The sequence below is a fragment of the Arachis ipaensis genome, chromosome B10, assembly GCF_059453495.1.
Source record: "Arachis ipaensis isolate K30076 ecotype BB chromosome B10, ASM5945349v1, whole genome shotgun sequence".
Classification (NCBI taxonomy): Eukaryota; Viridiplantae; Streptophyta; class Magnoliopsida; order Fabales; family Fabaceae; genus Arachis; species Arachis ipaensis.
In genome coordinates, this window is record NC_142435.1 from 142,784,314 (window position 1) to 142,856,402 (window position 72,089).

Genomic DNA, 72,089 nt, shown 5'->3' on the forward strand with positions numbered 1-72,089 from the left:
CAACTTTCTTGGACTCTTGTTGCTCTGCTTTCACCAGGCAATGCAACAAATAAGCACTAGTGACCGCAAAAGTTGAAACCTTGGTTTCCAAGTTACTGCTTTTTGCATGTTTCTTGAGCTTTTGAATTTGTGAAGTCTTCAATTCAAACACCCCTTTAACTACATCGGTTCTTGCTTCCGTGGCTGCTTCCAAGATCTTAAGACTCCTATTGTTTTCTCCACCGAAGTTCAACCATGTCTTCGCGAACAACTCGGCGATTCGCTTTGGGTCCTTTACGGCCGATCTGTCAAAGAACGGTGTTAGATTCTCGGGAAGTGACATCGATGGCGTATGTGAGATCTGGGAGCACGTATAGGCCCATGCTTTCATGAACATGGTTGAGCAGTTTCCATCGAAAGCGGCATGGTGAGTAGTTATTCCGATGCAAAAGCCGGAGTTCGGGAACAAGGTTACTTGCAATGCAAGCAAAGAAGCTCTGTGATCTGAGATACTCAAGCGAGGTACTAATTGTTGGAACTTGGAAACTTGGCAAAGATTGGAACAAAGGTGGTTGAAATCTTCGTTGGATTCGGATACGATGAGAGGAACGGAATCTTGACCGGGGACGTAGGTGATGGCAGGAATCAGAGAATGTTGCGGCCAAGTGATGTTACCGGCGAGGGGGAAGAAGTGTTGAAGAGTGAGTTGAAGGGAGTGTTTGAGATTGGGAAGAAGAGAGTCAAAGAATGAAGATGTTGGGTTTGGGAATTCGTAGAAGTAAAGACGCTCTGTGGAGGGAAGCCTTAGCCATAGCAGGTCGAAGAAGGTTAAGGGAAGGGTGGTGGTTGTGGTGGTGGTGGTTCCTTGTGGCGGCGCAACTTTGTAAACTTCATGGACTTTGAAGAATGCTGGAGTAGATTCCGCCATCACGTGCGCGAGAGCGTGTTAGAAGAAAGAATGGGGAATTAATTGTTAATTGGTTTTTGAAGGTTGGCTTGGTATCCTCCTTCCTTGCTATTTATAAACAAAAATCTATAAGTAGGGCCGGGCAACTTTTGTGTTTTCTGGCAACGTTTAACCATCAAATCAAAAGTGAGTGATCTCTCATCATTCGACATAATCTCACACCATTAAAAATATTATTGATGGCTAATTAATAGTTACAAAATACTAAAATTGATGACCCCTAACATTCTTTAACAAAAATATTAAAAAAAATAATTTTAAAAAATTATCTCTCTAATACTGGTGCCTATTTAAAAAAAAAAGAATTTATATTGGAGTACATTTTTTCTCTATAAATAAGAGAAGCAAAGAATAAAGAAAAAATTTTAATTCAATATTATAAATCTCACTAAAATTTTGCAAAATTCCAGTCATATTAACGTTATAAACAATTATAAAATACAAATGCATGTGAATATTAGATGTCAAATTTTTTATTTATCTTTTTTTATTTATCTTTTTATTTATCTTTTTTGAAGCAGATGAAGTCATTATCATCATGAAGCATCAAGGGCCAGAAATCCATCTTGGAGAGCAAGCCAAGGATGGAGAGCTCGAATTGATGAAGGGTGATGATCAAGAAAGGACCTGAGGTAATTGCATGTTGGGTTTTACATTGTTATCTCTCTCCTCTCTATGTGGCCGAACCGGTTCTGTCTGTTGAAGGAGGAAGAAGTTGGTTCGGTTTTGGCTTCAATAAGTGGAGGCTCCCCTCTTCTATAATAAGAGTGGACAGCCACTGTTTGAAGCAAGGAGAAAGTTTAAAAGTGCAAGGCATAGAATTTTCAGAGCTACCTGAGCTAACAGTTTTCTCTTCTCCTTCAATGTATTCTGTTTTATATTTTTCTGTTTAATTTTGTCATGTCTTGAGTCTCATGGAAAAAGGCAAACAAGTGAGGTTTGTATGAAAAAGCCATAGAGCAGAAAAAGGCAGAGAGTGCAAAATTAAAAGAAAAAGCCATAGATGTCTTAGAGTTCCTTTGTTCATCTATGTTGTGTTTCATGATTCTGTGGGAATCCCCTTGTAAGTTGGGTTAGCACTTTACAGTTTGTAATCAGGTTGATTATAGTGAAATTTCATCATTGTTGTGATGGAGACTGGATGTAGGCTGCACTGCACTTAGCAGCTGAACCAGGATATATCGGGGTGTGATCTTTCTTCTCTCCTACTCCATTTCTGTTTTCTACTGCACAGGAGCAAAAACTAAAATGTCTCGTGCCAAGTGACGAGACAATACAAAAAGTCTCGTGGCAAGTGACGAGACAAAACAAAAAGTCTCGTGTCCAGAGACGAGCCAAATCAGAAAGGTCTCCTCTGAGTTCAGCAAGTATTAAGCAACAAAAAGGGGACTAAGATTCAACCCCCCTTCTCTTAGCCACTGAAACCATCAATTGGTATCAGAGCTTGGTCTCAAAGAGATCAAGCTTTGCAGCTTGGAGCAAAGATCCTTATGGCGGAAAACAGTGGCGCAAATGTGGTGTCCTATAATCTGACTGAAGGTCAATCAAGCAATAGACCCCCTCTTTTCAATGGGAAAATTATACCTATTGGAAGGAGAGGATGAAGATATTTGTGCAAGCAGTGGATTACAGATTGTGGAAAATCATCCTGGAAGGACCTCAATATCCAACTGTTACAAGTGCCGAAGGAGTTTTTTCTCTCAAACCAGAAGCAAGATGGACCGAGAAAGATAGGAAGAAGGTGGAGTTAAATGCCAAGGCAGTAAACCTGCTTAATTGTGCTATCAGCTTCGAGGAATACCGACGGGTATCAAGATGCACAACGGCAAAGGAAATCTGGGACAAATTGCAAATCACCCATGAAGGAACCACCATTGTAAAGAAGACTCGAACAGACATGTTGAATAGAGAGTATGAAATGTTTGCAATGAAGGAAGGAGAGTCCATTGATGAACTATTTGAACGGTTCAATGCTATCATTGTTGGCTTAGATGCTCTGGGAATTACACATTCTGATTCTGTGCTAGTGAGAAGAGTGTTGAGATGTCTCACAAAAGAGTGGGAAACTAAAGCTTTAATTATTTCTGAGAGCAGTAGCTTAGACTCCATAACACTTGATGATTTGAGAGGAAATCTTCTTGCTTTTGAAAATACCTATTTGAAAAAAGATACAAAAAAGAAAGGAATTGCATTTTTTTCTGTGACTAACCCTCTGGATGATGAATCCAGTGATAACTCTTCTGAAAATGAGTTTGTGTTATTTGCAAAAAAATTCAGGAAAATGGCTAAGCTCAAAGGCAAAGGCAGCAGCACAAGGAGAATGAAGAAAGATCTTAGCAAAGTAACTTGCTACAATTGTAAAGAATTGGGGCATTTCAAATCTGATTGTCTCAAACTGAAGAAGGAGGAAAAGCCGAAAAGAGGAAAGAAGAAAGGACTGATGGCCACATGGAAAGACTTGGAGAATGACTCTGATGGTGATGATGAAGAAACCGAGACCAAGTCACAAACATGTCTCATGGCAGACCACATAGATCAGGTAGTCTTTCATAACCCTAACACTGAAGATCTTCATCTTATGATAGACCACCTTTCTGAAAAAATAAGATATTTTCTGCTGGAAAATCAAGAACTTGAACAGCAAATTACCATTCTTAAGGCCGAAAACAGTTTTCTAAAAGAAAAAGTGAGAGAGGCCGAAACTGCTTGTGATCTTGTTGAAGAAAATAAGCAGTTAAGAGCCCAAGTTAGGAGCTGTGAAAGTAACCATTGTGTTCTTGCATATGTGGATTGTTTTAAGCAAAATGAAGAGTTGCTTAAAGAGGTTAAAAGACTTAAGGAAGACTTAGCCAAGTTCACCCAAAGTTCCGAAAGTCTGAATCACATCTTGGCTAGTCAAAAACCTCTTTATGACAAGGCTGGGTTGGGGTTCTATAAATCTGAAAAATCACATTTTGAAAATATTGCTTCATCTTCAAATGATACAAGATTTCAAGATCCCACCTAATTTAACAAAATAGCAACTCCAAGGTTTTGTAGACTATGCAATCGGAATGGACATTTTCCCATTCAATGCTTTTTCGGTGAAAGAATGGTTGGTGACAAGGTTTATAAAATTGTTTTTGATTACAATGGCTTAGGACATAGAAGATGGTTTAACGTTAAAGGATCCAAAAAGATTTGGATACCTAAGGTTACTTGAGCTTGTTTTGTAGGTGTGCCTAGCATCCAAAAGGAAGGAAAATATGTGGTATATGGACAGCGGATGCTCTAGACATATGACCGGAAAGGCAACCTTCTTCATAAAGCTTGATGACTATGATGGAGGACTTGTCACTTTCGGTGATGATGCAAAAGGAAAAATTGTGGCTGTTGGGAAAGTTGGTAAAAACTTTTCTTCTTGTATAAATGATGTTCTCCTTGTACATGGCTTGAAACATAATTTGCTTAGTGTTAGTCAACTTTGTGATTTGGGTTTTGAAGTTATCTTTAAGAAATTTGTTTGTTTAGTTGTGTGTGAGAAAACTGGGGATGTTCTTCTTGAAGCTAAAAGATGTAATAATGTGTATGGATTAACTCTTGAGGATTTAAAGGAAAAAAATGTAACATGCTTTACATCTTTTGAATCTGAAAAATGGCTTTGGCATAGAAAGTTGGGACATGCTAGCATGTATCAAATTTCTAAGCTAGTCAAAAGAAATTTGGTTAGAGGAATCCCAAACATCAAGTTTGATAAGGATCTTACTTGTGACGCTTGTCAATTAGGCAAACAAGTAAAATCCTCTTTTAAATCAAAAGATGGAATCTCAACCAAAAGGCCATTGGAAATGTTACATATTGATCTTTTTGGTCCTACTAGAACTTAAAATTTAGGAGGTAAAAATTATGGTCTTGTGGTGGTAGATGATTACTCTAGATTTGGTTGGGTACTTTTTCTTGCTTATAAGAACGATGCCTTTCATGCTTTTTCCACCCTTTGTAAGAAAATTCAAAATGAAAAGGATTTGAAAATTGCCCATTTGAGAATTGATCATGGAAGAGAATTTGAAAATCAAGATTTTGAAAAATTCTGTGATGACTTAGGGATTTCTCATAATTTTTCATGTCCTAGAATACCCCAACAAAATGAGGTGGTTGAAAGAAGGAATAGAAGCCTTCAAGAAATGACTAGGGCTATGTTATGTGAGAGTGAAATTCCTAAATTCTTATGGGCTGAGGCTGTGAACACAGCATGCTATATTTTGAATAGAACAATCATTAGAAAAGGGTTAAAGAAAACACCATATGAGCTATGGAAAGGAACCCCTCCAAATCTCAAGTACTTTCATATTTTTGGATGCAAATGTTTTGTGCTTAATAATAAAGAAAATCTTGGAAAGTTTGATCCAAAATCTTATGAAGGAATGTTTGTTGGATATTCCACCACAAGCAAGGCCTATAGAGTTTATCTCAAGGAGCATAGGACAATAGAGGAATCCATACATGTTACTTTTTGTGATTCTAACTTAATTCCCAGTACTGTGATAGATAATGATTCAGATGATGAAGGAGCTGGAACAAGCAAAGAAAATCCCAAATCTGTCCAGAATGAAGAATCTGTCAGTCCAGTTTTGTCTCGTCAGATTGGAGGAGACACTTCCATTTTATCTCCTGAGCAGACACGAGCAACTGAAACAGTGAGACCACCAGAAGTTCATCAAAGCTCTACACCTGTCCGAAAGCCTAGAGAGTGGAAGTCAATGAGGGGTTATCCTCATGACTTCATCATTGGTGATCCCTCTCATGGTGTAACAACAAGATCCTCCACCAAAAGGCAAACCGAACCTAGCAACTTTGCTTTCTTGTCACAAATGGAGCCCAACAATGTCAAACAAGCTCTTGAAGATCCATCATGGGTCAAGGCCATGCAAGAGGAGCTAGCTCAATTTGACAAGAATGAGGTTTGGACATTAGTACCTTATTTGGATGGTATGAAGGTAACGGGTACTAAGTGGGTATTTAAAAATAAACTTGGTGAGGATGGACAAGTTGTTCGTAACAAGGCTAGATTAGTGGCCCAAGGTTACGATCAAGAAGAGGGTATAGATTTTGATGAGTCTTTTGCTTTGGTAGCTAGAATGGAAGCAATTCGGTAGCTTCTTGCCTATGCCGCCCATAAAGGTTTCAAAATGTTTCAAATGGATGTTAAATGTGCTTTCCTTAATGGATTTATTGATAGAGAAGTGTATGTGGCACAACCCCCCGGTTTTGAACATAAAGAGTTTCCAAATCATGTCTTCAAATTAACTAAGGCTCTTTACGGTCTTAGACAAGCTCCAAGAGCTTGGTATGAAAGGCTTAGTGCCTTCTTGTTGGAAAATAAATTTCAAAGGGGTACCACCGACACTACTCTATTCATTAAAGCATCTAATGATGACATACTTCTTGTTCAAGTTTATGTTGATGACATTATATTTGGTTCGGCCAACATTTCCTTGTGTGAAGAGTTTGGAAAACTCATGACTAGTGAGTTTGAAATGAGTTTAATGGGAGAGCTTACTTTCTTTCTTGGCCTCCAAATTAAACAAACTCCTAGTGGTACTTTTATCTACCAAGAAAAATATGCAAAAGAACTTATTAAAAGGTTTGGCCTAGAAAATTCCAAAGCAATGGGTACACCAATGCATCCCAACACAAAACTTGAAAAGGATGATGATGGTCAAGATGTAGATGAAACAAGGTATAGGAGAATGATAGGTTCACTCATGTACCTTACCTCCTCTAGACCAGATATTGTTCAAAGCGTGGGTGTATGCTCAAGATTTCAATCTCACCCAAAAGAATCCCATCTTACGGCTGTTAAACGCATCATTAGATACATTAAGAGAACTTATGATTATGGCTTATGGTATCCTAAATCTGATGAATTTTGTGCAGTAGGGTTTTGTGATGCAGATTATGCGGGAGATGGAGTGGATAGAAGAAGCACGTCCGGAATGTGTTGCTTCCTTGGAAGCTCACTCAATATGTGGTCAAGCAAGAAACAAGCCACAGTGGCTTTATCCACCGCTGAAGCAGAATACATTTCCGCATCTGCATGTTGCACTCAATTAATTTGGTTAAAAACACAATTAGAAGATTACAAATTAAAAATCAATAGTATACCCTCATTTTGTGATAATATGAGTGCTATAAACATTTCAAAAAAATTCTGTTTTGCACTCAAGAACAAAGCACATTGAAATTAAATATCATTTCATTAGAGAACATGTGCAAAAGGGAACTATTGATATTCAATTTGTAAAATCTGAAGACCAAATTGCTGATATTTTTACAAAACCCCTCTGTGAAGACAGATTCTGTACCTTGAAAAAAAGTTTGGGAATGTTTGATTTAAGCTTCATTGAAAATTTGTGAATATTTGACTTTGCTCAGTTTTTGCTCGTAGGTTTGGACGAGAAACAATAAATGGCATAATGGAAGAGCTGTGGTCAAGGGAGAGGCAATGCAAAATTCAAATTTTATGGGCCCCACAAAAATTCCTTGACCCCACCATGACAGTCTTGTTAGTTTCATTTCTTTTGAAAAATTAAATCAACAAAATCCCTTGGTTGTCTCATCAAATCTTGTTGGAAGAAGCATGTTGTCAAATCAAATCTTTTCCTCCAACTAATCCCTTGATTTAGGAAAATTTCTTTTCAGTTTTTTGAAACCCCCTTGGATAATAACCGCTCTCTTAATGGGTAATAACTTCTCTCATTCTCTTTCCAATTAAGCATTTAATGCTTCTCTAACCTCCCATCACTCACCTCACTATTCGCCCACCTTTTCCTCTCCAACTTCCATCTCCATTGATCTTCTTCATTATGAAAAAGAAAACAGCCCCAAAGAAGAGTGAGAGAATTCGCCAATCTCAAAAACCTTCTACACCCCAATCACATACCCACATTCACATCCGTTCCACCTCCTCCTCTTCTCTTTCACCCCCTCCAAGCGAACCGAGACTATGAGGCGCAAAGTTATCGCTCAAAAATCTTCTGGAAGAAGGAAGAGCGAGAAGGCGAAGGAGCCCAGCATTGAAGAAGAAGTAGAGGAGTCTCATACCTCACCTTCTCCATCATCGCCGAAAAGAACCACCCCACATGCATCTGGAAAGAGTTCCAAGAAGACGAAGGGTTTCGAGTTCCATGAGACCAGAGAACCTACGAACCTTGGGTCAATGGAGTTCAAGAACAAGTTCCACAAACCACATTCACATTTCGATCCTTCCAGGTTCTCTACGTGTGCTGCTTTTGAATTCCACAATGAAGTCCTGGAGAAACGGCATTTGTGTCTCTCTTACCTAGTGAATTTAAAATCTCTGGCCTCCAAAGGAATTGATTTACAACCCATGTTTGAAGGTTTAAAATGGTCACCTCTGCTTCATATTCATAAAATGGTGTACCCAGGACTGGTCAGACAGTTCTATGCAAATCTAAGGTTTATTGATGGTAACCTTCATTCTTATGTGAAACGGGTTCAGATCATCCTGGATTCTGAAACCATCTCTTCTGTCCTTGGATACATTGATGAAGGGCCAAAGGTTTATATGAGTGATAAATGGGACTCACATGTAGGAGTTACATACAAGCAGGTGATTCATCAAATCTGTGAAAATTTGTCTGGCCTAGATGGAACTGTTCCGACTCATAAGGCTTTGGGTCCAACTAACTCTCTGCTGCACCGCATCATAACTCATATTCTCACTCCTCAAAGTGGTTCTCACAACAGGATAACCGTATCTGATTGTCTCATAATATTTGCTTTAGTTACTTCAACTTCTATTTCATTTAGCTATATTATGATTCGTCACATGTGGGAGTCTGTGAAAAGTACAAAAAAGGCCAATCTACCTTATGGAATGTTTCTTACATGCATTTTTTAGTACTTTAAGGTAGATTTAACCAATGAGGATGTAGAGAACCGGGTTTCCATGATCAGAGCAGGCAGAGCTGCAAAAAGGGGAAAGAAATCAATAGCATCTGATGATGACCTTGAAGGCCGCCCAGAATCCTCAAAGACGACTGGTTCCCTCAGAGAAATTCTCACAGAATTCACCAATATGTCCGATCTCATGGTTCAATTTCACAAGTCTGCTCGCAAACTTGCTTATGAGAATGAATTGGCATGGAAGAAATGCCAAAAGAGGGTCAGTCTAATGTTGGAAAGTCTTGAAAAAGAAGCTGGCAGTGATGGCGTCGAGGAGGAACCTGACTTTAATCTTTTTGATGATTAACTCTCTGGTTACTATTTGATATTGGCACAATTTGGCTCAATTAGTTCCTTTGTTTTTTGTTAGGGTTGCAATTGACAATAGCTACCTAGGTGATACTTTGATGACACCGTTTGGTTATGTTTTGGACTGTTATATGGCATATTCTGTTTTCTATAACAATGTTTTGTGCAGGTGCCCCCATGATGACAAAAGGGGGAGGAAATTTAGGTTCCAAAATTGAAATTGGAACGAAACAGGGGCTGGAAAAACAGGGGAACAGGGGATGAAATTTTCAAACCAAAATTTAGGTTTCATAACTGTTTTGAAAATTTCATCCCCTGTTCCCCTGTTTTTCCAGCCCCTGTTTCGTTCCAATTTCAATTTTTGAACCTAAATTTCCTCCCCCTTTTGTCATCATGGGGGCACCTGCACAAAATATTGTTATAGAAAATAGAATATGCCATATAACAGTCCAAAACATAATCAAACGGTGTCATCAAAGTATCACCTAGGTAGCTATTGTCAATTGCAACCCTAACAAAAAACAAAGGAACTAATTGAGCCAAATTGTGCCAATATCAAATAGTAACCAGAGAGTTAATCATCAAAAAGATTAAAGTCAGGTTCCTCCTCGACGCCATCACTGCCAACTTCTTTTTCAAGACTTTCCAACATTAGACTGACCCTCTCTTGGCATTTCTTCCATGCCAATTCATTCTCATAAGCAAGTTTGCGAGCAGACTTGTGAAATTGAACCATGAGATCGGACATATTGGTGTATTCTGTGAGAATTTCTCTGAGGGAACCAGTCGTCTTTGAGGATTCTGGGCGGCCTTCAAGGTCATCATCAGATGCTATTGATTTCTTTCCCCTTTTTGCAGCTCTGCCTGCTCTGATCATGGAAACCCGGTTCTCTACATCCTCATTGGTTAAATCTACCTTAAAGTACTCAAAAATGCATGTAAGAAATATTCCATAAGGTAGATTGGCCTTTTTTGTACTTTTCACAGACTCCCACATGTGACGAATCATAATATAGCTAAATGAAATAGAAGTTGAAGTAACTAAAGCAAATATTATGAGACAATCAGATACGGTTACCCTGTTGTGAGAACCACTTTGAGGAGTGAGAATATGAGTTATGATGCGGTGCAGCAGAGAGTTAGTTGGACCCAAAGCCTTATGAGTCGGAACAGTTCCATCTAGGCCAGACAAATTTTCACAGATTTGATGAATCACCTGCTTGTATGTAACTCCTACATGTGAGTCCCATTTATCACTCATATAAACCTTTGGCCCTTCATCAATGTATCCAAGGGCAGAAGAGATGGTTTCAGAATCCAGGATGATCTGAACCCGTTTCACATAAGAATGAAGGCTACCATCAATAAACCTTAGATTTGCATAGAACTGTCTGACCAGCCCTGGGTACACCATTTTATGAATATGAAGCAGAAGTGACCATTTTAGACCTTCAAACATGGGTTGTAAATCAATTCCTTTGGAGGCCAGAGATTTTAAATTCACTAGGTAAGAGAGATACAAATGTCGTTTCTCCAGGACTTCATTGTGGAATTTAAAAGCAGCACACGTAGAGAACCTGGAAGGATCGAAATGTGAATGTGGTTTGTGGAACTTGTTCTTGAACTCCATTGACCCAAGGTTCATGGATTCTCTGGTCTCATGGAACTCGAAACCCTTCGTCTGCTTGGAACTCTTTTCGGATGCATGTGGGGTGGTTCTTTTCGGTGATGATGGAGAAGGTGAGGTATGAGACTCCTCTACTTCTTCTTCAATGCTGGGATCCTTCGCCTTCTCACTCTTCCTTCTTCCAGAAGATTTTTGAGTGATAACTTTGCGCCTCAAAGTCTCGGTTCGCTTGGAGGGGGGTGAAAGAGAAGAGGAGTAGGTGGAACGGATGTGAATGTGGGTATGTGATTGGGGTGTAGAAGGTTTTTGAGATTGGCGAATTCTCTCACTCTTCTTTGGGGCTGTTTTCTTTTTCATAATGAAGAAGATCAATGGAGATGGAAGTTGGAGAGGAAAAGGTGGCCGAATAGTGAGGTGAGTGATGGGAGGTTAGAGAAGCATTAAATGCTTAATTGGAAAGAGAATGAGAGAAGTTATTACCCATTAAGAGAGCGGTTATTATCCAAGGGGGTTTCAAAAAACTGAAAAGAAGTTTTCCTAAATCAAGGGATTAGTTGGAGGAAAAGATTTGATTTGACAACATGCTTCTTCCAACAAGATTTGATGAGACAACCAAGGGATTTTGTTGATTTAATTTTTCAAAAGAAATGAAACTAACAAGACTGTCATGGTGGGGTCAAGGAATTTTTGTGGGGCCCATAAAATTTGAATTTTGCGTTGCCTCCCCCTTGACCACAGCTCTTCCATTATGCCATTTATTGTTTCTCGTCCAAACCTACGAGCAAAAACTGAGCAGAGTCAAATATTCACAAATTTTCAATGAAGCTTAAATCAAACATTCCCAAACTTTTTTTCAAGGTACAGAATCTGTCTTCACAGAGGGGTTTTGTAAAAATATCAGCAATTTGGTCTTCAGATTTTACAAATTGAATATCAATAGTTCCCTTTTGCACATGTTCTCTAATGAAATGATATTTAATTTCAATGTGCTTTGTTCTTGAGTGCAAAACAGAATTTTTTTGAAATGTTTATAGCACTCATATTATCACAAAATAAGGGTATACTATTGATTTTTAATTTGTAATCTTCTAATTGTGTTTTTAACCAAATTAATTGAGTGCAACATGCAGATGCGAAAATGTATTCTGCTTCAGCGGTGGATAAAGCCACTGTGGCTTGTTTCTTGCTTGACCACATATTGAGTGAGCTTCCAAGGAAGCAACACATTCCGGACGTGCTTCTTCTATCCACTCCATCTCCCGCATAATCTGCATCACAAAACCCTACTGCACAAAATTCATCAGATTTAGGATACCATAAGCCATAATCATAAGTTCCCTTAATGTATCTAATGATGCGTTTAACAGCCGTAAGATGGGATTCTTTTGGGTGAGATTGAAATCTTGAGCATGCACCCACGCTTTGAACAATATCCGGTCTAGAGGAGGTAAGGTACATGAGTGAACCTATCATTCCCCTATACCTTGTTTCATCCACATCTTGACCATCATCATCCTTTTCAAGTTTTGTGTTGGGATGCATTGGTGTACCCATTGCTTTGAAATTTTCTAGGCCAAACCTTTTAATAAGTTCTTTTGCATATTTTCCTTGGTAGATAAAAGTACCACTAGTAGTTTGTTTAATTTGGAGGCCAAGAAAGAAAGTAAGCTCTCCCATTAAACTCATTTCAAACTCACTAGTCATGAGTTTTCCAAACTCTTCACACAAGGAAATGTTGGCCGAACCAAATATAATGTCATCAACATAAACTTGAACAAAAAGTATGTCATCATTAGATGCTTTAATAAATAGAGTAGTGTCGGTGGTACCCCTTTGAAATTTATTTTCCAACAAGAAGGCACTAAGCCTTTCATACCAAGCTCTTGGAGCTTGTCTAAGACCGTAAAGAGCCTTAGTTAATTTGAAGACATGATTTAGAAACTCTTTATGTTCAAAACCGGGGGGTTGTGCCACATACACTTCTCTATCAATAAATCCATTAAGGAAAGCACATTTAACATCCATTTGAAACATTTTGAAACATTTATGGGCGACATAGGCAAGAAGCAAACGAATTGCTTCCATTCTAGCTACCGGAACAAAAGACTCATCAAAATCTATACCCTCTTCTTGATCGTAACCTTGGGCCACTAATCTAGCCTTGTTACGAACAACTTGTCCATCATCACCAAGTTTATTTTTAAATACCCACTTAGTACCCGTTACCTTCATACTATCCAAATAAGGTACTAATGTCCAAACCTCATTCTTGTCAAATTGAGCTAGCTCCTCTTGCATGGCCTTGACCCATGATGGATCTTCAAGAGCTTGTTTGACATTGTTGGGCTCCATTTGTGACAAGAAAGCAAAGTTGCTAGATTCGGTTTGCCTTTTGGTGGAGGATCTTGTTGTTACACCATGAGAGGGATCACCAATGATGAAGTCATGAGGATAACTCCCCATTGACTTCCACTCTCTAGGCTTTCGGACAGGTGTAGAGCTTTGATGAACTTCTGGTGGTCTCACTGTTTCAGTTGCTCGTGTCTGCTCAGGAGATAAAATGGAAGTGTCTCCTCCAATCTGACGAGACAAAACTGGACTGGCAGATTCTTCATTCTGGACAGATTTGGGATTTTCTTTGCTTGTTCCAGCTCCTTCATCATCTGAATCATTATCTATCACAGTACTGGGAATTAAGTTAGAATCACAAAAAGTAACATGTATGGATTCTTCTATTGTCCTATGCTCCTTGAGATAAACTCTATAGGCCTTGCTTGTGGTGGAATATCCAACAAACATTCCTTCATAAGATTTTGGATCAAACTTTCCAAGATTTTCTTTATTATTAAGCACAAAACATTTGCATCCAAAAATATGAAAGTACTTAAGATTTGGAGGGGTTCCTTTCCATAGCTCATATGATGTTTTCTTTAACCATTTTCTAATGATTGTTCTATTCAAAATATAGCATGCTGTGTTCACAGCCTCAGCCCATAAGAATTTAGGAATTTCACTCTCACATAACATAGCCCTAGTCATTTCTTGAAGGCTTCTATTCCTTCTTTCAACCACCCCATTTTGTTGGGGGGGTTCTAGGACATGAAAAATTATGAGAAATTCCTAAGTCATCACAGAATTTTTCAAAATCTTGATTTTCAAATTCTCTTCCATGATCACTTCTCAAATGGGCAATTGTCAAATCCTTTTCATTTTGAATTTTCTTACAAAGGGTGGAAAAAGCATGAAAGGCATCGTTCTTATGAGCAAGGAAAAGTACCCAACCAAATCTAGAATAATCATCTACCACCACAAGACCATAATTTTTACCTCCTAAACTTTGAGTTCTAGTAGGACCAAAAAGATCAATATGAAACATTTCTAATGGCCTTTTGGTTGAGATTCCATCTTTTGATTTAAAAGAGGATTTTACTTGTTTGCCTAATTGACAAGCGTCACAAGTAAGATCCTTATCAAACTTGATGTTTGGGATTCCTCTAACCAAATTTCTTTTGACTAGCTTAGAAATTTGATACATGCTAGCATGTCCTAACTTTCTATGCCAAAGCCATTTTTCAGATTCAAAAGATGTAAAGCATGTTACATTTTGTTCCTTTAAATCCTCAAGAGTTAATCCATACACATTATTACATCTTTTAGCTTCAAGAAGAACATCCCCAGTTTTCTCACACACAACTAAACAAACAAATTTCTTAAAGATAACTTCAAAACCCAAATCACAAAGTTGACTAACACTAAGCAAATTATATTTCAAACCATGTACAAGGAGAACATCATTTATACAAAAAGAAAAGTTTTTACCAACTTTCCCAACAGCCACAATTTTTCCTTTTGCATCATCACCGAAAGTGACAAGTCCGCCATCATAGTCATCAAGCTTTATGAAGAAGGTTGCCTTTTCGGTCATATGCCTAGAGCATCCGCTGTCCATATACCACATATTTTCCTTCCTTTTGGATGCTAGGCACACCTACAAAACAAGCTCAAGTAACCTTAGGTATCCAAATCTTTTTGGATCCTTTAACGTTAAACCATCTTCTATGTCCTAAGCCATTGTAATCAAAAACAATTTTATAAACCTTGTCACCAACCATTCTTTCACCGAAAAAGCATTGAATGGGAAAATGTCCATTCCGATTGCATAGTCTACAAAACTTTGAAGTTGTTGTTTTGTTAAAGTAGGTGGGATCTTGAAATCTTGTATCATTTGAAGATGAAGCAATATTTTCAAAATGTGATTTTTCAGATTTATAGAACCCCAACCCAGCCTTATCATAAAGAGGTTTTTGACTAGCCAAGATGTGATTCAGACTTTCGGAACTTTGGGTGAACTTGGCTAAGTCTTCCTTAAGTCTTTTAACCTCTTTAAGCAACTCTTCATTTTGCTTAAAACAATCCACATATGCAAGAACACAATGGTTACTTTCACAGCTCCTAACTTGGGCTCTTAACTGCTTATTTTCTTCAACAAGATCACAAGCAGTTTCGGCCTCTCTCACTTTTTCTTTTAGAAAACTGTTTTCGGCCTTAAGAATGGTAATTTGCTGTTCAAGTTCTTGATTTTCCAGCAGAAAACATCTTATTTTTTCAGAAAGGTGGTCTATCATAAGATGAAGATCTTCAGTGTTAGGGTTATGAAAGACTACCTGATCTATGTGGTCTGCCATAAGACATGTTTGTGACTTGGTCTCGGTTTCTTCATCATCACCATCAGAGTCATTCTCCAAGTCTTCCCATGTGGCCATCAGTCCTTTCTTCTTTCCTCTTTTCGGCTTTTCCTCCTTCTTCAACTTGGGACAATCAGATTTGAAATGCCCCAATTCCTTACAATTGTAGCAAGTTATTTTACTAAGATCTTTCTTCATTCTCCTTGTGCTGCTGCCTTTGCCTTTGAGCTTAGCCATTTTCCTGAATTTTTTTGCAAATAACACAAACTCATTTTCAGAAGAGTTATCACTGGATTCATCATCCAGAGGGTTAGTCATAGAAGAAAATGCAATTCCTTTCTTTTTTGTATCTTTTTTCAAATAGGTATTTTCAAAAGCAAGAAGATTTCCTCTCAAATCATCAAGTGTTATGAAGTCTAAGCTACTGCTCTCAGAAATAATTAAAGCTTTAGTTTTCCACTCTTTTGTGAGACATCTCAACACTCTTCTCACTAGCACAGAATCAGAATGTGTAATTCCCAGAGCATCTAAGCCAACAATGATAACATTGAACCGTTCAAACAGTTCATCAATGGACTCTCCTTCCTTCATTGCAAACATTTCATACTCTCTATTCAACATGTCTGTTCGAGTCTTCTTTACAATGGTGGTTCCTTCATGGGTGATTTGCAATTTGTCCCAGATTTCCTTTGCCGTTGTGCATCTTGATACCCGTCGGTATTCCTCGAAGCTGATAGCACAATTAAGCAGGTTTACTGCCTTGGCATTTAACTCCACCTTCTTCCTATCTTCCTCGGTCCATCTTGCTTCTGGTTTGAGAGAAACAACTCATTCGGCACTTGTAACAATTGGATATTGAGGTCCTTCCAGGATGATTTTCCACAATCTGTAATTCACTGCTTGCACAAATATCTTCATCCTCTCCTTCCAATAGGTATAATTTTTCCCATTGAAAAGAGGGGGTCTATTGCTTGATTGACCTTCAGTCAGATTATAGGACACCATAAGGATCTTTGCTCCAAGCTGCAAAGCTTGATCTCTTTGAGACCAAGCTCTAATAACAATTGATGGTTTCAGTGGCTAAGATTGTTTCAGTGGCTAAGAGAAGGGGAGGTTGAATCTTAGCCACTGAAACCATCAACGTTCAACTTCAAAAATACTTTTCCAAATACGGAGGAAGAGTTCGTCTTACAACTGATAACTGGAGTTCATGTCAGAATATGGCGTATATATGTTTGACTGCTCATTTCATCGATGTGAACTGGAAGTTGCAAAAGAGAATACTAAATTTTGCCAAGTCACCGGCCACACGGGAGAGATTATGGCTCAAAATGTTGAAGCTTGCTTGAATAGCTGAAAGTTGAACAAGATCTTGAGTTTGACGGTTGATAATGCATCGTCTAACGATGTAGGAGTTATGTATTTACAAAGAAGGCTGATTTCTTGGAAGAGTTCAATTTTGAATGGAGAGTATCTCCATATGCGGTGTTGTGCGCATATTTTAAACCTGATTGTGAATGATGGATTGCAGGAGATTGATGATTCGATCACCAAGATTCGAGATGCTGTGAAGTATGTTAGATCTTCAAATTCAAGATTAACTAAGTCCAAGGCATGTATTGCACAAGAGAATATTCCACATAAGAGTCTTGTTTGCCTAAATATTGAAATGCGATGGAACTCTACATACTTAATGTTAGTAACAGCCTTAAAGCATCAGAAGTCATTTGAACTATTAGAGATGTAAGACAAAAAATTTGTTGAAGAATTAAACAAGGGAAGAGGGGTACCTTCAATTCAAAATTGGGATTATACTAAGTCTGTCTTACCGTTTTTAGAGATGTTTTACGATGCTACACTTCGCATCTCTGGATCCTCTCATGTCACTAGTAACTTATATATGAAAGAAGTGTTTGCTCTTGGAAGGAGGGTTCAACAATATCGTGATGATGATGATTTGAGCATAGGTCTTATGATGATCTTGAAGGTACCCTTCTTCCCTTGTTTAATTCTTCAACAAATTTTTTGTCTTGTATCTATAATAGTTCAAATGCCTTCTGATGTTTTAAGGCTGCTACTAACATTAAATATGTAGAGTTCCATCGCGTTTCAACATCTAGGCAAACAAGACTCTTATGTGGAATATTCTCTTGTTCAATACATGTCTTGAACCTAGTTAATCTTGAATTTGAAGATCTAACATACTTCACAGCATCTCGAATTTTGGCGACGAAATCATCAATCTCCTTCAATCCATCCTTCACAATCAGGTTTAAAATACAACACCGCATATGGAGATACTCTTCATTCAAAACTGAACTCTTCCAAGAAATCAGCCTTCTTTGTAAATACGACGATGCATTATCAACTACCATACTGAAGATCTTGTTCGACTTCCAGCTATTCAAGCAAGCTTCAATATTTTGAACCATAATCTCTCCCATGTGGCCGGTGACTTAGCAAAAGTTTAGTATTTTCTTTTGCAACTTCCAGTCCACATCGATGAAATGAGTAGTCAAATACATATACGCCATATTCTGACACGAACTCAAATTATCATTTGTAAGACAAACTCTTCCTCCCTATTTGGAAAGGTATTTTTGAAGTTGAACCTTCTTTGTTCCATAAAGCATCAAGATGTCACGTGCCAATGTAATACGTGAAAGAGCGTTAAATCCTGGTTGCAAAGCTGCCGAATATTCTTTAAAACATTGACTTTCTACAGATCGAAAAGGAAACTCCTCGCGAACAAACATTGATATCAATATTTCCCAAGCATATTCTGCATCAAACCTACCCACTTGGCTTCTGGGCTAGGCGATGTGCCTGTTTTCCGTCATTTGCCTCTATCTGAACCGGGATTGCTCATGCAAATATTTAAATGTGATCTCATTGCTTTTGTTCCATTTCCGCACTTAATCACTTTCAAATAGTGTTGACATTGAGCCTTATTTTCATCATTAGGGGTTCTGTTGAAATGGTCTCAAACTGTTGATCGATTTTTGCATTCAGATGATGTGGTTGGGAGAGGAGGTAATGTAGAAGTCGAATGCTCTGCAGACTCTGGGAACATCACGATCGGCTACCTCATTCTGAATAAAAAGCCATAAAATCTAATATTAAATCTGTAAATATATACAAATTAAAATGTAAATATCCATATAGTATACTAACACCAAAAAAAAATTAATTCATGTAACATTAGCTTCTTACAGAATGGACTAGTTATCAAACACAAAGCAAAATTCAAACAATATATACATATACTTGAAACCGATTCAAGTTCAGTTAAAAGTAATAAGATTAACACTAGTTATCTGCCATGTTGCATACAATCCGATTTATTTAAGAATCAACCACTTGCCATATGAAATGTTGAATCAGATAACCATTGAGAACTTGTTAGGGTTTGAAAGTCAAGCACCAAAAGTTGAGTGTCATCAATTATTACCATGCTTAATTACTAATTAGCAAGTAAGATTTTAGGGAACAAGAGCTAGGAAGCGTCATCAATTATAACCATTTAAGAAATTAAGAAATATATATTATGTAATATATAATAATTAGATAACATGATGTTACTATTTTAGGGAACAAGAGCTAGGAAGTGGTCGAATAATAATAATCATCCCACTTTTTAAGAATATGATGTGAAGTTTATCAGCAAGTAGTGCTCTGAGACAACTATATAGGTGAAATTATTGCTTCGTAATCAAATTACTATCTAAATATTTGGACCTACCAAAAAAATATATATATAATTCTAATTGCTAGGCTTATATATGGAGTCCCTAATTAGGTTCCAGAACTTAAACGTTCACCCAGTGAGCTAGGGGCCGAAGCAAATGGCATATCCAATTACTAAAATTATACATTAAGTGCAACTGTATAAACTAATGCAGAAAAGTAATTGGAGAACACAGAAAAGTAATTTAAAGCAGTTAGTTGAGCTATTAAAAGGGTCACTGAAAAAAGGATCATCAAATGGATCTCTGCTTCCAAACACACTTGGCATCATCATCATACTTCTACCAAATCCAAAATCTCCAAACCCATATCTAGATTCAAAAATATTATCTCCAATTTCTCTACCCTTCATACTCATTATAATCTAATCTTCACAATACAAAGCAACAAAAGACCAAGTAAAAAAAATTAAATAAACACAATCACACACAAGTTTGTAGCCAAAAAGTTCACCCTTCTGCCACTCCTTCTAATATCTAACATCTAACATATATATTCATAAGACAAATATTTAAACAACACAAATTGCATGTCAAGCACGTAATAAATGGTTTCAATAGATTAACACATTGTATAATTCAGTTTAAAATTTCATTTATTCATAATTTTGGATAAACCAATGGGTTATGATCACAAAAACATAAAATTAGATTAAATTAAATTAAATATTGCATAATTTACAGAACAAAAGATTAGGATTAGGCATAACCCTCTTTTACTATTAGAAAGGGTGATTTGATTATTGGTGGAATCATGGTATCAAATTTATGATTGTTCAAAGTGATCCTACAACCCCCTTTAATTGAAATCAGTGGCCAAATTACTATAGTTTAATGTTGCAGAAACACAGCATAATGCAGCAGCCAAAATAACAATTCTCCATTTAATGAGACAGATAATTAGAACAACAATTCTCCATTCAATTCATACAAATTAATTAAGTCCTAACCAATTAAAAAGTGAACCACAGTGAAGAATAAACTTACAGCAGGATCCATTGAAATGAAGAGTTCAATACTGGCAGATTTTAAAATCTGCACATTTTCAATCCATTGAGATGAAGAAGTTAGAAGTATACCAATGAAGGAACAAAACAGAACAAATCAACAAAATAGAAAAAACCTAGATAACAAATTCAGGATAAAACTCAGAACTCAGAACCAAGGGCAAGGAAGAGGCTTACCTCAATTGATGAGCTCCGGCGAGCCACCAACGAAAGAAGAGAACCAAAAAAGAGAGATACTCCGGCGAATCAAAGTGAAGACAGATTCGCAAATGGGAGGACAAGGCAAAGAGACACAGTCTCGAATCAAAGTGATGACTCGAAGAGGTAGAGGTCCGACAAACCACCGGCGAGAGGCAGAGGAGAAGAACTGTTGACGGCGACAAAGAGTGAATTTGGTTTTGTCAAAGAGGTTTTGTCGAAGAGGAGAAGAACTGTTGTCATTTTGAAATTAGGTTTTGGTTCTGATTAACCGGTTAAAATCCGTTTTTTTTTTTGTTTTGGTTAACCAATTTTAAAAAATATGAATATGGTTTTTAAAATTGTTATTAAACTGGTTAACCAAAATGTGGTTATGGTTTTTTAACCGATTAACCACATTTTGGTTTTTTTTATGAACACCCCATTATAAATTCTCAGTCCTAACTAAACCCTCTTTCTCCATTGCTTTGAAAGCTTCAAAAGTTATTGCTTTTGTGTGCTTCATCTTATTTGCTTTGCCTGATTGTTGCTTTGTCTCTTTTGTTCCTTTTGTTAATTTTGAAGGTTTGGCCTTCTTTGTCACCATTGGTAGTTTCTTATGATAACAATAATTTTTGGTTATTAATACTAAAATAAACATTTACATATTTAAACTCACATGATATAGGCTAGTAATAGAAATTCAAACTCACACTTGGAAGTCTTTGTGGACATCCCATCTTATTATGTCCAATTACACCACATTCGGAGCATTTTTGTTGCTTCCCCAGCTCTAGACATAGTTGAACCACTTGGCTCTTCATCTTGTCCCCGGGTTTTCTTTTTGGTAGGCCGGCCTATAGGCTTTCTATATGTTGAGGGCATCAAATCTGGATGCTCGATCAGTTCTTTCCGACAATTGCTCTCCATTGCAAGAACTAATTACATGTTGGTAAAATGCAACATATGCATCTCTTTTATAACAGTTATCAACGTAATTTCTAACATCATTCCTGGCACGATTTATGGCACTAACTGCATGAGGACAAGGAAAACCAGTTAACTGAAATTTTCTACAAGAGCATTCGTGCTTAACCCTCTTGGGACGGTAGGACTTTTAGTTAATAGTTAGTGCCTCTGGAGGTAGTTGAAATTGAAGATTTACTGAGGATCCAGAATTTGACATCAAGAGCTCATGCCAATGGTAATATAGCCTCCGCCATTGTACCTCAAAGCTGTCATTGATGTCCACCAACTTCTTTACCCTTAAAGATTTTGGGTTTGACAATTGCACCTTGACATGTTCCACTTGTTTTGTGCCCTTTCTTTAATCCTTCAAATTCAGTCTTGGATTCGCTTCAACCTTCATCTTAAACACCTTGTCCAACCACTTAGATTTCATCCTTACATTTAGCTCTCATTCAGCCCTTGTCGACAACTGGAAACTTACCATTTCTGCCACTATGCACGACATATGTAGTCACCGCATCCTTGAATTCCTCTCTTGTAGCAAATAATGTTCTAACCTCCCACCCATAAGCACTCATGTCCTTCAACTCATTATACACCGGAAATGTTTTGTATTCTTTGTCCCCTTCAGGAGGCAAATCTTCTAATTCATTACTATCCAGCCCCTCATCCTCACTAAGCCCACTGCTTTGCACCCCGCCAGCCTTTTTCTTCTTCTTTGACTCAATGTTTCTTTTCTTTTCTTTTCTTTTTCTTAATTTCTTGATACAGTTATTCCAAAGTGATGTCAACATCAAAGAGAGCATCATCCCTATAGAAGTCATCTTCATTGTCATAGAAGTAAAGATCTTCATCATCCTGTGTCTCATATTCTTCATCTTCCTCACTTGAAGAATCAACATTGTTGGCATGGGCTTCTTCTTCTCCATGTATTTGAATTTTATCCAAACCAACATCCTTAACAACTTGGACCTCAACTATATTAGGAACTTAGGCCTCCACGTCCACATTTTGGGCCTCCACTTCCACATCAACATCATTACTTCATTAGTTTTACCACCACCAACATCTAAATAACTAATCTCATAGGGAAAATCATCAGGCTCTGATGTCTTATGCATCACAAACAAGTCGGCAACACCCTTTTCAACTCCAACATTCGCCATGGCCATTGCATCTACATCAGTCTTGAACTGTCTCAACCCTTCGTCTATACTCAACCCACAATCTTTGTACCACAACACAGCAATGTTGTCTTCAAAATATCCTAACTTCTCTAACATGTCATAAACCTCCATTGTCCCCAATTGATCACAATTTGTCCAATCCACCATTGTGTTTTCATCCTTTAAATACTGCCAGACTCCCTCTTTATTATTGAAGGTTCCTCTATGATGGACCTTAATGTTAAAATAGTCCATATCTGATATGCATTTCAAATTCCATGTTTAGAACATTAACTAGAAACCTAAGCAAATATAGCAAAAACAGGGGGGAAAAACAGCATTTGAAAGGAAAGAATAATCATTATTCAAAGAAACAAAAACAACATTTCGAAATACACAGGATTTGAAAAAATAGAGCATCAATGATGGTTGCTAAACCCTAAAAATTACAGCTCTTCACAACCTTTTCAACAAATAGGAGTCAAACACACATGGAAAATCCTAAACCTGGTCATCAACAACCCCAAACCCAACCAAAAAACAAGAATCGAAAATCTAAAAAAAAAATGAAACGCTGCAAACGAGAACCAGGAGAGAAGCTTACCCCCGATCGTGTTGCCTCCTTCGGGGAACACATGTTGTCGCCGCTCCAACTGAAGCCGCTAGTGTGCCTGGAGCCGCCGTTCGTGCTTCAACGATTAGGTTGCAGGGGTAGCGTCTCTTCTTTGGGTTTGATGGGAGAAAACAGAAAAGTAACGTTTGAGAATGTTTGTGTGTGTTTTTTGTGTGTGTGTGTTTGAGAGAACCGGAGAAGTAACATTTAATTATAGGGGTAAATTAGAGGGGTAAATTAGTAATTCCCCAACTTTCGCGCCCTTTGTATTGACTAGTTGCTACTTCCTTATCTCTCAGTGCATATCACTCAACTCCGTTAACGATTCAATGCTGTTAACTGTTAACGACTAGGCGTATTGTTTATCAAATTCAAAAAGGTTAAAGACAAAAAATATAGTTAATTATTTTAATTATTATCTACTTTGTAATAATGAAAATCTTTAAATAAGGTGTATTAAAAGGGTAGAAAATGAAAATAATAAATTTTAAATTTAGTCATTAGGCAAAATAAAAAATTTAAGAAGGAAAAGCATAAGGGGCAGCAATTTTGTTAAATTCTGGCTAACATATAACCAGCAAAGAAAAGTGAGTCATTGGATAAAATCTCATACCAATCTCACACCATTAAAACCATCATTAATGGCTATTTGATGGCTACAAATCACAAAAGTTGCTGATCCCTAGCATTCTTCATTATAAAAATTACTAATCTAAAATAAAATTAAGATACAATCATCGTGCAATAGAATGTTTAAAAATTTAGATAAACAGTTATTTTTATATAAATTTAACACTTAATAGTTAAAAATAGTTAAATAATAATTAAAAAATTAAATATGTCAAATTATCTTATAATTTTTAATTAACAATTTTACATGTAAACAACTATACGTATATCTTTACCAAAAATTTAATCTAATGAAAAAAATATTACCCATTAGAAAAAAATTAATGATTATCTTAATTATTTTTTTGTTTTCAGTAATAGCAAAATGAATTTGTCAATTCACATGAAAAAAATCATTCATAAAAAAAAAATTCCGAATCCAATATTTAAATATTTACTAAGAAATGACCCGTGCATGAATCAAAAAACCACATATAATAATTTCGGATCATATCCGAATATAAATGACCTAACGTTAAACGAAATAATCTACATCACATCCCATAATAATTACATACTGCATCGATATCACGAAAGAAAACAAAATCACAAAAAATCATCTCAAAATATTTTTAAAAATCTCCCTGAATATAACATCTATAATACTGATTTTGTATGTGCAAGAAAAATTAGTTTCACTTAGTTAGATTGATAGACAATTGCATAGGATAATTCAAATGCCTCTCTCTTTGGCCATAAGCTTTGATTCTACCGTATATATTCAAATATTAACCCTTTAAGCATAATTTAGATTTTAATTAATACAGATCAAGTATTCAATGATCCCCTTTTGTGACCACCTTTCATATAAACCTAATTAAAAATAAAAAAACTACAAAATATCAAAGCAATCAGCAACACAATCTCCAATCAGGTTATTATAGACCTACTTTCATATTGATGGTCTTCTTTCATTTTAAATGCATTTTGCTTCTCAATCAATTCTTTTTTACATGGCTGGGCAAAACACGTGTTCATTCCTTAATACATTTATAAAACAATCGTTACATTTTATATAATTAATGAGTGGCCAATTTATTATTTTATTTGTGTAAAAATAGTTGATACAAAAATACCATAATAATAATAATAATAATAATTTATAGTTGCACCAACATCACCAAAATGTCTAAATGGTTAAATAGAGAACCACCAACCAATACTTAGGAATTGAGCTTTTTATATAAAAGGAGAAAGCTTGGAACAAAAATTATTTAGGACTTGTTTGGATAAATTTTTAAGAAATTTTTTTTTTAGTTATTTTTTTTTAAAAGATTTTATGGAAAAATAAAAGTAATTTTATGTTTGGATATTTAATGTAAAAAGATTTTTTTATCTATCAATTATGTTTAGGTATAACAATATAAAAGTACTTTTTTGTTTATTTATTACATGAAAAACATCTTTTTTTAAGAGAAAAAGATCTTTTAAAAAAATATATAAATTACAACTTCTCAAAAAAGATTTTTTTTTAGTACTTTTACTTTTTTTTTTTTTTTTGGTTTCCCACGATATCCCCCAACCCGACAGGTCAAGGACTAATCCGTCGCGGTACTGAGCTCCATTTAAGGGTTTGCCGCTGGCCAATGGGTTGCTGCATGCACAAGGCGGGATTCGAACCCCCGACACTTACTTAAGCGGACTAGTGAGCTAACCACTAGACCAACCCAACTTGGTTTAGTACTTTTACTTTACTACTAGAAATTTACCAAACACGTTAAAAAATAAAAAAAAAGATCTTTTTTTATTAAAAAAATATTTTTTTATCAAAATAATGGTGCCCAAACAAAGACTTACTTAAAAAAAGAAAAGCCTTTTCATCAGAACATATAATTCCTTCAAAATAATGATACTTAGTTCACTTCTTAGTTCTTACCCTTCAATGTTCTTCTCATATTTCCATTAATAGCAATGCGAAAATGAGGAAAGCAAAAGTAACTGCCAATGGAACAAACTTCAACAAAATTGTTCAGAGGCACCACTTGAATATAATAATTTATAGTTCATATTCATTCATTATGATAGGTTGTAGAACTAAAATTAAGCTTTATACATTTTACATGCCTTATTGAACACAATTTTATAAAAAAGTGGAGATGCCTCTTCATGCTTTTTTTCTTCGTGTTATTCAACCTACTGCAACCAATTTTAGAATTACATTTTTAAAATACTACAATGCTTATTCAAAAATGATAATACTTTGGATAAATTGTGTTTGATTTGGATCAAGAAACTCAAACTTCATAGTTTTTTAGAGAGTCCATAACATTTTATTGTAGATTTGTCATTTTCAAATAGCGATTTATAAATTATAATACCATTGTACTTACTATGAGTAAGCAAAAGAGAATGGCATAAAATCAAAACCGAAAAATGAAAAAGACATGTTAGAACTAAATATAAATTCACAAATACAACAATATTGGAAATCAAATTGATTAAAAATGAAGAGCAAAAAAATTAGAGTGAACATAATTAAAAGAGTGGGAGAAATACAATCATTTGAAATAAACCTTTTTACTCTTATCGCTGGAAGTGAGAATAAGTGTTTGTTTAAAGATAAAATTGACAACACTACTAAAGAATATTCAGGTGGCAAATAACTATAGGAATGAGAAGATAAAAACAGTTTAATCAAAACTAAAATGAGAGATGATATGAAAACTTAAGTAGTTAAATGTAGAGAAAGAGAAGGTAGCCACCTAGAAATTCTCTTTGAAGAAGCCAAGTGAGTTGAGAGCATCATGAGCAAGGTCAAAGAAAGATATATTGAGCATCAAACTAGCTGCAATACCCTTCTTTACAAGGAATGAATGAAAAGCATTTTTAGCTAAGCAAATTAACAAACACCATAAGATGCATTCCAATTTTAGTATATATTATTGGAAAGAAAAGAAAATTAAAAAGGGTAACTACATAAACAAATAAATAAATAAATATATAACTAAATAGTATTTTTATGTCACAAACCATAGTAATTAAATAAAATCTCATACCTATGTGTCGTTGTGACGACAAAAGCTACCATCACTAACATATTGTCTTCTTTCTAAGTAGTTGATATTGTCAATCTTTGTTCAAAACATGATTTAGCTTATATTATTATGCTGTTGACATTAGCAATCCTCAAGTCTCTTTTTAATTTCCTTACCAAATTCATTCTATTCACTTGTCAAAAGTAAATATCAGAATATTTAGTAAACTAAATCAAATGAGTCAAATAATTACATTTTCTAACATAATAACATATGTATCTATTTTCGGTCAAAAGATTGAATATGATAAAAAAAAAAAAAAGAAGAGACCAAAAAACCCACCAGTGAAATCGAAAACCAAAAGCTACACTTAAATTTCACACATGCTTGCTGGAATTTTTAATAAATAAGTAATCTTTATGATTTCATTCAATAAAACAAAGCACTCATAGTTTTTGTCGAAATTTTAATATCAAATTTCTGACTTAGTATATGGAATACAATACACATACTGTCATGTCCCCTTTAGCAATTTCCTAAAAGGTGTGATAGTTTGTAGTAATAACTAGGGTTAAGTACTGAAATCGTCCCTAAGGTCTTCGGTGAAAATCAAAATCGTCCCCGATCTTTTTTTGTTATTAAAATCATCCTCAACGTTACAAAACGTTATAAAATCGTCCTTTTATCCATAAATAAAATTTTCTGGACAATTTTGCCCTTTCAATAAAAATAAAAAATATTAAAAAAAAAACCACCCCACCCCACCCCCACCCCTTACCCCCACCCCTTATCCTCACAGGCATGCAAAACTCGCGGTATGGGCGGCTCACCTCAGTCTACCCTTAGCGGAATCGGAAGCTGGTCCGGCCGTAGCTTAGTTTCTAGCGAAGGAACACCGAACGGATCTTCCCGTGTTCCTTCCCCTTCAACGACGCCGTTCGCCGACCGAAACGACCCTTGGGAGGTTATATACCAAGCCGCAGGACAAGTGGCTAGGATGAAGCTGAACGACCACGTGTCTCAGAGCAACAGAGGGTTTCTTAACTCTGCACGTGCCACCGCAGCAGCACCAAAGGACCTCCACACCACCGTATGCCGCTCGTTCTATAACCACGCTCCTCAGGTAACAAAACCGTCTTTGGGAAGAAGGCATTTCTGAAAAACTCGAATCTAATAATCTTTTTCCATTGTGTTCAGGTTTCTCAAGAGCAGGTGTTGAATCAAGTGTGGTTCTACTTGGGGAAGGCAGGGGCTGGTAATAAAGCATACTGGCTCCTCCAACAGCAGAACAGAGTGCGTGAAATTTGTTATGAGAGTGTAAAATGTGGTAATTTGTTACGCTTCTGGCATGGACTTCAAGCACAGATTCGTGTTCTCCACTTTTTCTTCTGTGTGTTCTAGATTCATCGCTAATTCTAGAATTTTTGTTGCTGCTCTCTCTAATTCTGCATCTTCATAATCTGAATCTGAATTCTAGATTTGTGGAATTGTTGTTGATTAGTTGAAATTCTGACTCTGAATTGGCTTGAATTTTTGGATTCGGATTGTTTATTGATGATTTTGGTTCTGGGATTGTTTATTGATGATTTTGGTTCTGGCCCTGTCTGTGTGCGTTCCTCTTCTTGATATATCTGTACTTTTATGAGGTTGGGTCTGGTTGGGTGTATTCTAGGTGATGGAATTTCTTGTACCAAGTCTGGAAATTGAGTCAAGCCTGCATCAGAAGGTGTGGACTTATTTTTTCTTGTTGACTCTATTTCTCAAAGTTCTCGTGGTTTGAAAGGTGATTGTTTATGACTTGTGAGTCTTGAATCTTGCTTACAGAAAGGGAAGATGTAAATTATTTGAAAGGAGAAGAGGAAAGTTCCTCGGGGAAGGGGAAGGGAACGCGAAGGGAGAAGAGGGGAAGGGGGGTTTCGGGAAGAAGAGGGGGAAGGGGAAGGGTCCTCGCCGCCGCCACCGGTCTTCACGGACGCCGCGATCTTCGGGAAGAAGAGGGAGTGGGCTGAGGGGGTTACGGGAGGGAGTGAGGGAGGGAGGAGGGCGGAGGGGGGAGGGTTGAGGGGTGGGAGGGGAGGGGGTGGGGGGTTGGGGTTTGTTTTAATTTTTTAATATTATTTTTAATTATTTTTATTAATAATGAAGGGTAATATGGTAAAAAAAATAAAATTGAAGTGGAAAAAGACGATTTTATAATGTTTTGTAACGTTGAGGATGATTTTAATAACAAAAAAAGGTCGGGGACGATTTTGATTTTCACCCCCAGACTTTATAGACGATTTCAGTACTTAACCCTAATAACTAATAACCAACTAACACATTATGTATTGTACACAGCATGATTTTGGAGATCAAAAGGTTATCGTTAAAATTATTGCTATAAAACTTTGTCCCAAACAGTTAAAGGAAAAGGAAAACAAAAAATAATTCAGTTAAAGTGTCGAATAATTATATCTTTAACAATATGCTTAGTTACTAAGTTACAACAACATAGCCTTTTTTTACAAACTAAATCTAGTTATTAAGTTACTAAATTACAATATAGATCATTATAATGAGAAAAAAATTATAAATAAAATAATAAAATAAATTTGATTCTCAAGTCCTTTCTAAAGAAACTTCAAAAAAAAAAATGTTTATGATATGTATTACATTCATGTGGACTTGACATATATAAGAAATTCTAATGTACAGGTTGTCTTCCCTATTTTTTTCTTCCTAACACAAAAAACCGAACACATGCTTCACTGTGATACTATTTTTTTTCTTACTCTACAAAAGATGTCATTGCTAAGCATGCACTTTTTATTCTCACACCCTAGCACTGTTACATATTTTCTATGATTTGTGAACCTCATCACATACGTGCTGGTCTGCATATATTTCTTTTTCTCAATATTTTTAAGAATAAGGCTTAAATTTCATCTTAAAAATTTAAAAAATTATAAGCATAATTTATATTGAATTGAGTTTTAGATTTTTAATTTAATCTATGAAACTACACTTCATGATTTAATCTAATTTTTTAGTGAGATTACAGTAGGATTAAATTAAAACACAAAATATAGTATCAAAAATTGAATAGCACTTGCAATTTCACAAACAAAATTAAACATTTATCTCTTGTTTTTATTATCAAGTGACTCTAATAGTGAATTAAGAAAACTGATCAGAACATAGTTAATAACATGATGATTAATTTAATATGGTAATTATTTCTGTAACTCACAAAATCAACAACACACCTTAAACACTTACTATATCCGCAATGAATTCCATAACCAAATTTGTTGAGTTAAGTTTAATTTTGGGTTTATATAAATGATGACAAACATTTATTGGATTAAAAGTCTAAAGTTATTTAATGTATGTGCTAACTTATGCAGGCCCATTTACTCACTTCTCAGCCTAAGTTAATGTTGCTTCAGCAACTTTAAATGTCACAGCTCCAAAATTTCAACCCATTACATTTTAATGAGCAACAAATCAATTCCTGTGAGGCAAGAGAGAAGGAACTGAATGCTCATGGTTGGAGCAAAAGAGGAAAAAGGTAAAAAGACATTTGGCACTATTATGAGACAATTGTAGCTATAGGAGAGCAACAAAGACACAAGGACAATACCACTACTCCAAGGACATCAGTAAAGCAAAATTCAGAAAGCGGGAGAGCAAAACACAAACATGCAAGAGTACAAAAGTAGTGGAGCAGCTCCTCGGACAGCAGAGGTAATGGAGCAGAATGAAGAAAGGATTGAATGCCAATGGAGACAGCTTCAATGGGCAGATGGTACGAAGAATTGGAAGAGGCAAAGAAGAAGAATGGGAAGAGCAAGTAAAGCTGGCCTCATTTCAACGTTGGAGGACAAAGAAAACAGATTAGAGCATCATCTCAAAACACTCAAGCTGAAATCATTTTGCTTGAATTTGTGCTTTATTTCAGAATTTTTTAACTATGACTATCTAATGTCATCTTTTTGTATTTGAGAAAAAGGCTTATAAATGTGAGTTGAAAAAGCCATGAGAGAAGAGGCAAGAGAGATGCATGAAAAATCCAAAGATAAGTTTATGTGTAATTTGGTTTTGTAGAACTAAGGTTTAGTTCTCCTTACCAAGTTGGGATAGCAATTGGTAGTAGATTGAATATGTGGGTTTTCCTTGCCAAGTTGGGACAACACTTGGTGGTAGCTAGCTTGGGATAAGCTTAGAGTTTGATACTAGATGAATTAAGATTGTAATTCATTGGTATTGGTATTTGTAATCTGGTTCATTATAGTGAAAATTTCACCATGGTTGTGGTGGAGACTGGACGTAGATTTTATGGTACTTGAAAATCGAACTAGGATATATGCTGGCCTTATTCTCTTCTTCCCTTTTCTGTTTCTTACTAATTTAGAGACAAAACCAAAAAAATCTCCTACTTAATTAGCTTCTGCAAAAACAGAGAAAAAGAAGTTTAACTCTGACTTTAACTTGATTCAACCCCCTTCTCAAGTTCTAGCAATTCAATCAAAATCCAAGAATAAAACACCCACAACTTAGACATAGTTTGGTTCATAACTTAAGTTTGCAAACAAATAAAAAAATAATTGATAATATGCTCTAAGACAAAAACTACTTAGTTATGAGCTTATGATCAAGCCATGACTTTGTAGATCATGTTGAAACTCAATATGCACACTAAAAATCATTAGCATAAACCAAATAAAATGTTCAATCATAAAAATCAATCAATTGCACAATTCACAAAAGCAAAATCAAAATCAACAACTAAGAAGATTAAAAAAAAGAAAAAATTAAACAAATTCAACACCTCTTTTATGTTCCCGCAAAACCGAGTTGATTATCACCTCGCCATCCTATCCTTCTTTAACCACCACGACTGCAACAGGAGCACCACCTCCAGCAGCAGCGCTACCAGCAACCTCAGCCATTATCATCGAATACCCATATATATAATGAATCTGAATATATACAAATGATTTTTTAAACACATGGATTTTCACCTGACACCACCAGCATTTCCAACCTAATCGGATTTCAAAGAGACATTAACCAATTAGAACATAAAAGAATTGAAACTTTGAAATTTGACATCAAAGAAGAAAAACGATAATAGAAAATAAATAGATCTCACCGCTCTGCTATCGCTGCTATTATGGTCTTTGCTTGCCTAATCTCACTGCATGTTCTCTCTGTGCCTGCCGCTCAGTTCTTTCTCCGGTTTACTCTCTTCTTCCTCCTCTGTACCCACCACCACCACATTAATAACCACCACGAACTCCACTGCGACCATTGCAACCACCACCGCCAAGCCTCCTCCACCAGCATAGAAGTCGCCACCTCATCCACCACACACACACACACACACACACACACAATTGAAATGAAGTAGAAATCGAGAAGTCTGAAAAGAGTGAAAATAAAATCACAAAGTCGTAACACTCACGTATCGACAATTAGAATACAAAGCGTGAATCGAAAATGATACAAAGATAAAGCCATAAAGAGGAGTAAGAATAAGACAAAGTATAGATATATAACATAAGTAAATAGCCACTAGTCGCGACCTGCGAAGTTTAGGCCGGCTAGAGTACGGTATAAAAGTAGTTGACAACAATATCTCCTAATCTCTCCCGAGTAATACATAAAGGCCTCTATAGAAGTTCCAAAAGAGATTAATACAAAAAATATGAGTTTTTCAAAAAGAGATCATAAGCAAAATATAAAGCAGAGAATGCAAAGGTCTTCGCCATTTCTCATATGAACCATAGCTCACTGCTGAGTACCTGGACCTGCATTTGAAAAATAAGAGATATATACAGAATGAGAACCCCCGACCCATGGGTTTTCAGTATGATAAAAGTTCCAAATAAATACAATGCACTATAATAAAAACTCACTAAGCATCCTAATCTTCCTTTATTCATTTATTCATCTTAGGTTCTCACTAATCCATGAATTAGGTAACTGTTCTAGGGGATACTAAGTCTAGTCAACTCCTCATCTTACCCTCCTTTCCAAACCTCTTAACACTCAATTCCGAACCAAACCATATCCAGTAAATTTGAACTCAGCGTTTAAATATCAATTATCTCATTCTCTACCTGGAGCAAGTGAAATCTCTTTACTGGGTCTACCCAAGGAGATCAAGTTATCTCATTCATTTTAAATTAATCATCTCATTATTTTATTTCAACAAGAACAGCCCTCAGCATCAACTGATACCAGCATGAGGGACTTCTCAGTTGTACAAACACAAGCAATACAGACAAGTAATACACAATTAAGGTACAAGTAGAACAAGTATCATATAATCAAGTAACATAGCATATATGATTTAGCAATCCAAAATAATTAGGCAAACCTAAACAAGTCAAACATATGCATATGATGTATACCTATCCTACTGGTCATTAGCTCACGTGTCGGTTACTTGCCAGAACCCGACACATCTGGTAGCTAACCCGGACATTGTCCTCTCTCCTGTTTACTCGCTATATAGCATAGCCTCGCAGGGTGAGTGCCATGTACACCTCGCAGAGTTAATACTCTATATATATCTCACAAGGAGAGTGCCCTATACACCTCACAGAGTTAAGTGCTCTGTACACCTCGCAGGCACGCAAGCCTGTATCCCTCACAGGGTTAGTACCCTGTCATATCATCGTTCTACCATTCACAATTTCATTATCACTTTTCTTATCTCGCAGGTAGCACAGCCTGTATCTCTTGCAGGGTGCGTACCCTGTACACTTCGCAGGCTTTAAACCTGTATCTCTTTATTTATAATAACAATAACTAGGAGAAATTCTCAATCCTGACTTATCTATTCATCCCGGGATATAGTGCCCATCACACTTCTCAAACTTCATCTCATCAGGATCCCCACTTATGTAATTCTCATCATAATTTCAACTCACACTTAATGCGTTCATCATAAGTTCAAGCCACACTTAGTTTCTTTTTACTTCAATTCATTAACTCACTCTTTAGGTCTTGTTCTTAGCTCCTCTATACTTAATTTCACCGGCTCTAAACTCTTATCAACGTTCATAAAGGTTTAAAAGACCAAAAGAATGGTTAAAACCCATAAAACACGTTTTTCCATATTCTAGAAAGTGTGCGTACGCATACATATGGTGTGCGTACACACAGGATGAAAACTTGGGATCCGCGTGCACATGTATGATGTCGCGTAAGCATGATTCCAATTTTGGACCATGACGCGTACGCATGCGATATCCACGTATGCAGAGGCACTTGGCAGAGGCCAATGCCAACGTACGCATGTCAAAAGCCGCGTACGGATGCATATCAGAAAACAGAAAATCTGATATGTTGCAGAAATCAGTTTTTCAGTCCAATTTTCAAAACCTCATAACTTTCTCCACAAAATTTCATTTTCAACTATTCTTGAACCGTTGAAAAGATCGATGAATAAATTTTTATAAAAATCTAATTTTGAAAGTTTTTCAATTCCAAGGGCCGAGTGACGGCTCACCGAAGTTGGCCAAAAATCTGTTTTTACCAAAAACACACATTCCCAATTTTCTAATGATTCACAAGCCTCAATCATTTTCAACCAACAAAATAAATCCAAACCAACTCAAGTCACATATCCACACATGACTAAATCCAAACCTACTCTATCTACACATTCCAACTCAAATACATCCATTCCACATTTCAAAAATCTCATTTTTTACTATTTTATCAATCAATCAAATTCTCATACATTCCATACCAATTTTTCATTTAATCTCATACATTATCACACAATTCAATCATCACTTACCGTCCTTACCTTTTTCGGCCTCCAACCCAAAATCCACGGCCTCTGGCCCAAATTCACAATTTCAATGCATATTCTACAAAACAATAATCATCATCCAATTCATCAAATTTCTCAACACACCAAATATGCAATTTCACATAATTTTCAATCCAATCATTAGTTTACACAACATATCAACTATACATATTAATTCTAACCATTTACACAATCCAAACCTAATTCTAGGGGCATCTAACCTAGGAATTCTCATCACACCATATGGTACTTAAATGAAACTTAAATCGTACCTCTTGGAAGTCAAATTCAAGCCCTCACTTGGGAGTCTCCACCAAAACTCAGCTCCAAGCTCCACCAGACATTTTTACAAGCAAGATTCAAGTTCCAAAAGTGTACCCAATACTCTAATATACACATTACATACATACATCAACTTAAGGATCATAAAATCTCATAAATTACAAGAGTTAGAGGGTTCCTTACCTTAACCTACGAAATTGGTTGAGAAAACTCACCAATGGTTCATACTAGAGCACTCCTAAACAACCAAAATCACAAGATTTTTTCAAAACCTACAACCAAATTTGAATTTAAATAGAAAATGAAAACTGGGCATAGGAGAGCAAAATAATCACCACAATACTTAGATAAACTTGAAGAGCTCGTCAAGGGTGACGCGTGACCGCAAATAACTTGTCAATCGGAGTTTTGAAATGAAAGTTATGGTGATTTGAAGATCAATGGGGTTAGGATTTTCATTCCCCTTTTCTCTCTTCTCTCTCACTGTGGAACACAAAAAGCGGGGAAGAAATGATGCTGACATGGCTTAATGTAAAAGTTTATATATGTGGATTTGGGTCCACTTTGACCCAATTCATTTGGTTTAGCTCATTGGCCCAATTTTGGACCAAAACCTTTAAGATTAGTGTTTCAACGTGCGCTTTATTATTTTTACCACCTCAACAAAAAATATTTAACTTTTTAACCTTTCTCACTCATAATTAATTTTCTCAGCTGCAGTACTGAATAGATCTCAGCCGATACTGTCGGTCAAATTTTCAGTGCATGTTTTTACGCATAAAACTATGTTTTTCGACTCAGAAAAATCCACTGAGTCTAAATATCATTTAAATCATCAAATTTCGATTGCAAAATTTTCTAACCATATTCGCTCATATTTAATTTATTATTTAATTAATTACGGTTTGACCGAATTTTACACCTTGTACCTTCATGGATTCTGTTCTTTACCTTCTTCCTTCTTCAAAACCAAGCTCATAACAGAAGAAAATAAGATTGAGAGAGTTGAAGAATTGGGTAATATGACAACACAGGTTTATATATAAAAATTTGAATTTAAAAAAAATGAATTTTAGTATGTTTTGTGATCTTTGGTTAGTCAAAATTAAAAGAGCGAGAGAAATGAAGGGAAAAGTTGTCAAAAAAGAAGAATATGTTGAAGTATCTTCTAGGAGTAGACTCTAAAGCTTTAAGAATAATTAGGGGTATTTAAATCCAAACTGATCCAAATTAAATCGTTTATCCAATTCAATTTAAATCGAAAACCGATTAAAATTGCACTAATTCGGATCAAATTTCGAATCTACTTTTTATAATTGATCCAATCCAATCCAAACTGCACAATATGTTATAATATTATTATTTTATTATTATATTTACAGTTATATTTATAACATGTTCAATTTGTTATACATTTTTATATTATTCATGTATTATTATTATTTAATAAATATTTTATATTCAAAATATTATTTATTTATTTATTTTAACTAACCTATAATTTTATTTCTATTGTTATGTTATCGTTGGCTTTTTAAGATATTGTTGAGGTTTGTTATGTCATTGTTGATTATTTAAAATTTGATGTTGAGACTTGTTATATGTATTTAATTTTTTTAATTTACAAAATTGCAAATCCAATACAATTTAAATCGCTAGAAATTAGATCAAATCGGATTTTTTTTTTAAATTATCCAATCCAAATCGCATCACAAGTAAAATTAGTATTCAAATCGAACGAATTTTTAACTCAAAATCGATCCAAATCGCACTGCAAATACCTCTAAACATAACTAAACATAAAAATAGAAGACATAAAATTATGGAATAAACCGATCAACTAATATCTATGCATGTATGAATCATTAAATAGTATACAGATGATGATCGACATGTCATAAGCAATTTCTCCATAACTTAGAGCATTGACAACATGAAATTTTACTAACATGCAATCATCTATTAGAAGAATAGTATTGAAAAAATTTTAAGTGAATCGAAAAATATCGATGTTCTAATTATTTTAATTGTTGATTTTAATTAATATATATTATATATATTATATATATTTTTTATAATACTGATATACTTAAAACTCTTCCAATAGTATTAAATATAAGGAGAACAGATGCCGAAACTCAAATTTATTGAATCACCTAACTATATTTATGGGTGCAAATAATGCTTAATAAAGACAAACTATGGCCCACTTTTTGGAGAACAACGTGTCATCTACAATAGTCACAAAAAAAAAAATAATAATATATAAAAGATGATAAAAAATTAATTTAAATTTATTTTATTTAATATTTATTAATTATTTTTAAAATTAATAAATATTAAATAAAATAAATTTTAACTAATTTTTTATTATTTATTTAACATTAAAAAAATATTATTTATATATTAAAATTAATCATTAAAATTAATTAAAATATATTTATAAATAAATATATTTATAATTTAATTTATTTTTATGTTTATTTTATATTTTAATATATATTTTATATTAATAATTAATTTATATCATTAATTTTGATTAATATTTAAAAAAATAAATAATATTACATAATCAATAAATATTATTAATTTTAATATTTATATTTATATTTATATACAATTTATACACAAAAAATATAAATTTATATTCATATTTATTAGAATTTTATACATATAAATTAATATAATTTATATTTATATTTTAAAATTTATATACATAAATTAAAAAAATTATTTATTAAAAATAATTTAATATTTATACTAATTAAATAATAACTAAAAATAATAAAAATTATTGATCTCTAGAATTTTTCAAAAGAAATCTATATTGTATTCTCTATAAATTTTGCCCAGAGAAATTGCTGTGTGCCATGCATCCATAGTCCATACATACACCAGTTGCAACGAAACAAATAAAATCTAATAACTCGCATCTCTATCAATAGTTTTATTATATTGATGATGGCGCAAACGCCACCACCGATCAAAGTCCATGAAGTTTACAAGGTATCGCCGTCACAAACCCCCACCACAACCACCACCCTACCCCTCACCTTCTTCGACACAATATGGCTAAGGCTTCCACCAGTTGAGCGTCTCTTCTTCTACGCATTCCCAAACCCAACCATCTCTTTCTTTGACTCTCTTCTTCCCAATCTCAAACGCTCCCTTGAACTCACTCTCCAACACTTCTTCCCCCTCGCCGGTAACATCACTTGGCCACAACATTCTCCGATTCCTACCATCACCTACGTCCCCGGACATGACTCCGTTTCTCTCACTGTTTCCGAGTCAAACGATGACTTTGACCACATTTCCTCTGACTTCTGTGAGGTTTCCAAACGACGCCGTTTGGTACCTGGCTTGAGCGTTTCCGATGACAAAACCTCCTTGCTCGCATTACAGGTTACTCTCTTTCCAAACTCCGGCTTCGTCATCGGAATAACAACTCACCACGCAGGTGTCGATGGAAACTGTTCAACGGTTTTTGTAAAAGCGTGGGCGTACGCGTGCTCCAAGATCATGGAACATCCATCTCTCTCAACTTTGCCAACGATATCGTTACCTGAAAATCTAACACCGTTTCTTGATAGATCCGTTATAAAGGACGCGAAAGGACTCGCCCAATCGTTTTCTGACGCGTGGATGAACTTCTCTGGACCAAACAATAGGAGCGTCATGCTCTGGGGAAACAAAAACAACCGTGAAGAAGTCCAGCTCGATAATAATGAGTCGGTTAAAGGCGTGTTTGAATTGAAGCCCTCGCATATTCAGAAGCTCAAGAATTATGTGAAATCCAAAACCGGCATCGCTAAGGTTTCAACTTTTTCTGTTACAGTTGCTTATTCATTATCATGCTTAGTGAAAGCAGAACAACCAGAGCAGGAGCAAGTTGCTCTTGTGTTCCCTGTGGATTGTAGATCAAGATTGGAACCAGTGGTTTCTCCAACTTATTTTGGTAACTGCCTCATGGGGCGTTTGGTTTTGGAAGAGACAGAGAAGGTGATGGCAAGCGAGGGGTTCGTTACCGTGCTGAAAGGGATAAGCGAGGTTTTGAATGGATTGGAGAGTGGGGTTTTGAATGACGTAGAGAAATGGCAGAGGAAGATTGAATCTGTTTTTTTGGAAGGAAAGAGAGCGTACTCTATTGCTGGTTCAACCCGGTTCGGGGTTTATGGGGTTGATTTTGGATATGGAAGGCCTAAGAAAGTTGATGTTGCTTCGGTGGATAAAACCGGAGCTTTTGCACTTTCTGAGAGTAGAGATGGTGATGGTGGTGTTGAGATTGCTTTGGCTTTGAAGAAGGAACAAATGGAGGTTTTTTCATCTATTTTTTATAGTCAATTTGAATCTTTTTGATATATCTTGAAACTTGAATAGTAAAATCTAGTAAGTTTATACTTTATGGTGACTGTTCCGTTTGTAATGGTCCTGCAAAATTGAATTATAGCGACTTCTATACCAAGAGCGGTTTTGTTGGTGGACTATAAGTCGGTTTTATTTAAGGTGGATACTACAATGAAGATGGCAAAAATATCTTCTCATGAAGATGCTTTGGTTAAAAGTGTGGTTTATTTATTTAGTCACACTTTAAATAAAAACAACACTTTTATGAATATCAAAATCTAACCATACAATCTATCATCCAAGGGTCAAAAAATAATATATTCATATGAAAACAATTATAAAATCTTCATTGTAGTATCCACCTTTATTTAAACGCCGGAGGTAAAACACCTGCAAAAAATACTTTGGACGCTTGAGTCAATAATAAATCTCTAACTATAAAAGAAAGACAAGCAAAATAAATAAAGAGTATGTGTGTGTTATGAATTATGATGCGTTGCTTTTTGTTTTGAGAAATTCTCCACGTACAAGTCCTTTCACGTACAAGTCATTTATTTTTTCTTCTTTTTCTTTCTCTATATCTCCTCTTTTTTTTCTCTTTCTTTTTCTTTTTCCGTGCCTCCTCTTCTTCTTCTTCGTTTTTGAAATGTTTCATCTTCATCGTCGTGTTTTTCCTCGTTCTTCTTGACTGCACGTTTTTCATCTTCTTCCTCCTCATCTTCTGCACCTTTTTCTTCTTCTTGCTGCACATTCTTCTTCCTCTTCTTCTTCTTCTTTTTTTTTTCGTTTCTTGCCTTCTCTTTCTCATTCTTCATTTACGTGCTTTTCTCTTTGGTTTCTTTTTTCGTTATTCTCGATTTATATTATTTTTTGACATCAAGCTCTGAAATCGTTTTTGAAGAAGAAGAAACAGAAGATGAGGAGGAGAAAGAGAAAGAGTTCTGAATTATGCATAAGGTGTACTTCAACGAATTTTGGGTGTATTTTCGTAATCCTTTGGGTGTATTTTTATAATCGTTTGGGTGAATTCCTGTAACTGTTTGGGTGTATTTCTGTAATTTTTTGGGTGTATTTCTGTTATTATTTGGGTGTATTTCTGTAATCGTTTGGGTGTATTTCTGAAGTTCCATTATCTTCAAAACGATTTCAAAGCTTGATTTCAGAAACCATGAAAATCGAAAAAAACGAAGCAAGAATACCAGTGATAAACACAGATAAAACAACGAATGAAAAGGCAAAGAGAGAACGCACGAAGAAGATCAAATTTGGCAAGAAACTCGTTTTCATGAAGGAAGAAGAAGAAGAGTAGGAGAAGATGAAGGAGAAGAAGAAGGAAGAGGAGGAGAAGAAGAAGGAGAAGAAGAAGGAAGAGGAGGAGGAGAAGGAGGAGCACGCTATGGAAATCGTATATGGGTCAGCGTATTTTTTGTTAAGTTTTTCCCAACTTGTATGATGACTTGTAAACCAAATGACTTGTATATGTAGCACTCCTCTTTTGTTTTTTATATAGAGTAAAAGTTTGTTGTGTCAGTTATGAGATTTGCTGAGATCCTTAATGGGTTTGAACATATCGCTATGTGAGTTCTGGAATTAAACTGTTTTGTTGATCGTGATTGATTTGCTACCTATATGTCTGAGCTTTTTGAATTTAGTTGCTAAGATTTTAGGTACGCGTCATAGCCCCCAAGCTGACTTATGTCGGAGGAAGTAAGGCAAGCTTTGTTATTTCTGTTGGGAATAAGTAGTATGACCATAATCCAATCAATCACGTATCAAATAATTTGTTATTATTATTATATCAAAATGTTAATATAATAAGGTCCTTGATTAAATTTAGAGATTTATCATTGTGATAGTGATCATAATATTGAGAGATAAATCTTTTATAATTTAATCTAAATTGTTCTTGGTCATAGGATTATTAAAAAGGACATTAATAATCCGGAAAGATCAATATATATATATATATAATGGTCTTCATTGGATGAAGATTAATAGATCTCATTTATTAAATTATATATATGGTGCATATAGAGATATGACTATTGAACTGACTCACTTTGAGAATTCCCAATGGTTATAATTACCGTATATTTGTCAATAGGATATTCTCAAGATGAACATAGTAATAGAGTTTCCTTTGACCTGCGACTATCATAGTAATTAACAATGTATTTATTATACTTTGATTCCGGATACCTAATACCCTAGGGTGCTAGTTGAATGGATATTGGGTATAATTTAAATACTTGTAGAATTAATGATTAGTCAATAAGGAAGCCGTCAACTCTCGATAAAGAGTTTGAGCTCTATGATTATAATGAATGAGATGAATGAATGAAGAAATGAGTTTCTTAAGTCATTCACAGTTCATTATAATAATGGTAACAAGTTAGAGTTTGACAATTAAACCATACTCTAAGGGCTAACCAAGAGCTGGAAAGATGGAAGGAATTATACTTTGTTCTTCTAAGGTTTTTAGTAAAAATATATTACTTCATACTATCGGGTCGTTGAGGAGTATTGCTAGACGCCAACCTTGATTAGTAAATTTAGTATGACTAATTTACTACTCGCTTAGTATTGAACCTATGGGGTCACACACTAACGAGTGTTTTAATCTTTACTGTAGAATTATTTAATTATTAATTTGATTTGATCAAATAAATAATTATATTAATTCAAATGGAATATTATTATATTCTTTGCTGGCACTAAGAATATAATAATAATATGATAATTGAGAATATTAAATGAGATTTGAGAATAATTAGTTATTCTATTTCTGAATTTGAATTATAAATTTGGATGAGATCCAAATCGATTATGTTTTAAATTGTTATGATATGATTCATAAAATTTGAAGGATTCGGATTTGGAATTTCAAGATATGATTTAAATTTGAATTGAAAATCAAATTTAAAATCAGTAATAAATCTCATACTATATATATGTATGCCAAGAGTAGAGGAAAAGAGAGAATAAAACAAAGAGTTTTATTCCTTTACTTCTACACACATAAACGTATGTGAGCCTGATTCTTGGAGAAGAATTTTATGGCGTGCAAAGAGTTGCAAGAGTTCTCTCAATTTAAATCATATTTTCATTGATTAAGGAGTTGACAGCAAAGGTTGGTCTTAGTGTGGATACGCATAGAGTCTTTGTACAATCGAAGAATAAAGTTGTTACTAAAGCGTCTAAAGGTATTTAGATCTGATCTATGTATTATTTCTAGAATAAAATTTAAGCACAAAATAGATCTTTAGGATTACCTTCTTTTCTTCCGCTGCGTGTTATGAATACATGGTAATCCTACAGTGGTATTAGAGCTTTGGCTTTTTTTTTTGTGTTTAAATTTTTATTCCTATTTTCTTAAAGATCGTGAATTAATAGGATTAATTCAAATTATTTTTTAAGCATGTGATGTATTTATTTCCATCGAGATGGTTTTCTAATAAATTAATAGTTAATTTATTTTAATTATTTAATTGTGATTAAATTATCATTTTTAATATAAAAGTTATATTTATAATCAAATATTTTGTTTGATTTTATTTATCTATTAAATTTTATTGTAATTTTGATCACAATAAAAAGAATAAGATGCAAAATATCTTTTATTTGTTTTTTATATATATAAGTGTATATATAAAGGTCAAATTTGATTTGATAATTTTTTAAGGCTAAACGTTAGTACATAAAAAATCAAATTTTTATTTGATTGATGTGTTTTGAACACTATAATTTTAGAAATTAGTTTTTCTAATGTTCTTGATTATGAAGAGCGGCCTGACAACCAGGAGTTTTATTTTCAAGATAATAATCAGTATATACATTTGATGTATTAGGAATTTAATTTTATATTTTGCCTAGACAACCTGGGAGTATAAAATTTTATCTGAGTACTGATAAAAAAAATCTAACAATGGAGATGAATCCTAAAAGTTAGGAGTTTACCAAAAATAAATTTATCTCTTGTTTACAAGGAACAACCTTACAATCAGGAAACTTGTACTCAAAGATAGAATTTATTTATGCATATGATGATATATAAGGAGAATTAATTTTACACTTGAACCTAGACAACCTAGGGGTATAAAATATAATTCAGTTAAATAATTGTCTGACAACCAGATAATTATTTGGAATTATAATTGTATGTGACACAATTTAATCATATTTATTTGGAATAGGTATGAGTAACAACTTGACAACCAAAGTACTCATTCATGATTTTAAATAATTTTAATAGAAATGTAGGTTTCTTAATTTACTTTCATATTTTTTAAAATTTTAAATATGTCTATTTTTGTGTGGCATACTTGAAAGTAATGTATTGGTTACAATTTAGAATTGTTTTTCCAAAAAGTTATCATTGAGATGACAATCCTATTGATATAATATTCTCCAATAAATTTGGTTATGAAATAGTTAGAAGTTGTGAAGAATTTGGAATATTGCTTCACTGCAACATGGGTTGTTTTGACAACCATGAGTTTCAATTTCAAAGACAACCTACTATTTATTATTAAACATCTTGAGAAGATGTATGATGCCCAAAGTAAGATAGTATGACTATCAAAGATTTTATTTAAACTAGTGGGAGTATTGGACAATATATTTTGAATTAAACAACTTTAGAAGTTAAATGCCATTAGGCAAATAGTTTTTGCGAGAATTGTTCTTGCAAGCATTTTTGGAGATTTATTTTGTTACAAACAAAATTTTCCTTAATATGATTAAAGTTTGTGATTTTTTTAGAAAAACTCATGATGAGTTTGGAAAACTCAAATTTAATTTTGATGATGAACAAACATTATTGAAATATTTGATTAACAAAATTATTAATTTGATTCTCATTTAACATATGTTAATTAATAATTTTGTTGTAAGTTTTAAATTGGGCCGAAATAAAAAGAAATATTGCTAGCCCAATGATTAAAATATTCAGCATTAATATGAGTTAGCTTCTTGTGGCTGAATAATTTTCTTGGGCCAGAATGATTTTGGTTGCTTCAAGCCCAATTGTGTTATATGCTTAAGATCCAATGCTTGATCTAAAATCTATCAGGAAAGCAAATGTTATTATTGGGCCAGATTAAATGTTGTTGCAACCAAGCCCAATTTTATATTTGATGAAAGTTCCTCATGTATGATCCGAATCCAAAGAAGAAAGAAAGCAAAATTGCTTTCAACGGATCCAAGAATTCAAACATGTGATGGATTCCAAAATTCATTCAATTGTCATTTATTGCATGGGAACTATGAGAGAGATTATGAGTGACATGATGGATTCACTTAGTGCAGCACCCACTCAAGCTAGGGAAGTAAAAGCTATTTTTTCTACCTAATTGATTAATTTCATTACTTCTCTTTCATTTGTTTCTTCTCTCTCATCTCTTTCTTCTCTTCGGTCATTAACCAGGAAACCATGAAAGCAAAATGGAGCTACCGAGGTGGAGGAAGAACACTCTACAAGACCATCACAATGATGGCAAGAAAACATAACAAAATAAAAGTGTGTTGTGGCTGAGATTTTCACCAAATACGGTTAGATTTAGTGAGGTAGTCTTGAGCTCTTCATGCTCAAAAAGGAAGAAGAAGATTCGGCCAGCAAGGAGGAGACTCTTGGAGGCGTGACTTGTCTTTGATTCTGCTCAACCACCACAGGAAGTAGCTAGAGTGGCGAAGTGATGGTAGAGGCAGAGATTGAAGCAGATGAAATCATCATCATCATGAAGCATCAAGGGCCAGAAATCCATTTTGGAGAGCAAGCCAAGGATGGAGAGCTCGGATTGATGAAGAGTGGTGACCAAGAAAGGACTAGAGGTAATTGCATGTTGGGTTTTGCATGGTTATCTCTTCTCTCTCTATGTGGTCGAACCGGTTCTGTTTCTTGAAGAAGAAGAAGTTGGCTTGGGTTTTGGCTTCAAGTGTGGAGGCTTCTCTCTTCTATAAAAAGGGAGAACAGCCACTGTTTGGAGCAAGGAGTTAGAAGTAAGTAGTGAGAGTGCAAGGTACAGGATTCTCAGAGCTACCTAAGCTTACAGATTTTCTTCTCCTTCAATGTATTCTGTTTTATATTTTTCTGTTTAATTTTGTCATGTCTTGAGTCTCATGAAAAAAGGCAAACAGTGAGGTTTGTATGAAAAAGCCATAGAGCGAAAAAAGGCAGAGAGTGCAAAATTAAAAGAAAAAGCCATAGATGTCTTAGAGTTCTTTTGTTCATCTATGTTGTGTTTCATAATTCTGTGGGAATCCCCTTGTAAGTTGGGTTAGATCTTTACAGTCTGTAATCAAGAAGATTATAGTGAAATTTCATCATGGTTGTGATGGAGACTGGATGTAGGCTGCACTGCACTTAGCAGCTGAACTAGGATATATCTGAGTGTAACTTTCTCTCTTCTCTATCCCAATTCTGTTTCTATTGCACAGGAGGTCAAACTGAAAAATATCTCGTGCCAAGTGACGAGACAAAAAGAAAAGTCTCGTGCCAAGTGACGAGATAAAAATAAAAGTCTCGTGGCTAGGGACGAGACAAAAATCAAAAAGTCTCTTGAGGTTATCTCAAAGGTCAGCAAGTATTACTAAGCAAAAAAGGGGGCTAAGATTCAACCCCCCTTTTCTTAGCCACTGAAACCATCAACTCAATATGAGTATTGAGGATGTGAATCAAAATTGCAGTTTGACCAATAATAAAAATATTGAGTATTTTTATTATAAGAGCTTAGAGTAAAATCTCTAATATCTAATTGATATTCTATTGAATAGAAAATGAGATTCTCTCAATACACAAATACTAGTACTCTCTGTACTTCATTATGTTTACAAAACAAGGAATTTGATTCATCTGCTAATCTTTCGTTAAATATTTGAATTACGTTTTAGAAACGTGGCTAAATTAACAAAATTTTTACTAAGTCAATTTTAAACCCATATGGGATGTGGAAAAGGACATAAATCAAATCTCAAGAGCATTAGAGTTTGGAGATGTCCTACATGTGTTAAGAGATTACACAATAATAAATTGATGTTAGATTCGATAAATGAGATTTATTGGGTTCCCTAAAAAAATAATGAGTATTTTTTCTATCACCCTTACAAAGTGTTTGTGATAAGAGGTTGAACTCTTTTTTAGAGAAGAGATTTCCTCCTAAAAGAAGATAAGGTGAACAAATAGAACTCCATGAAGTTCAAGATAATCTAAAATTTGATTTGTGCGATGTGAAGAGAAATTTTGTATTTACAAATAAAAAGTGAGAGTACAATTATTTTTATTAGAATTGTATACCATTTACAAAGGATATACTTTCTCCTCAAAGTATAAAAGGTTTGATCGTCAAACTAACTTTTCAAAAAAGTAGCCTATTTGTATAATGATACAATTCTATAAAGATAGATCTAATGGTTACTTATATTTTTTATAATCATGTTCAATAAGGATTGTCCTTAAAATAAAATTATGCACTATTGTAGTGGAAGATTTCATGTTTTGAGAAAACGTGATATTTATTATGCACTAGGTGTATTTTACAAAAGGTCAAGCAAACATGTTCAAGAGCAAAGGTATTTAAGGTCAAAAGAGTTTTGATAAACACAAATGTGCATTAAAAATTATACACATGATTGATTGGCTCTAGTGTAAGTGGGAGATTATTGAGATAATAGTATGCCCAATATCCAATCTATCATGATTGGCTCTCGTGCAAGTGAGAGATTGTTGGGAATAAGTAGTATGACCACAATCCAATCAAACACGTGTATAATAATTTGTTATTATTATTATATCAAAATGTTAATATAATAAGGTCCTTGATTAAATTTAGAGATTTATCATTGTGATAGTGATCATAATATTGAGAGATAAATTTCTTATAATTTAATCTAAATTGTTCTTGGTCATAGGATTATTAAAAAGGACATTAATAATCCAGAAAGATCAATATATATATATATAATGCTCTTCATTGGATGAAGATTAATAGATCTCATTTATTAAATTATATATATAGATGGTGCATATAGAGATATGACCATTGAACTAATTCACTTTGAGAATTCCCAATGGTTATAATTACCGTATATTTGTCAATAGGATATTCTCAAGATGAACATAGTAATAGAGTTTCCTTTGACCTGCGACTGTCATAGTAATTAACAATGTATTTATTATACTTTGATTCCGGACACCTAATACCCTAGGGTGCTAGTTGAATGGATATCGGGTATAATTTAAATACTTGTAGAATTAATGATTAGTCAATAAGGAAGCCGTCAACTCTCGATAAAGAGTTTGAGCTCTATGATTATAATGACTGAGATGAATAAAACCTTGGAAAAGGGGATTGAATGAATGAAGAAATGAGTTTCTTAAGTCATTCACAGTTCATTATAATAATGGTAACAAGTTAGAGTTTGACAATTAAACCATACTCTAAGGGCTAACCAAGAGCTAGAAAGATGGAAGGAATTATACTTTGTTCTTCTAAGGTTCTTAGTAAAAATATATTACTTCATACTATCGGGTCGTTGAGGAGTGTTGCTAGACGCCAACCTTGATTAGTAAATTTAGTATGACTAATTTACTACCCGCTTAGTATTGAACCTATGAGGTCACACACTAACGAGTGTTCTAATCTTTGTTGTAGAATTGTTTAATTATTAATTTGATTTGATCAAATAAATAATTATATTAATTCAAATAGAATATTATTATATTCTTTGCTAGCACCAAGAATATAATAATAATATAATAATTGAGAATATTAAATGAGATTTGAGAATAATTAGTTATTATATTTCTGAATTTGAATTATAAATTTGGATGAGATCCAAATCGATTATGTTTTAAATTGTTATGATATGATTCATAAAATTTGAAGGATTCAGATTTGGAATTTCAAGATATGATTTCAATTTGAATTGAGAACCAAATTTAAAATCAGTAACAAATCTCATACTATATATATGTATGCCAAGAGTAGAGAAAAAGAGAGAATAAAACAAAGTTTTATTCTTTTACTTCTACACACATAAAGGTATGTGAGCCTGATTCTTGGAGAAGAATTTTATGGCGTGCAAAGAGTTGCAAGAGATTTCTCAATTTAGATCAGATTTCCATTGGTCAAGGAGTTGATAGCAAAGGTTGGTCTCAGTGTGGATACGCATAGAGTTTTCGTACAATCGAAGAATAAAGTTGTTACTAAAGCGTCTAAAGGTATTTAGATCTGATCTATGTATTATTTTTAGAATAAAATTTAAGTACAAAATAGATCTTTAAGATTACCTTCTTTTTTTTCGCTGCGTGTTATGAAATCATGGTAATCTTTTAATTTCTATATTTCGACAATGTCTTATGGTATGTAATAGAGTGTCCTAACTCCTAAGCCCGTCCTAATTCATTTGAAGAATGTGAAAAGTTTAGTTATTAATTATATTTTAAATGTTACCTAATTTTATGCGCTCCTAAATTGATTGATGTGAAACGTGGCAAAAATTTCGGTGGATTCTTGATTATTTGATCAATTTTTGTTTTGAATATTTTTTATGGATGCTTCAGATTGAAGGTACAGTTAAGTTTCCACTATTATTTTAAAGGTTTGTTCTTTTTTTTAAGTTGATACTTGTGAAAGTTTTAAAGAGATAAAAAAAAAGTTTAACTTCTCTTTTGTCCCAAGTCAGAAGGTAAGTCTTGGATTCTATGATTATTTTTTTCTTTGGGTTTTTCTTAGTGGTAGGATAATGGGGAAGTCAAAAGTAGACATTGATGAAAGTGACCCCTACTCTTGGATAGATGAAAACGTCAAGAGTCATGTGTCTCGTTTTAACGATGTCGAATCTGTAAAGGTGATAGGTTCAGATGTTTGGATCAGAAAAGATCGCCATTCACATAGAGGTGTTCCTGTGTGGGGAGAATGACCGTGTGTGTGAGAAGTTGAGTAATTGGCCTTACTTTTATTTGTAGGTTGTTTGTTGACAAAGTTAGGTGTTAGGTTGCATTTTCATATTTTCTATGTGGGGTTTTATATTGGTTGAACCGTGCTTTAATGCAGTTGCATCTGAACTCCGAGGGCTTTGTCAGGGCTTTTGAGATATTGACGGAGTTGCTGGAGCAACCTCCGTCTTTGAGACTATTCTTTTTGCTTTTTCAGGCAAAAGGAGTTGGTAGTGGCTTGTGGGTGAACTTAAGTAGTCACTTTGGTAGATCAATTTTTACGCTGTATAAATCATCATTTAAGGATTTCAAAATGATGTTTGTTAAGATCAGGAGTGCTTTAGGCGAATTTCCTTTTTATTTGAATGAATACCTGGAAGAGAGATTCCCTCTCTTATGGTCCCCTGAGCCTCTACAGGTATTAGATGTCAAGGATAGATGTGCTGATGATGATATAATTATGAAACTTTTAATTGACGGGATGGAATCCAAAGAGGTATTATCTGTTGCTGAGTTATTAAAATGGGATGTGGATAAGCAAGCTGTTTTAGACTATATAGGTAACTGTAGTTTTGGTAAGAATGTTCTTGTTTTTCTAAATGTGTGTACTAATTATAGCTTGGCTACTTTGTGGTAGGGGAGAAGGCTTCGACAATAATCACAGCTAGTCTCAACTCATTTTTTAGCCAGAGGAAGAAAAATGAAAAAGAGGGGTCAACAATAAATACGGACAAGGATACTGGTATGGGTGTTGTTTAGTCTGAGCTAAAATCAAGACCAAAATGAAAGAGAGGGCAGCTAGTGATTAAAGGAAAGGCGGCCGAAGTCATCGATTTGAAGGACGAAGATGATGTTAATTTACAATTGGTGGAGTTGACCTATGAATCGCAGAAAAGGCTGCATGAATACCTTGAAGATGTTCATGTGAAGTCTCTTTGGTCTAAGTTGTTTCTCTTTTTGGATCTTGCCAACCAATTCGGCCAATTTCCTGATGATATTAAAATGATTAACGAAATTGGCCATATAGGGGTTAGCTGTTTCCTGCAGGTACATGTATTAATGGTTCTTGTGATAATGACTTTTCCTGGTTCATTTCTAATTTGTGTATTTTCCAGGTTATTGGTGCTCGCCTTGTGTCAATTGGATGTACACAAGAGGTGTCTTTTGAAAAGGAGAAGAAGGATACTGCAACCATTGAGGAGCTGACGAAGTTTGCGAATGAAAAAGAACAGAAGGTGATTGAACTTTCTTCCTCTCTGAAGCAAAAGAACGCAGAGCTTGCTAATGTAAGGAGTCTCCAATTGTCCACGGAGGAAGAATTGAAAAAATTGAAAGTGGAGAATCAGCAGTTGGGTGCTCGGGTAAAGGAGTTAGAGACCAAGTTATATAAGGCCTTTGTCCCGGGATTTGACCAAGCAGTTTCTCATATCAGAGTTGTATTCCTAGAAATGGATGTATGAGAAGTTGGATGTGACAAAGGTGGTTGTGAATGGGGAGCTGGTTGATGATGATGCCATGGGCGAAAAGGGAAGTGATAGTTCCAGCATTGGTAAATAAGAAGACTGACTTTATTTAGTAGTAATATTTTTAGCTTTTGTCTAGCTTTTTTGAACTTGTCTTTGCCGATCTTTTATGATCAGCTTGATTTTGTATTTTGCTGGATGGATAGCATCCAAGTATGAAGCTTGGTTTTGAATTATCTGCTTTATAAACATTTTGAGTGTTTTAGCATTTATATATTGATATGTCTTTTGAAAGTATATAAAGAAGAAATGGTATTCGTAACTCCTTTATTATATTCATGAAATACATGAGTATGATTGGCATCCAGCCTCGTTAAAACTCTCTCGGTGTAAAACCCAATATGGGAAAAAAGCTCATGAGTGGAAAAAAGAGTACCTTCATTCACCGATGTCATTAGACCTATGGTTGATATAGTTTCAATGATGAAACATTTCATGAACTAGAAATTGGGTCCCCCTTCAGCGTTTGTAGCAAGTAAGCCCTTATGCCGAGCACTTTTATGACGCGGTAGGGGCCTTCCCAAGTTGCGGCTAACTTGCCATGGCCTGACGGTCCCTGAGCTTCTTCTGTTCGTCGAAGGACAAGATCTCCTAATTGGAAAACTTGGGGAACTACTTTTTTATTGTGTTTTCGTTCGATAAGTTATTGCATTGCTCTTTGTCTGAGCTCGGCAATCTGTCTATCTTCTTCGGCAATGTCTAGCTCGACACGTCTTTTAGTTATATTGCTACTGTCATTGTACAGCTCAGTTCTTAAAGTGGCATGAGCAATTTCTACAGGTATCATTGCGTCTGCTCTATAGTATTTCGGGGATAAGCTCGATCCATTCCCATTTTGCATTATTGAGCTTTCTCTTCAAGGCCTGCAATATAACTCGGTTAGCTGCCTTGGCCTATCATGCATGAGTATCTTGTACCCTTTTTCCCTTCGTTTTCTAGTCATTTTTAGTTAGAAATTATTAGTCTTTATTATATTTTAGTGAAAAATCCTCTTTAGATGCTGCTTTAAGTTGTTTTAGTGTTTTTTATGATTTCAGGTGAAATTCGGAACAATTTGTCAGAGTTTGGAGCAAAAAGAAACAAAGTTGGCAGCCCCCCAGGGCGCTAAACGCCCAGCCAGTGTTTAGCGCCAGCAGCGTATGCGAGCCTGCCCCCTATAGGGTGTTAAACGCCCAATATGGTGTTTAACGGCAGCAGTGCTGTCCGGATTCCCTCTCTTTGGGCTTCTTGAGTGGATTTAGCATTTATTAGTTATATTTTATTTTCTTTTTGTAATTTTTAATTACAAACAATATCTTTTAGTTTTAGGATTTATTATTTTATTTTATTTCCGAATCAAATTAGGTTAGTATAAAAGGGAAAAGATCTCTTGTATTCGGGATCTTCTCTCTTTCGCATGTTTTACTTTTCAGAACCCTAGTTTTTCTCTGTAAGTCATGAGCCACTAAACCTCTTGGTTAAGGTTAGGAGCTCTGTTTATTTCTATGGATTAAGATTATTGGTTTTCTATTTTGATTAATGTATTGATTCAGTTTCAAGGATTTTTTTCGTTCTTAATCTTATGAATCTGGGTAGAACGAGAGTATGACCCTCATTTTACATGATTTCTTGTGATTCTCGAGAGAGTTATCTCGCTTGAACAATAGCTTGAAAATAAATTTCTCCTAAATTGCTAATTACATGAACTAATTGGGATATGTGACATATAATCCTATTAGCTTTGGGTAATTAGGGTTTTTGTGGCTATAAACCAGTTTTGAACTTAACCCTCTAATAAGAATTAAGTGACCACGAGAGTGGCGGTTAATGAAGGTTAGAGGAGACTAAATCACTAAGAGATTAGGGTTTAGACATTTACAGTTTGTCATGAAATGAATCATACATTGTTAAAATAGTTGGTAAGAACTTTGAATCCGGAAAGATAAACATCTTTGAAACCTTAACTATTTTCTTGCACTGTTTTTACACTAAACCCTTATTTACTTTCTTTATTTTCCTGTTTATTGTTTATGCGAATTTCAACCATCAAAACCGCTTTTTGTTTGCCTGACTAAGCCGACTAGATAACCATTGTTGCTCAGTCTGACAATCCTCGTGGGATAGACCCTCACTCACCTGAGGTATTACTTAGATGACCCAGTATACTTGCCGGTTAAGTTGTGTGAATTCTAAATCCCGCACCAAGTTTTTGGCGCCATTGTCGGGGATTGTTTGTGATTGAGAACTACTAGTTGTCTGGTTGCTTAGAATAGGTATTTTCTTTAGTTTTGTTTATTTTATTTTTCCTTTAATTTTCGATTTTTGTTTTATTTACTTTTCTTTCAATTTCTGATTTTAAGTTTGGTGTTCCTTTAATGTTTTTTTTTGAAAAAATTAATATTTTTCTTCTTTTCAATTTTCGAAAATTTTTAAGTTACCTTCTTATCCTTATTTTTAAAAATTTTCGGGTTTTTCTCTTTTTAGTTTTCAAAAATTTTGAGCTATTTTTTCCTATTTTCAGATTTCTTAGTTTATTTGCTTGTTTTAATTTATTTTATTTCTTATTTCTTTTTAGGATATTTCACTGGGAGCTCTCTATACTTTGACACTGAGACTCCAACTTTTTCTTTATTTCTTATTTGTTTATGAGTAGGAACAGTACAAAACCAAAAAGAATCTCGGGAAAATGCTAATGAGCATGCAAGGAGAACGCTTAGCTCATACACTGATCCCACACCTGACTTCTACGGGTGCCAAGAATTTTTGACCAAATTTATCCAGACCTTCAGACAGAAATATGGAGAGTCCCTCTATGAGACCTGATAGAGATACAAGCTGATGACCAGGATGTGTCCTCCTGACCATAGTTATCAGAACTGGACCGGATCGGCCGATTTGATCAAAAAATCAGTGAACTGGTGATCCGGCCGGTTCGGTTAATCAATTTAATATATTAAAATTAATTATTATATATTTATAAATAAATATATTTATAATTTAATTTATTTGTATTTATTTTATATTTTATATTAATAACTGATTTAAATAATTAATTTTAATTAATACTTAAAAAAATAAATAATATTATATTATTGGTAAATATTATATTATCAATTTTGACATTTACATTCATATTTATATATAATTTGTACATAAAAAATATAAATTTGGGCAATTCACCTAAATAAATTGTTTCACCTTCAAAATTACGTAAATACATTGTTTCCAAAATGAAGACGCAAATGTATTGTTTCACATATCTATGGAGACAAATTCTGCTGCCAGTCGCGGATTACGTTGAGTTGTGGCAGCATGAAAATTGCTGTCGTCTGCCGCGGTTTCTGCATGATTATGGTTAGTCATAAACCGTTACTACCAGTAGCGCGGTTTATGTGCATTGGGACACGTGTGTAAACGGCAGCATCAGTTTACGCTGAGTATGAAAACAAATAGTAAAACTAATCTTTATCTAAAAAATAATTACAAAACAAATAATTAATGGTATATAGTATTTAAATAATATCATAAATAAAAAAATTTAATTTATCATTTCACAATATAATTTAAAAAATATAAATATGCATGTAATAAATTTTTTATTTGTATTTATTATTAAAAGTGAGACTAAATTACAAATAAAAAATACAATACTCAAAGTATTAAATTATATAAATCAAGACTAATTTTTTTTATTCTCATCTCTTTTAAAATTTATAAATCATAAAATAATTTATTTTTAGCCAAAAATTCACTAAATCATATATTTTTCTCTTTAAAAATCACTTCATTCTCTTTTATTTATATCAACCATACAAAGGAGATTTGGAAAGTTTGGAACATGGGTTGTGTTCTTTGTTGCTAATTTACATTTGAGGTTCTAGCTAAATGAATTTTTCTATTTGTGCAACTTTGTTGTCTTATGCCAAAAAATAAAAACTATTTGTATTTTATAGTTGATTGATTGGATAAATAATAGTGATATCATCATAATTTTGATAAATAAAATAAAAAATATAAATATGCATGTAATAATTTTTTATTTGTATTTATTATTAAAATGAGACTAAATAGCAAATCAAAGAGGGAGTATTCACAGAGTACTAAAATATATAAATTAAGACTAATTTTTTTTTATCTTCATCCCTTCTAAAACTCATGAATGATAAAATAATTTATTTTTAGTAAAAAATAGTGATTTTTTTTATTTGATTTGCTATTTTTAGTGAAAACAATTCACTATTTTTTACTAAAAGTAAATTATTTTATCATTCATGAGTTTCAGAAGGGATGAATATAAAAAAAATTAGTCCTAGTTTATATATTTTAGTACTCTGTGAATACTTACTCTTTGATTTGCTATTTAGTCTCAATTTAATAATAAATACAAATAAAAAATTATTACATGCATATTTATATTTTTTATTTTATTAATCAAAATTATGATGCTATCACTATTATTTATCCAATCAATCAACTATAAAATACAAATAGTTTTTATTTTTTGGCATAAGACAACAAAATTGCACAAATAAAAAAAAAATTATTTAGCTAGACCTCAAATGCAAATCAACAGCAAAGAACACAACCCATGTTCTAAACTCTCCGAATCTCCTTTGTATGGTTGATATAAATAAAAGAGATTGAAGTGATTTTTAAAGAGAAAAATATATGATTTAGTGAATTTTTAGCTAAAAATAAATTATTTTATTATTTATAAATTTTAAAAGAGACGAGAATAAAAAAAATTAGTCGTGATTTATATAATTTAATACTTTGAGTATTGTATTTTTTATTTGTAATTTAGTCTCACTTTTAATAATAAATACAAATAAAAATTTTATTACATGCATATTTATATTTTTTAAATTATATTGTGAAATGATAAATTAAATTTTTTATTTATGATATTATTTAATTACTATATATCATTAATTATTTGTTTTGTAATTATTTTTTAAATAAAAATTAGTTTTACTATTTGTTTTCAAGCTCAACATTTCTCTAGCGATTTACACACGTGTCCCAATGCACATAAACCGTTACTACCAGTAGCGGTTTATGATCAACCATAATCATGCAGAAATCGCAATAACAGCGGTTTTCATGCTGCCACAACTCAACGTAATCCGCAGCAGCGGAAAAATTATTTATCAAAAATAATTTAATATTTATATAGTTAAATAATACCTAAAACTAATAAAAATGGTTCATCTCAAGAATTTTTCAAAAAAAAAAATCTATATTATATTGTTTGTATAAATTTGCCCAGAGAAATTGCTGTGTGCCGGCTGGACCCATATTGGCGCCATAGTGCCATCCAGACATACACAAGTTGCAACGAAAAAAATAAAATCTAATAACTTGCATCTCTATCATTCTTTTTGTTTTTTGATGATGGCGCAAACACCACCACCGATCAAAGTCCATGAAGTTTACAAGGTATCGCCGTCACAAACCACCACCACCACCACAACCACCACCCTACCCCTCACCTTCTTCGACATAAGATGGCTAAGGCTTCCACCAGTTGAGCGTCTCTTCTTCTACGCATTCCCAAACCCAACCATTTCTTTCTTTGACTTTCTTCTTCCCAATCTCAAACGCTCCCTTGAACTCACTCTCCAACACTTCTTCCCCCTCGCCGGTAACATCACTTGGCCACAACATTCTCCCATTCCTACCATCACCTACGTCCCCGGACATGACTCCGTTTCTCTCGCTTTTTCCGAGTCAAACGATGACTTTGACCACATTTCCTCTGACTTCTGTGAGGTTTCCAAACGACGCCGTTTGGTACCTAGCTTGAGCGTTTCCGATGACAAAACCTCTTTGCTCGCATTACAAGTTACTCTCTTTCCAAACTCCGGCTTCGTCATCGGAATAACAACTCACCACGCAGGTGTCGATGGAAACTGTTCAACGGTTTTTGTAAAAGCGTGGGCGTACGCGTGCTCCAAGATCATGGAACATCCATCTCTCTCAACTTTGCCAACGATATCGTTACCTGAAAATCTAACACCGTTTCTTCATAGATCCGTTATAAAGGACGCGAAAGGACTCGCCCAATCGTTTTCTGACGCGTGGATGAACTTCTCTGGACCAAACAATAGGAGCGTCATGCTCTGGGGAAACAAAAACAACCGTGAAGAAGTCCAGCTCGATAATAATGAGCCGGTTAAAGGCATCTTTGAATTGAAGCCCTCGCATATTCAGAAGCTCAAGAATTATGTGAAATCCAAAACCGGCATCGTTAAGGTTTCAACTTTTTCTGTTACAGTTGCTTATTCATTATCATGCTTAGTGAAAGCAGAACAACCAGAGCAGGAGCAAGTTGCTCTTGTGTTCCCTGTGGATTGTAGATCAAGATTGGAACCAGTGGTTTCTCCAACTTATTTTGGTAACTGCCTCATGGGGCGTTTGGTTTTGGAAGAGACAGAGAAGGTGATGGCAAGCGAGGGGTTCGTTACCGTGCTGAAAGGGATAAGCGAGGTTTTGAATGGATTGGAGAGTGGGGTTTTGAATGACGTAGAGAAATGGCAGAGGAAGATTGAATCTGTTTTTTTGGAAGGAAAGAGAGCGTACTCCATTGCTGGTTCAACCCGGTTCGGGGTTTATGGGGTTGATTTTGGATATGGAAGGCCTAAGAAAGTTGATGTTGCTTCGGTGGATAAAACCGGAGCTTTTGCACTTTCTGAGAGTAGAGATGGTGATGGTGGTGTTGAGATTGCTTTGGCTTTGAAGAAGGAACAAATGGAGGTTTTTTTATCTCTTTTTTATGGTCAATTTGAATCTTTTTGATATATCTTGAAACTTGAATATAAAATTCTAGTAAGTTTATATTTTATGGCGACTGTTCTGGTTGTGATGGTCTTGTCGAACTATAGCGACTTCTATACTTAAAGAGTTATTTTTGTTGGCTGAACTATAAGTCGGCTTGATTCAAACATATCCTCAAGTCAAAAGTGAATTTTTAACTATAAAGGAAAGACAAGCAAAATAAATAAAGGACATGAGTGTGTTGTGATGCATTACTTTTTGGTTCTTATATAGAGTAAGTTTATTGTGTCAGTAATGAGATTTGTTGAGATCTTTGGTTAGTCCGAGCATATCGCTATATGAGTTCTGGAATTAAACCATTCTGCTTATCGTGATTGATTACGTATCCGAGTTTTTTGAATTTGGTTGCCGAAATTTTAGGTACACTTCATAGCTCCTGAGCTTGACATGTGTCAGAGGAAGCAGGACAAACTTTGTTATTTCTATATCTCGGTAATGTCTTGTGGTGTGTAATAGAGTATCCTAGCTCCTAAACCCGTTCTAATTCATTTGAAGAATGTGAAAAATTTTGTTATTAATTATATTTTAAATGTTACCTAATTTCATGCACTCTTAAATTGATTGATGTGAAACGTGGCATGAATTTTGATGAATTTTTTATTATTTGATCAATTTATATTTTGAATATTTTTTTTGGATGATTCATATTGAAGGTACGGTTAAATATACACAACCGTGATTTTTCACTATTATTTTAAAGGTTTGTTCTTTTTTCTAAGTTGATACTTGTGAAAGTTTCAAAGAGAAAAAAAAAAGTTTAACTTCTCTTTTGTCCCAAGTCAAAAGATAAGTTTTGGATTCTGTGATTATTTTTTTTTTTTTGGGTTTTCCTTAGTGGTAGGATAACGGGAAAGTCAAAAGTAGATATTGATAAAAGTGACCCCTATTCTTGGATAGACAAAAGTGTCAAGAGTCATGTGTCTCGTTTTAACAATGTCGAATCTATAAAGGTGATAGGTTCAGATGTTTGGGTCAGAAAAGGTAATCATTCACATAGAGGTGTTCCTGTGTGGGGAGAATGACCGTGTGTGTGTGAGAAGTTGAGCAATTGGCCTTACTTTTATTTGTATGGTTGTTTGTTGACGAAGTTAGGTGTTAGATTGCATTATCAGATTTTCCATGTGGGATTTTGTATTGGTTGAATTGTGCTCTAACACAGTTGCATCTGAACTCCGGGGGCTTTGTCAGGGCTTTCGAGATATTGACGGAGTTGCTGGAGCAAAACCTCCGTCTTTGAGACTATTTTTTTTGCTTTTTTAGGCGAAAGGAGTTGGTAGTGGCTTGTGGGTGAACCTAAGTAGTCGCCCTGATAGATCAATTTTTATGCTGTATAAATCATCGTTTAAGGATTTCAAAATTATGTTTGTTAAGATCAGGAGTGCTTTAGACGAATTTTCTTTTTATTTGAATGAATACCTGGAAGAGAGATTCCCTCTCACATGGTCCCCTGAGCCTCTACAGGTATTAGATGTCAAGGATAGATGTTCTGATGATGATATAATTATGAAACTTTTAATTGATGGGATGGAATCCAAAGAGGTATTATCTGTTGTTGAGTTATTAAAATGGGATGTGGATAAGCAAGTTGTTTCAGACTATTTAGGTAACTGTAGTTTTGGTAAGAACGTTCTTGTTTTTCTAAATGTGTGTACTAATTATAGCTTGGCTACTTTGTGGTAAGGGAGAAGGCTTCGACAATAACCACAGCTAGTCTCAACTCATTTTTTAGCCAGAGGAAGAAAAATGAAAAAGAGGGGTCAACAACAAATACGAACAAGGACACTGGTATGGGTGTCGTTTAGTCTGAGCTAAAATCAAGACTAAAACGAAAGAGAGGGTAGCCAGTGATTAAAGGAAAGGCGGCCGAAGTCATCGATTTGAAGGACGAGGATGATGTTACTTTACAATTGGTGGAGTCGACCTATGAATCGCAGAAAAGGCTGCATGAATACCTTGAAGATGTTCATGCGAAGTCTCTTTGGTCTAAGTTGTTTCCCTTTTCGGATCTTGCCGACCAATTCAGCCAATTTCATGATGATATTAAAATGATTAACGAAATTGGCCATATAGGGGCTAGCTGTTTTCTGCAGGTACATGTATTAATGGTTCTTGTGATAATGACTTTTCCTGGTTCATTTCTAATTTGTGTATTTTCCAGGTTATTGGTGCTCGCCTTGTGTCAATTGGATGTACACAAGAGGTGTCTTTTGAAATGGAGAAGAAGGATACTGCAACCATTGAGGAGCTAACGAAGTTTGCGAATGAAAAAGAACAAAAGGTGATTGAACTTTCTTCCTCTCTGAAGCAAAAGAATGCGGAGCTTGCTGGTGTAAAAAGTCTCCAATTGTCCACGGAGGAAGAATTGAAAAAATTGAAAGTGGAGAATCAGCAGTTGGGTGCTCGGGTAAAGGAGTTAGAGACCGAGTTATATAAGGCTGATGATCGAGATTTATTGTGTCGGTCTAGAATTTTTTCTTATAGAAATAATAACTTCGTTGTAAGCATAGTTCTAAACCAACAAACAATTCCCACATCAAAAATTTGAGTTGTCACAAGTACAAACCCCAAATAAGAATTAACCAAAGTATTTAAACCTCGGGTCGTCTCACAAGGAATTGCAATGAAGTGTTTAATTATTGGCTATGAAGATGCAAGGGGGTTTGATTTTATATTTTTTCAAGAAAATAAATGGCAAGAAAAATTAAATGACAAGAAAGTAAAATGATAAGAACTAATAAAATAAAGAAAAAGTACTCTTGGCTAGATATAGGTAATTGAGATTACCATCCTTGTCTACAAACTAAATATTGATAATTATGAGGAACCAAGCTCACTAAGTTTACTTCTATACTTGAAGTATATTAAATGGCTTAATCAACATCAACCCATAAGTCCCAACCTATCTACTAATTAGATTAGTAGTGGGTTAATGTCAATGGGTATCAAATTGATCACCAAGGGTTTTCAAATCACCAATTCAATGAGACCCAATGACTCAAGGTCACTCAATTCCCTTAGCCTAGGCCAAGAGTCAAGAAAACTACTTAAAAATTAGTGTAAACATTTTATCAAACACATAGAGTGCAATAAAAGCAAACATCACAAAATGCTAGAATTAGTGAAACCCATGACTACCACAAGCAAGAAATCAACAATAACAACTAAGATAAACATAAAAGAGCATGGAAACATAAGATTGCATTAAAAAAATCAAGATCCAACAATGTTCATCAACATAAAAGAGAGAAAAATAAGAAATTAACAAGAGAAACTAATAAGATTAAGACAATAGAACACTAAAACATAAAGAGAATTGAAATCAAAACAAGAATTGAAAGAGAAATTTGAGTGTGATTAACCTAACTTTACCCTAATTTCTATCCTAAATCTAGAGAGAGGAGAGAGCCTCTCTCTCTCTAGAATTCTATCCTAAAACATGATGAAAAATGAAATCAACACCCTAACCAAGTAGTCCTAACATAAAAAGAAGTGATAGAATATATAAAAATTATAACTAACATGTAACCTATCATGCAATGCAACAACTAATTCACAAAGACAAAAATTGAAAAATTGGTGTTGAAAGGGAAATTGTTACCCATGGAGATCGGTCGAACGACCTCCCCACACTTAGAAATTTGCACCGTCCTCGGTGCATGTAAAGAAGAGCAATGTGGACGGGTTGCTACAATTGATGAGCTTCCTCAAAGGGTTCTGCGGATGAACTTGTTTGCTACCCCATTTAGAAGCCTTTCCATTCCTTTCCTTCTTGGTGGCCAACCTAAAAGGAAAGAGAAAGAAGGATAATTAAACCTATAACAAAGATATCAAAGCAAATAGAACATAGGCGAGGGCTAATGCCAAATAAGAGCATGGTTCTCACTACATGTTAGCTATGCATGTAAGTGAGAGAGCAATATAGGCAAAGGGCATATCAATTAATACTTGATGTAAGAGGAAAGTCAAAGCATAAGTGAATAACATGAAGAGCATGTCGAGCATCAAGTTCAAACAAGAAAGAGTGGATCATGAAAGACATGTAAGCTCATATCAATGCACAAAGAATATAAGAGTCATACAAGATTAAGCATTGATTTAAAAGTTTAATCACCCAACAATATCAAACAAGTCAAGAGGCACCAAGATTAACCAAGAAATTCTCAACAATTGAGTAAGAGAATTCAACACCATTATTAAAATAAGAAGCTCATAGAAAAAAAAGAAAGTAAAAACAAGCTATAAAAACAAAATGAAAATGCAAAGAATAAAAGTATGCGAATGCAATGGACAAAAGAAAATGGAAGATGAGAAAAAAAAACTTTTTTTTACCGGCGCAGACGGGTCATGCACGCTTACGCGCCGATGTGCATTTTTTCCGAAGGGCGCGTACGCGCCATGTGCGCGCACGCGTGGGTGAGATTATGCGTGGGGCACAGTGTCAGCCCAAGGTTGGCCCAACTTTCTGGAACATGTACTAGGAGAGCAGGTGGCGCTATCGGCGCGCGCGCGCTCAGTGTGTGTGCGCGCGCATTGCACAATTAGCTTCAAGGACGCATACGCGCCAGGTGCGCGTACGCGCGGGTTGGTTTATGCCTCAGGCATGGTGCTGGCGCAGTGTAGGTGCAACTCTCGGGTCAATGTATGGAGGGATGAAATTTTTCAATCGACGCGTACGCGCACATGGAGCGTGCGCGTGGAGGGGTGAAAATGCTTAATGCACGCGTACGCGTGCAGTGCGCGTACGCGTGGATGGTGCTCTATTTTTCAAAAATTTTCTACATGTTTGCATCAATCCAAGCATTCTAAACCTCCAAATAGCTACCAAAATACCATAAAACCTTATTTAACCTACTAAACTACCAATTATACTCAACAAACTCAACAAAACATGAAATCAATCTAATTACCAATATGTACAAAAGGGAAAAATGAAAATAATTTACCATGGTGGAGTGTCTCCCACATAACACTTTTAGTTTTAAGTCCTTAAGTTGGACATTTGGCGGAGGTCCTTGCTAGGGTGGTTTATGCTTGAATTCATCCTTGAATCCCCACCAATGTTTGCATCTCCAATGTCCACCGGGATCCCAAATTAGGCGCACAAGGCCTTCAAGTAAGCTCAAGTAAATGACAAGGTCCCAAGAGTGTTGAATGTTGAAATGGATTCCAGGGTCCCAAACCTTGTTCTTGCACCCATCTTCTCGTTGACTAACATAGTTAAATTTGGGTGACAAGGCTTGTGAATTCTCAATTAAGTATCCAAACATTCTCCTAGACCCATGCAATTTGGTTCTACACCAACCATTGCTATTCAATATTGAGCATACAACCATCATGAACTTAGAGTGATGTTTCCAACCACTACACAACTCTCTCTTACTCTTAACTCCACAAAGAGCTCTAAGTTGACCATCATTTTCAATCAAACTATATTCAAGTGAGAAAGCAAAGCTTAGGGATAAGAATTTTACCCACTTGAATGTTGTGTTGGATGGTGACTTAGGAAGGGGGACCTCCCCACACTTAGCCAATGTGAGATCCATTCCCTTGTGCTCTTCCTTTGCATCTTTCACCTCCTTGCAAGTTTCTTCAACTTCAACTTCTTTCTCCTTGTGGCTCTCTTCCAATTCAATCTCTTCTTCATTGCTCACCAAGGGCATGAGAGGTTATGCATCTTCTTCTTTGACCTCAATTTAAGCCTAATGGGAGGGGATTCAATTGTAGATAGGAACTCCTCAATGATTGAATTCATCTCTTGATCAACCTCTTCAAAGTTTTCAATCATAATATGCTTTGGAGGTTGTACACCCTCCTCAACATCAACATCAAGCATCTTGGAAGAGGGCTCTCTAATTCTACATTCCCATGGACTTCCAACATCTCCTAGGTCTTCAACCACTTCTTCCGGCTCAATTATCTCGACTTCCTCCCCTTGTGGCAATCCTTGTTTCAACTCTTCTTCTACACCTTGAAGCTCTAAACTCACTCCCTCACTATGCTCCTTGATTTCTACTCCACATTCAACAATGGGAGTTCCTTGATCGCATAGGCTTAGGCGGGAGGAGACCATATTGCGAACGGCTTCCGCTATGGTAGCTATCTTGGCTTCTAACTCCTTGAACTCCTTTTGGTTTTCTTCTTGCCTTTGAATGTAAGAACTAACACATTCTTGGAGAGAATCATCCATTGGAGGTGGTGTGGAAAAAGAAGGTTCATTGTTTGGGAGGAAAGTTTCATAATTGGAAGTTGGTTCATCTTGGTAAGGGTATGGAGGTGGTGTATATTGAGGTGGTTCTTGAGAGTAGTTGTTTCGGAATTGTTGTGGTTCTTTGTATGGTTCACAAGACTCATAAGGTGGTTGGTATGGTGGATAAGGATTAGGGTTATAATGAGGTGTTTGGTGGTAGGGGGCTTGTGAGTAAGGTGGTTCAAAGTCATGTTGAGGGGGTGGTTCATAGACATGTGGTGGTGGTTGTTGACAATCACAATAAGGGTCACCACATCTATTAGATTGATATGCATTAGGATTAGAATTATACCCATAAGAAACCAGAGGGGGTTGTTGCCAATAAGGTTGATCAATCCCTTGAGACTCCTCCCATCTTTGATTGTTCCATCCTTGATGTACATCTTCATTGTAGCTCCCATTTCCTACAACATAATTTGAACCAAACTCATAGCTAAAGTGGTGAGAATTCATAATAGCAAGAGAAAATAAAAACAAAACTAGTAAGAACTAATACAAACAAACTCCTAAACAAGCAAAAACTAGCAAAGAAGCATATTAACATATATACAATAGCCAATAATATAGCACCATTGCAATTCCCCGGCAATGACGCCATTTTGATAATGAGATTTGCTCGATGGTCTAGATTTTCTTCTTATAAAAAAGAATTACTTCGTTGTAAGCATAACTCTAAACCAACAAATAATTATCACATAAAAAATTTTGGTTGTCACAAAGAACAAACCCCAAATAAGAATTAACCGAAGTATTTAGACTCCGGGTCGTCTCACGAGGAATTGCAATAAAGTGTATGCTTATTGGCTATGAAGTAACAAGGGGGTTTGATTTATAAGGGGCGGAAAATAAATGGCAAGAAAAGTAAATCAAGCAAGCAATTAAAGAAAGCAAAATAAAGAAAAGCAATTAATAAAGAGAGACATTCATGGCAAGAATTGAGATCTTAGGCCTTCCATCTTAGTCACTAATAACAATAATTAACAAGAATTTATCTTATTACGTCATCCCCAATGATGGAAGAAGATATAGGTTATCTTCCATGAGAGAAAGTCTAACAAGACTAGCTAATCTCAATCTAAATGTCCTAATCAACTCACGAATTGTATTAATAAGAGATTAGAGTCAATAAAAATGATATTAACTAACAACTCTAGATCACCAACATAGGTTGGGTTTTCATGACTCAAGATTGCCTAATTACTCTTTTCAAGACAAGAATGCTCAAAGTCTACTCTAAAGCCCAACCAAGCATTTTGTCAAACACTTGGTGGGTACAAATGGAAAGCATAGTAAGAGTGCAAGAATAATAAATCTACCAACTACCAATTGCAAGAAAAGTAAATTCACAACTCAAATCAACAATTAAAAGAATATCAAACATAAATTTCATAAAAGAGATCCAAATCCATCAAGAGTTCATCATCACAAAAGAGAACAAAAAGGGAAATTAACAAGAGAGAGCAAGAGAGTTATATCACTAGAGCATAAAATTGTAAAAGAAACAAGATGAAAGCAAAGAATTAAACATGGGTCTATGATGCAATTAACCCTAGGAACCCTAATTCTAGAGAGAAGATGGAGCTTCTCTCTCTAAAAACTAACCTACATGATGCTAAGTTACAAAACAATTACTTCCCCCTTGCCCAAACTTGAATTCTGCATGAAATAGCATCAGAAATGAGTTGGATTGGGCCCAAAGTGTTTCAGAAATCGCCCCCAGCGATTTCACCTTTAGTGGGCCACGTGCAGCATTGGCGCGCACGTGTACAGTACGCGTGCATGCCCCTAAACGCGAAGAAACTATAACAAATTTTATATCATTTTGAATTCCAAAATGTTAGCTTTCCAACGCAACTAGAACCGTCTCATTTGGACCTCTGTAGCTCAAGTTATGGTCGATTGAGTGCGAAGAGGTCAGGCTTGACAGCTTTGCGGTTCCTTCATTTCTTCATGAGTTCTCCCACTTTGCATGCTTTTCTCCTCACTTCTTCAATCCAATACTTACCTTATGAACCTGAAATCACTCAACAAACATATCAAGGCATCAAATGGAATTAAAGTGAATTGAATTTAGCTATTTTAAGGCCTAAAAAGCATGTTTTCACATTTAAGCACAAATCAAGGGAGAATTGCAAAACCATGCTATTTCATTGAATAAATGTGAGAAAATGTGATAAAATCCCCCAAATTAAGCACAAGATAAACTACAAAATTAGGGTTTATCAAAGGCCTTTGTCCAGGAATTTGACCAAGCAGTTTCTCAGGTCAGAGTTGTATTCCTAGAAATGGATGTTTAAGAAGTTGGATGCGACAAAGGTGGTTGTAAATGGGGAGCTAGTTGATGATGATGCCATGGGCGGAAAGGGAAGTGATAGTTCCAGCATTGGTGAAAAAGAAGACTGACTTTATTTAGTAGTAATATTTTTAGCTTTTGTCTAGCTTTTTTGAACTTGTCTTTGCCGATCTTTTATGATCAGCTTAGTTTTGTATTTTGCTGGATGGATAGCATCTAAGTATGAAGCTTGGTTTTGAATTATCTGCTTTATAAACATTTTGAGTGTTTTGGCATTTATATATTGATATGTCTTTTGAAAGTATATAAAGAAGAAATGGTATTCATAACTCCTTTATTATATTCATGAAATACATGAGTATGATTGGCATCGAGCCTCGTTAAAACCCTCTTGGTGTAAAATCCAATATGGGAAAAAAGCTCATGAGTGAGAAAAAGAGTACCTTCATTCACCGATGTCATTAGACCTATAGTTGATATAGTTTCAATGATGAAACATTCTATGAACTAGAAATTGGGTCCCCTTTAGCGTTTGTAGCAAGTAAGCCCTTATGCCGAGCACTTTTATGACGCGGTAGGGGCCTTCCCAAGTTGCGGCTAACTTGCTATGGCCTGACGGTTCCCGAGCTTCTTCTGTTCATCGAAGGACAAGATCTCCTGGTTGGAAAAATTGGGGAACTACTTTTTTATTATGTTTTCGTTCGATCAGTTGTTGCATTGCTCGTTGTCTAAGCTCAGCAATATGTCTATCTTCTTCATCAATGTCTAGCTCGACACGTCTTGTAGTTATATTTCTACTGTCATTGTACAGCTCAGTTCTTAAAGTGGGATGAGCAATTTCTACAGGTATCATTGTGTCTGCTCCATAGTATTTTGGGGATAAGCTCGATTCATTCCCATTTTGCATTATTGGGCTTTCTCTTCATGACCTGCAATATAACTCGGTTAGCTGCCTTAGCCTATCATGTGTGAGTATCTTGTACCCTTTTTCCCTTAGTTTTCTAGTCATTTTTAGTTAGAAATTATTAATCTTTATTATATTTTAGTGAAAAATCCTCTTTAAATGCTACTTTGAGTTATTTCAGTGTTTTTTATAATTTCAGATGAAATTCGAGTAATTTGGCAGAGTTTGGAGCAAAAGGAATAAAGCTGGCAGCCCCCCAGGGCGCTAGCGTATGCGAGCCTGCCCCCTATAGGGTGTTAAACGCCCAATATGGCATTTAACGCCAGCAGTGCTGTCCGGATTCCCTCTCTTTGGGCTTCTCAAGTGGATTTAGCATTTATTAGTTATATTTTATTTTCTTTTTGTAATTTTTAATTACAAACAATATCTTTTAGTTTTAGGATTTATTATTTTATTTTATTTCCAAATCAAATTAGGTTAGTATAAAAGGGAAAAGATCTCTTGTATTCGGGATCTTCTCTCTTTCGCATGTTTCACTCTTCAGAACCCTAGTTTTTCTCTGTAAGTCATGAGCCACTAAACCTCTTGGTTAAGGTTAGGAGCTCTATTTATTTCTATGGATTAAGAGTATTATTTTTCTATTTTGATTAATGTATTGATTCAGTTTCAATGATTGTTTTCGTTCTTAATCTTATGAATCTGGGTAGAACGAGAGTATGACCCTCATTTTACATGAGTTCTTGTGATTCTCGAGAGAGTTATCTCGCTTGAACAACAGCTTGAAAACAAATTTCTCCTAAATTGTTAATTACATGAACTAATTGGGATATGTGACATATAATCCTGTTAGCTTTGGGTAATTAGGGTTTTTGTAGTTATAAACCAGTTTTAAACTTAACCCTCTAATCGAAATTAAGTGACCACGAGAGTGGCAGTTAATGAAGGTTAGAGGAGGCTAAATCACTAAGAGATTAAGGTTTAGACATTTACAGTTTGCCATGAAATGAATCATATATTGTTAAAATAGTTGGAAAAAACTTTTAATCCGGAAAGATAAACATCTCTGAAGCCTTAACTATTTTCTTGCACTGTTTTTACACTAAACCTTTATTTGCTTTTTTTTATTTTCCTGTTTATTGTTTATGCAAATTTCAACCATCAAAACTTCTTTTTGTTTGCCTGACTAAGCCGACTAGATAACCATTGTTGCTCAGTCCGACAATCCTCGTAAGATCGACCCTCACTCACCTGAGGTATTACTTGGATGACCCGGTGCACTTGCCGGTTAAGTTGTGAGAATTCTAAATCCCGCACCAAATTTTTGGCGTCGTTGCTGAGGATTGTTTGTAATTGACAACTATTAGTTGTCTGGTTGCTTAGATTAGGTATTTTCTTTAGTTTTGTTTATTTTATTTTTCCTTTAATTTTTTATTTTTGTTTTATTTACTTTTCTTTTAATTTCTGATTTTAAGTTTGGTGTTCCTTTAGTATTTTTTTCTTTTTTCCCCAAAAAATTTAGTATTTTTCTTCTTTTTAATTTTCGAAAATTTTTAAGTTACCTTCTTATTCTTATTTTCGAAATTTTTAGGGTTTTTTTTCTTTTTAGTTTTCAAAAATTTTGAATTATTTTTTTCCTATTTTTCGGGTTTCTTAGTTTATTTGCTTGCTTTAATTTATTTTATTTCTTATTTCTTTTTATGATATCTTACCGGGAGCTCTTTATACTTTGATATAGAGACTCCCACTTTTTCTTTGTTTCTTATTTATTTATGAGCAGGAACAGTACAAAGACGAAAAAAATCTCAGGAAAATGCTAATGAGCATGCAATGAGAACGCTTAGCTCATACACTGATCCCACGCTTGACTTCTACGGGTGCCAAGAATTTTTTACCAAATTTATTCAGACCTTCAGACAGAAAGATGGAGAGTCCCTCTATAAGACTTGGGAGAGATACAAGCTGATGATCAGAAAGTGTCCTCCTGACCATAGTTATCAGAACTGGAATGAACCGGCCGATTTGATCGAAAAATCGATGAACTGGTGATCCGACGGTAAGGTTAATCAATTTAATATATTAAAATTAATTATTAAAATTAATTATTATATATTTATATATAAATATATTTATAATTTAATTTATTTATATTTATTTTATATTTTATATTAATAACTGATTTAAATAATTAATTTTGATTAATACTTAAAAAATAAATAATATAATATTATTGATAAATATTATATTATCAATTTTGACATTTAAATTCATATTTATATATAATTTGTACATAAAAATATAAATTTAAACTTATATTTATTAAAATTTTATACATATAAATTAATATAATTTATGTTTATATTTCTAAAATTTATACACATAAAATAAAAAAATTATTTATTAAAAATAATACCTAAAAATAATAAAAATTGTTCATGTCAAGAATTTTTCAAAAAAAAAAATCTATATTATATTGTCTGTATAAATTTTGCCCAGAGAAATTGCTGTGTGCCGGCTGGACCCATACTGGCGCCATAGTGCCATCCAGACATACACAAGTTGCAACGAAAAAAATAAAATCTAATAACTTGCATCTCTATCATTCCTTTTGTTTTTTGATGATGGCGCAAACACCACCACCGATCAAAGTCCATAAAGTTTACAAGGTATCGCCGTCACAAACCACCACCACAACAACCACCCTACCCCTCACCTTCTTCGACATAAGATGGCTAAGGCTTCCACCAGTTGAGCGTCTCTTCTTCTACGCATTCCCAAACCCAACCATCTCTTTCTTTGACTCTCTTCTTCCCAATCTCAAACGCTCCCTTGAACTCACTCTCCAACACTTCTTCCCCCTCGCCGGTAACATCACTTGGCCACAACATTCTCCCATTCCTACCATCACCTACTTCCCCGGACATGACTCCGTTTCTCTCACTGTTTCCGAGTCAAACGATGACTTTGACCACGTTTCCTCTGACTTCTGTGAGGTTTCCAAACGACGCCGTTTGGTACCTGGCTTGAGCGTTTCCGATGACAAAACCTCTTTGCTCGCATTACAGGTTACTCTCTTTCCAAACTCCGGCTTCGTCATCGGAATAACAACTCACCACGCAGGTGTCGATGGAAACTGTTCAACGGTTTTTGTAAAAGCGTGGGCGTACGCGTGCTCCAAGATCATGAAACATCCATCTCTCTCAACTTTGCCAACGATATCGTTACCTGAAAATCTAACACCGTTTCTTGATAGATCCGTTATAAAGGACGCGAAAGGACTCGCCCAATCGTTTTCTGACGCGTGGATGAACTTCTCTGGACCAAACAATAGGAGCGTCATGCTCTGGAAAAACAAAAACAACCGTGAAGAAGTCCAGCTCGATAATAATGAGTCGGTTAAAGGCGTGTTTGAATTGAAGCCCTCGCATATTCAGAAGCTCAAGAATTATGTGAAATCCAAAACCGGCATCACTAAGGTTTCAACTTTTTCTGTTACAGTTGCTTATTCATTATCATGCTTAGTGAAAGCAGAACAACCAGAGCAGGAGCAAGTTGCTCTTGTGTTCCCTGTGGATTGTAGATCAAGATTGGAACCAGTGGTTTCTCCAACTTATTTTGGTAACTGCCTCATGGGGCGTTTGGTTTTGGAAGAGACAGAGAAGGTGATGGCAAGCGAGGGGTTCGTTACCGTGCTGAAAGGGATAAGCGAGGTTTTGAATGGATTGGAGAGTGGGGTTTTGAATGACGTAGAGAAATGGCAGAAGAAGATTGAATCTGTTTTTTTGGAAGGAAAGAAGAGAGCGTACTCTATTGCTGGTTCAACCCGGTTCGGGGTTTATGGGGTTGATTTTGGATATGGAAGGCCTAAGAAAGTTGATGTTGCTTCGGTGGATAAAACCGGAGCTTTTGCACTTTCTGAGAGTAGAGATGGTGATGGTGGTGTTGAGATTGCTTTGGCTTTGAAGAAGGAACAAATGGAGGTTTTTTCATCTCTGTTTTATGGTCAATTTGAATCTTTTTGATATATCTTGAAACTTGAATAGTAAATTCTAGTAAATTTATATTTTATGGCGACGGTTCCGGTTGTGATGGTCTTGACGAACTATAGCGACTTCTATATCTAAAGAGCTGTTTTTGTTGGGTGAACTATACGTCAGCTTGATTCAAACACCTCAGGTGAAATACCTATAAAAGATACTTAGACCCTCAAGTCAGAAGTGAATCTTTAACTATAAAAAAAAGACAAGCAAAATAAATAAAGAGTATGAGTGTGTTGCGATGCGTTGCTTTTTGTTTCTTATATAGAGTAAGAGTTTATTGTGTCAGTTATGAGATTTGTCGAGATCCTTGGTCGGTCGGAGCATATCGCTATATGAGTTCTGGAATTAAACCGTTTTGCTTATCGTGATTGATTCGTTTTACGTATCCGAGCTTTTTGAATTTGGTTGCCGAGGTTTTAGGTACATATCATAGCTCCCGAGCTTGACCTATGTCGGAGGAAGCAGGGCAAGCTTTGTTACTTCTATACCTTGGCAATGTCTTGTGGTGTGTAATAGAATACCCTAACCCCAAACTCGTTCTAATTCATTTGAAGAATGTAAAAAGTTTAGTTATTAATTATATTTTAAATGTTACCTAATTTCATGCGCTCTTGAATGGATTGATGTGAAATGTGGTGCGAATTTCGGTGAATTCCTTATCGTTTGATCAATTTATGTTTTGAATATTTTTTATGGATAATTCAGATTGAAGACGGTTAAGTATAACTTGTGGTATTTATTCTTAAAAGTTTGTTCTTTTCTCCGAGATGATATTTGTGGTAGTTTTGGAGAGAGGACAAAAAAGTATAACTTCTCTTTTATCCCAACATGAGTAAAAAAGGTAAGTCTTGGATTCTTTGATTATTTTCTTCTTTGGGTTTTCCTTAGTGGTAGGATAATGGAGAAGTCAAAAGCAGAGATTGATGTAAGTGACCCTTGCTCTTGGGTAGACGAAAGCGTCAAGAGTCATATGTCTTGTTTTAAAAGTGTCGAATTTGTAAAGGTGCTAGGTTCAGATGTTTTGGTCAGGAAAGGTAGCCAAATACATATAGAGGTGTTG

The 72,089-nt window shown here is 34.9% G+C and overlaps 4 protein-coding genes, 1 long non-coding RNA gene and 3 pseudogenes across 8 annotated transcripts in view; 5 read left to right on the forward strand and 3 right to left on the reverse strand.

Annotated features, from left to right (window-relative positions):
* The window catches only part of LOC107621675 (phenolic glucoside malonyltransferase 1 pseudogene), a 1,658-nt pseudogene extending 691 nt beyond the window's left edge, over positions 1 to 967 (reverse strand). Inside the window, exon 1 of the transcript XR_015880994.1 lies at positions 1 to 967. This exon is cut by the window's left edge and continues 691 nt beyond it. The product of XR_015880994.1 is annotated as a phenolic glucoside malonyltransferase 1 pseudogene (transcript).
* Positions 968 to 17,550: 16,583 nt separating this feature from the next.
* Positions 17,551 to 17,958, reverse strand: LOC148581968 (zinc finger BED domain-containing protein RICESLEEPER 2-like). Its single transcript, XM_088494745.1, has one exon. The coding sequence runs from the start codon at positions 17,956 to 17,958 to the stop codon at positions 17,551 to 17,553; it is 408 nt and encodes a 135-aa protein (XP_088350871.1).
* Positions 17,959 to 18,195: 237 nt separating this feature from the next.
* On the reverse strand, positions 18,196 to 23,377 carry LOC107623681 (uncharacterized). The gene is made up of 5 exons (XR_001616564.3): positions 23,184 to 23,377; positions 21,158 to 22,836; positions 20,445 to 20,634; positions 20,248 to 20,295; positions 18,196 to 18,606 (listed from the first exon to the last, which is right to left on the reverse strand). It is a non-coding gene; the product is annotated as an uncharacterized LOC107623681 (long non-coding RNA).
* A 14,430-nt stretch (positions 23,378 to 37,807) lies between these two features.
* LOC107621375 (malonyl-CoA:anthocyanidin 5-O-glucoside-6''-O-malonyltransferase pseudogene) lies at positions 37,808 to 39,760 on the forward strand (annotated as a pseudogene). The gene has a single exon (XR_015880996.1). The product of XR_015880996.1 is annotated as a malonyl-CoA:anthocyanidin 5-O-glucoside-6''-O-malonyltransferase pseudogene (transcript).
* Positions 39,761 to 50,211: 10,451 nt separating this feature from the next.
* LOC148581969 (uncharacterized) lies at positions 50,212 to 50,669 on the forward strand. Its single transcript, XM_088494749.1, has 2 exons — positions 50,212 to 50,256; positions 50,325 to 50,669. Exons 1-2 carry the CDS (start codon positions 50,212 to 50,214, stop codon positions 50,667 to 50,669), a joined length of 390 nt encoding a protein of 129 aa, XP_088350875.1.
* Positions 50,670 to 56,072: 5,403 nt separating this feature from the next.
* On the forward strand, positions 56,073 to 57,558 carry LOC148581970 (malonyl-CoA:anthocyanidin 5-O-glucoside-6''-O-malonyltransferase pseudogene; annotated as a pseudogene). Its single transcript, XR_015896580.1, has one exon. The product of XR_015896580.1 is annotated as a malonyl-CoA:anthocyanidin 5-O-glucoside-6''-O-malonyltransferase pseudogene (transcript).
* Positions 57,559 to 59,593: 2,035 nt separating this feature from the next.
* LOC110267506 (uncharacterized) lies at positions 59,594 to 60,093 on the forward strand. Its single transcript, XM_021113154.2, has 2 exons — positions 59,594 to 59,638; positions 59,707 to 60,093. The coding sequence occupies exons 1-2, from the start codon at positions 59,594 to 59,596 to the stop codon at positions 60,091 to 60,093; spliced, it is 432 nt and encodes a 143-aa protein (XP_020968813.1).
* Positions 60,094 to 69,424: 9,331 nt separating this feature from the next.
* LOC107624131 (malonyl-CoA:anthocyanidin 5-O-glucoside-6''-O-malonyltransferase) lies at positions 69,425 to 71,138 on the forward strand. The gene has a single exon (XM_016326594.3). It carries the CDS (start codon positions 69,425 to 69,427, stop codon positions 71,009 to 71,011), a length of 1,587 nt encoding a protein of 528 aa, XP_016182080.2. The 3' UTR covers positions 71,012 to 71,138.
* The last annotated feature ends 951 nt before the right edge of the window (positions 71,139 to 72,089 follow it).

Excerpts from the sequence above, each read along its gene's own strand:
- LOC148581969 (XM_088494749.1), top strand. The coding sequence starts at position 50,212 with ATGATTAACGAAATTGGCCATATAGGGGTTAGCTGTTTCCTGCAG. Across the intron at positions 50,257-50,324 it reads GGGTTAGCTGTTTCCTGCAG|GTTATTGGTGCTCGCCTTGT; the intron begins GTACATGTATTA and ends TGTATTTTCCAG.
- LOC107624131 (XM_016326594.3), top strand. The coding sequence starts at position 69,425 with ATGTCAAGAATTTTTCAAAAAAAAAAATCTATATTATATTGTCTGTAT.
- LOC110267506 (XM_021113154.2), top strand. The coding sequence starts at position 59,594 with ATGATTAACGAAATTGGCCATATAGGGGCTAGCTGTTTTCTGCAG. Across the intron at positions 59,639-59,706 it reads GGGCTAGCTGTTTTCTGCAG|GTTATTGGTGCTCGCCTTGT; the intron begins GTACATGTATTA and ends TGTATTTTCCAG.
- LOC148581968 (XM_088494745.1), bottom strand. The coding sequence starts at position 17,958 with ATGGGAGAGATTATGGTTCAAAATATTGAAGCTTGCTTGAATAGCTGG.